This window comes from Zerene cesonia, chromosome 4, assembly GCF_012273895.1.
Source record: "Zerene cesonia ecotype Mississippi chromosome 4, Zerene_cesonia_1.1, whole genome shotgun sequence".
NCBI classification, from domain to species: domain Eukaryota; kingdom Metazoa; phylum Arthropoda; class Insecta; order Lepidoptera; family Pieridae; genus Zerene; species Zerene cesonia.
In genome coordinates, this window is record NC_052105.1 from 3044426 (window position 1) to 3116514 (window position 72089).

General features: G+C 32.1%; 2 protein-coding genes across 10 annotated transcripts in view; both read right to left on the reverse strand.

The window, feature by feature from the left end:
• Positions 1–15406: 15406 nt before the first annotated feature.
• LOC119839628 (gonadotropin-releasing hormone receptor) lies at positions 15407–48222 on the reverse strand. Its single transcript, XM_038366024.1, has 6 exons — positions 48041–48222; positions 27332–28027; positions 22361–22544; positions 21354–21550; positions 19629–19747; positions 15407–16152 (listed from the first exon to the last, which is right to left on the reverse strand). Exons 2-6 carry the CDS (start codon positions 27989–27991, stop codon positions 16023–16025), a joined length of 1290 nt encoding a protein of 429 aa, XP_038221952.1. The 5' UTR covers positions 27992–28027; positions 48041–48222; the 3' UTR covers positions 15407–16022.
• Positions 48223–56764: 8542 nt separating this feature from the next.
• LOC119839709 (small conductance calcium-activated potassium channel protein) overlaps positions 56765–72089 on the reverse strand; it is a 172354-nt gene continuing 157029 nt past the window's right edge. For 2 of the 9 annotated variants that reach the window (XM_038366140.1, XM_038366133.1), the window contains 13 exons: positions 69668–69797; positions 69020–69115; positions 68125–68298; positions 67585–67608; positions 66906–67048; positions 66692–66796; positions 64885–65020; positions 63388–63498; positions 62581–62708; positions 62033–62102; positions 60585–60704; positions 59725–59867; positions 56765–59050 (listed from right to left, as the gene is read on the reverse strand). In XM_038366140.1, the coding sequence (XP_038222068.1) occupies positions 58897–59050; positions 59725–59867; positions 60585–60704; positions 62033–62102; positions 62581–62708; positions 63388–63498; positions 64885–65020; positions 66692–66796; positions 66906–67048; positions 67585–67608; positions 68125–68298; positions 69020–69115; positions 69668–69797 (1534 nt within the window). In that variant the 3' untranslated portion in view covers positions 56765–58896. Of the gene's footprint in view, positions 59051–59724; positions 59868–60584; positions 60705–62032; positions 62103–62580; positions 62709–63387; positions 63499–63551; positions 63663–64884; positions 65021–65411; positions 65548–66691; positions 66797–66905; positions 67049–67584; positions 67609–68124; positions 68299–69019; positions 69116–69667; positions 69798–72089 lie in introns of all 9 variants that reach the window. The other 7 variants (XM_038366141.1, XM_038366137.1, XM_038366142.1 and 4 more) reach the window with 5 other exon arrangements.

The following is a 72089-nucleotide window of genomic DNA, read 5'->3' on the forward strand; positions in this document are numbered from 1 at the left end:
ATCAGGCACGATCGATTGACATATTAACGAAATAGTGTTCAGCTTTGCAGCTATACAGATGACAGTGCCACAGCGAAACACATTTCGATTGTAACTTAAGTTCTAATAAATAAATTGATACCTAGGGAAATAGTCACAATGTAACCATCCTACTAATATTATAAATGCGAAAGTTTGTAAGGATGTGTGTGTGTTTGTTGCTCTTTCACGCAAGAACTGCTGAACCGATTGCAATGAAATTTGTAACGTAGATAGCTGGATAACTGGAATAACATATAGGCAACTTTTTATCCCAATATTCCTACGGAATACGTACTTACGCGGGTGGAGCCGCGGGGCGCAGCTAGTATATATAAAATTATATCAGATAATGGATTCTTCAGTAATATTATATTTAAAAAGATTAAGGAACATGCCAGAGAATAACACTTATTCTTAAATCTTATATAATTCTAAAGAATTTGTGAGGATTATTCATAATAGGGAAGCTGGAATATACTTCAATGAAAGGAAAGAGGAAAGAAATATTACCATTATATTAAAGGCTCTTTCATAGTGTTGGCCAAGGTTTATATGGTTTTATTCAAACATAATATAATATAACTTCTATATATATATATAAGGGGTTATATTCAAAAGTATTAATCCAATAATGAAAATTATTTCACTAACAGAAAGCTATACTATTAATTTTTGTTACAATCACTTTTTTCTAGGCATCCGGGCAAAGCCGGGGTAAGCGGCTAGTATACTATGATATGTATATTTATTTATTAAGGCATCACATTCATAATGTATAATATTTCCATACAATTTATTCCCATTACTTTGGTTTGTTTTTTTATGTATTTCGAATATCGTCTTACTGTTTCATATTAAAATATATTATTTTACGCTACCTCATGTATACAATTTTATCACAATCCGTGTAATTTTCGTTTAATACGATACGATGCGGCAGTGAAAAAATGCCCTAACTTCGCTTCATGACACGCTCTGAACCATTGGTTTATCATATCACAACTAAAAAGCATAACCTACATGAAACAAACTTCTATTTGGAAGTAGGTAATTATTATTGTATTAGGATAGGTATTGTTTTATTGTATTAGAATAGTCTTTTAAAGTATAGATACCGATGCGAAAGGCGTCATTGTCATCATAAAAGAATACCCAGAGAGAATCAAACAGGCGTAACAATAACCATAAACCGTATATTTATATGGGAATCTTTGCAATACAATTTCCAGGAACCTTTGAAGCCATTCATCAATCATATCTTGATTGACCTGTAAATAAAAATACCATTGTTCCTATTTTATTATTCTTATTATCACTTACCATTTAACTTCGGCGAATAATATATGATAATGTTAAATTAGATGATAATATCTCATTCTTAAAAATGTTTTCCGTCGCCGTTCATATTGCTTAGGAGTTAAGATCTGTAATCAATACATAAGAAGCTTGAAATTAGGAGGTCATGATTTAACTATTATCATAACCTCATTATTGCATTTATTATTTTATAGCGTTAATAACAATTTATAAAAACATGAAAAAAATTAAAGAAAATAAATAAAATTTAACATTAAGTAGGATTACAACCCGTGCCTTTCGCTTAAAAACTTAGCCTTAAACTGCTAAGCTACCCACGACTCAACTTCACCAATCAAATACCTTCTTCTACTTTGTGTTTTAATTTTTAACTAGCACCTGGATGACCGAGCTTTGCTCGGTATTTTTTTTTTTTGTTTTTTATAAATTGTGTTTTAAAAACTTAATTATTCGCCAATAAATAGTATTATTATTCGCCAATAGATGTCAGGAAGAGTCATAATAAATTGGGACTACTCAAACGCCTCCTATTTGTTAAAAAAGTAAGTTTAAGTCGATAAAACACGAATATGACATTTTCTAAAAAAGATTCCTAGCTAGATCGATTTATTGCCCCCGAAACCCCCTATATACTAAATTTCATGAAAATCGTTGGAGCCGATTCCGAGATTCCAATTTTTTTGCTCGTTTAAAGATGTAAGATTTTTTCAATTATTTCTATAATATTTAACAATTTCATAGTATTCTAAAAGCTGACAATTGGCATAAACCTGCAATGTATAATCGAGAGAAAAGACCCAATGTCATATGAGCACTCTGCTTATAACCGCAGAACTAATTGAGCTAGTTGTTAAACTATATTTTCATTAAATGTTGTATCCCCTTAGTCAATGTTTGCATCCCCAAAGCATACATAAAGTGACGACTTTATGCATACATGGCTTAGAGTAAATAAAACAAAATAATTACCCCTTGGTAGTTGACTTTTAATTTACTGAAACCAATTTTTAACTATGGATTTAAAATTATGAATTATATTAAAATTAGTATGTATATAATCAGTATGTACTTAGAATTTATTTTAATTACAAAATAATCACCTGCTCGTTTACTTGCTTTTAACATAAAAGGGAGCAAAAAAATACTAGTATAACCCATGCTTTTTATATAATCACATTTATTTTTGTTGTTAACTGTAGTTTGTAGAGTTAGAATATCAGTATTTTAATACACCGTCAATATGTTCCTACTAGTAAAGGTCTCACAAACATCTATATTTAACATATCATATCCTATGCTTAATGTTTATCCACATATATTTGCATATCCCTTTAATATCACAGTCCGCGAGCCGCTTGTTTGATTTAAATGTACTCCCTACCTACATTTCAATAGATTTTATCTGACAAAATATTTACGGAACAAAAAAATAATTTCAAATAAAATTCGTGTTTGTTCCCTCTCTTTTGCATCAAAAGAGAGGATTCCAATCTCAAACAATACAACCTATTTATTTTAGTATGCTATGAATTAATATCAAGCTTCTCTTACACGTGGTCATAATAATAATTATTCGAGAACTTTCTCTGACTAAAAGGGGTTAATTTACTGAGGGTTACCTCAAGGGAACGTTATTGCATTCTATTTACTACAACGTTAAGGGCGTTTAGGCTGTGGTCTAGTAATATTAGATGGTGGTAATTTGTGTAATAATATAACATTTTTAGTTCTTACTAAGTCTCCGTTCAATCGTTCAATTTTAATGATTATTGAGTTATGTATTCGCAAAAGTATTTATCAACAAAAATTAATTTTAGCTAAATTTTAATATGCCAATAACAACAACCATGCTTATTGGACTGAACATTTAGTGTGGGAGTCGAGTTCGGAGAGTAGGGAAGCCGAAGGCCTGTACTCTATTCTTGTATTCTTCCTAGTATTTTCCTCGATTCCCCCAATCAATCCTTTCTTTATCAAGTAGCCAGTAAAGTAGGCAATGGGAAATGATGGTTGCTTACTATTAAGTGGCCAGCACCAAGCAAAATGTATGCCAGATATAAATAGCACAGCGTGAATAAATGTGTATAAATGAAGTGAATGAACTCTAAACTCTCTAAGTTTTTTCCATAGTTCGGGGAAAATCTTTTGTATACAAGCTGCTACATTACATTCAGAATTCTTTTTAAATAAAGCATAAGGAACAACTGTGAAATATTTACAAACATCCAAAAGAAAAGGGTCAGAATCAACAAAGTAATTGTACAACGTTGAGCATCGTTATAAAATGTTTTTCCACTGCGTAAGCCGGGTTTAAATACAATAGAAATGGACTTGATGAAGATATAAAATGGATAAAAGAATGCTATTACAGCTGATAAGTTTAAATTGATACTCAAATGATATTGTTTCTTCAAATAGGCGTATTATTTTTTCAAATAGGCCTATAAAGTTCAAACAGGTCTATTAGACCTAAAATAACAGTGTTTCAGTGTGGATTGCACCTTAAGGGCACTTTGTAATGACGCTTGGATCTCAATTAGGATGACGTTATATGGACAGGATAAGGCGAGGATTCTAAATCGAGATATATGTATTTAAAAGGTCATATATATATATACATCAAATACATTGCTTCCTTTTCCTCACTCTTCCCAGTCCATTCTTTATTTACAGTCGTCAATTCTTCCTTTATTTATTTCCTCTTAAAAGCGGGCATCGCATTCGCAGAGCCACTAACTCTGCGAATGTTCATGGCTGATGGTGATCGCTTACAATCGGGCGGACCATCAGATCAGCCACCCGCTATGTTATAAAAAATACACACGTGCTTAAGTTACATCATGTGGCGTAAAGTGTACTTTACATGCGATGATGAAGATAAATTTTACTTACTTTAACTTTTATATTCTGGTACTTCTGGTAAACCCCAAAACCCTGAACTAAATAAATGAGTTAATGAATTGTATTATTTGCAAGAGCTAATTACAACTCAATGTTCTTATAGCATTTGTTACCAGTAATCTCTTCCAAAGCATTAATTAGTACTAAATACTTGTATTTTATACAAGTCATCGCTTACGTCATTTACCAAGTGCCTTTTCTTTTTGGGATGTTAAACACTTGACCCTTTCTAGTTCTCTCAGAGTACATAAAAACAATGTTGGGTAATCAACCCAGTTATAGAACAGATTTATTAGTCTATGTCATCTTCACAAGTGAACTATCAAAACATAGGAAATTCCGGTTAAAAAAGTACATGAAATCATTCAAGGTCGAATACTGTAGTAGATGAGTAGATATTTTTTTCGGTTATAGTTCGGTGCATTAAAATGGAACAGGTTAGCGCTCTGATGCGCGCTACGTACCTACGCGTTCTGGTTTGGCAAAGTCATATATTATCTAATTAATTTTTTTTTTAAGAAATAGTCATCATCAGCCCATATATGTTCGCACTGCTGGGACACAGGAATCCTATGTGGGTTCAGGCCATAATCCGCCACGCTGGCCAAGTGCGTTGGCAGATGTCACATGTCGTCGTACTTTTGATTTTTGGACATGTCGGTTTCCTAACGATGTTTCCTTCACCGTTTTAAGCAGTGGTGATGTTATCAATGTGCAAAAACAAAATACTGTGAGTACGTAGATTTTGTAAATTAGTAGGATTATTTTTTTCATTCTGTGCAATGTGCAAATGAAAAAAATAATCCTTAACAAAATTTGTACTATTTTAATATGATATTGACGAAATTTATCAATGACATATACTATGTGTAAAATGCACAACGGAGTTTTTAACCGAAATTCACATATAAAATAAAATATCAGTCGTATACCAGTATCGCTGAAATAACATATTATTTAAGTAACATGGTTATTCATCAAAAAAATATTACAATGTCAAAGAAACGGAGAAAGTAAATGTAATGATTTTCATCTAAAGATAATAAGATCGTTAGGTACGTGTTACGTTTAGGAGGGATGTCACTGTAAAATTGACAAGACCTTTATGTTATAATCTATCCCGCGAGATTTTTATCTGTCAGAAAATTGTGATCCGTAACATACCTACTTACGGCTACAACACATACAATTTAACACATTTTTTTGGTAGATTATATCATATATTACAATCTATCGTAGTGATGCGAAAATTTTATGAAGTAACTCGTTTTTCTTTTATTTGAAGTCAGGACAAAAAACAACATATCCAATGACAATTTTCATTTTATTTTAAGCATAAATAATTTTGATTATCTACCACACATTTCGGAAGGTGCAACTTCCTTACACGTTGGGAAGTGTAAAGATGTGGAAGAGATTGGTCCCTTAACAATGGAAAATCAAGGGTCCCAGAATCATGAATAAAGTATAAGCATGCGTAGGTTACCATCTGTACTGGCGTTACGTAATTCGGAAATTAATTGGTTCATCAATATGAATAATTAACGTGTTACAATTCTGTATTATATCTCATATAATTTGCAGGCCTGGTGCGCTTCAATGTTCGACTAAATTTGCATCAATTAAATAACAATTGAGCAGTCGTAGCTCAGTGGTTAGGAAACTAGACTTCGAAGGGTGTGTGGAGGGCTATTTGGATTACTGGATGCGAATTGTCATTTCAATTTATATGAATACTATTCGCATCACCACTGTTTAGAACGGTGAAGAAAAGCATGGCGAGCAATTTGAATTAAGGTATTAATAATATCACATAACTATTCAAATTTATTTTTTATTTTTTGCAATGATATTTATTTACCAATATAAAACGTTAAACTCAAAATTACGATTGCCATTTAGTAGTTATACACTTTAAAGTGTCTTACCTCTTAGCTAAAGCCAGTTAACGTTTACATAAACGATCTTTTACGTTTTTCATTATTGTCATCAATCTTACGCACACGTGGTTATAAATAGCAGAACTTTGTTTTCAAACATACATACGTTACGGAGAAAGAAGCTGAGATTGTTAGGTACGATAAAGTTAGGAACGACTTATAGGATAGCCTGATCAATTGGCTTTTTCCTTTGGGATTGTCATTTGCGCTTTTCGGGATCATGAAAAACGACGGCTTATTATTAGACGAATTGCGAACTTTCCCGTATTAGCGATACTGAAGTCTGTATAAATTTAGGTTGTAAAAATATTGATAGAATAAAAATGTGATATTAAAAATATGCTAGAATTTTACACAATATCGATTAGGTAATGTTTTTATACAAAACTAATTAATTAGTGAATGAAATGTTCGAAATAATAAAAATATATTTAAAGATGTACAAATCTTATTACACAATAATAGACAATGACGTTATTATAATGTTGTTAATTATCATAACAATTATGAGTACGTCACGGTATGAAACTGAAAGAATAGAACAAATTCGATTACTGAGGCAGGTTCATGGGTGGCCGAAAGACGTGGTTTCGAATACCGCCTCGTGATCGAATTTATTCTATTCTTTAAAAACTTCTCATTTTTGGTCCTACCAGACGAGAGAATGGAAGCTAGAGAAGCTGGAAGTAGACAAATATACTTGGAGAAATAAAAGCACAGCTTGGTCATTTGGAACGAATTGATGAGGAACGAGAGCTGAAGAGAACATACTTGAGAGGACCATCAGACTGATGCCCGGTTGGGCGAGGTAAGTATTGCTGGCGTGGTCGAGGTGAGGTGGACGTACGCGTCGTAAAGGCCAACAACTGGCAAGGGACCGAGAGAGCTTGCTGTACCGGGCAAAATAGAGAGGCCCTCGTCTCGCAGGCCAAAACCCACTTCTGGGTTTCAGCGTCACAGGAGAGTAAGTAAGTAGAGTACAGTAGCGTTAAACTTTTTCATCTCCTCTTTTATGTCCTTTTTAAAACTTTCTCATGAATTTCTATACACGGAGGGTACTTGTAATAAAATTATTATTATTTTAAATTAACTTTAACTGATTACCGAAATGTAAAAACAATAAATTTTTCATCATTTTTAAATTGTTAATTTAACACATTCTGGACTAGCATTATTTAGACAGCAATAATTTAAAATTAAATACTAAGCTCAATGAAGATCGTTTTATAACGGTATCCTGTGCACTAGCATTAAAGGCATGTCGCTGCAAAATTTTGTATTGGGCCTTTGTATTGTGTAAGACCTTTAATATTGGGTCGATCAATATGATATAATATCAAATCTTTTCGCTATCTGACATTAAATACAATGTAACAGTCCATTTGCAAGATTTGTATTCTTCGTAACGATTTCCTATTCTTGGGACAAAGGAAAGTAATTATGAAGTGAAACAAAGGTATCACATAGGTAAGAAAAGGTCAACTTTTGTTACTAAGTTGTGTGGATTTGTGATGTGATATCTCTGTAAAGATTGTGATTCTATATATTTCTCAATAACGTAGAGCGAATTTATATACAGTTGCTCGTGACATTAAGCAAAAGTTTGAGTTGACTTTTTTGCGTCGTTAAAAGTAAAAAAGGCATCGTGAATCTATGATCATGGATAAATATCTCAGCAAATTATCCTAAATAACCCTGTTGTATACAAACTACCGAAATACAAAGTAATTTCATTGTGGGTGTTAATAGGTCTTATCCCATGTCTCTAACAATCTGGTTAGTCATTCTGTTCATTTATTTTCATGTCGTAAAACATAAGGGGAAAGGCGAGGACGAGGGTATGGGTCTCCGGCTCCCCCACTCACCATACGGAATACAGTAGCTTTTACATTTTACTATATCACGCTGATTTTTTGGGGGGTGTGGTTCCTTTTCCGGCCATGGCCATGTACCATGTATGAAAATATTTACCATTTAAAGACATTTTGATTAATATGTATGTCTATTACACATGCAATAAATTAAAAGAATCGTATTCAAGTAAGTAAAACGTAAATTTTGTAAAAATAATACTATTTGAAATCATATCGAGCAAGCTCATTAGTAAGTGTCTTATGACTGACCTAATGTCCCATGGCCCCTATGTGGGGCAGAGGGCGTCCACAGTGCGCCGCCATCGTCTTCCATCCTTAGCTATGATCTTCCGTTCTGGCCACGTCAACCCGATCGCGTTTGCTTCCGCCGCCACCGAATGACGCCGGAATTGTATAGGCTGGCCGCGCTTTTTTTTTTCTTGTGGAGATCAGTGCTTGCCTTGTTATATCCGACGCATTCCATCTGAGAGTGGCCTATCCGTGCCATGACAAATTCATTCATAGAGCATTTTATTAACAACATCGCAAACTCCTCCATCGTAGTGTACTATAGAGAAACCAATTTATCCAATTTCCGGCTAACTTAGTCTTCAATTCGAAATTAATACGATTTGCACCAACTACTTGGTTTTAAACTTACTTTTCAATATGGAAACTGTTCATTTCTATTTCTTATAAAAACGTAATGATAATACTAATTTATTTTTTTCATTTATATTTGAATAATTACACACACAAAAAGGAAATAATATGAAATACGTATAATTTTAAAAATGTTACAATTCTTTAATTTCAAATTTATAGCCAAAGGGTTAAAATTCTAGTAACAAATAATTATGATGACTAAGTAATATTTAAAAATTCAATTATAATACATTTTTCCAACTTAAATCGTTTGGCAGTGAAACTGCGTTTCATATATACACACAATGTCATTGATTTATTATTGTCTGCAGTAATAACTTACTGACCTTACCAAAATGTAATATTGTATTCTTCTTGTACTAGAAAGTAAAACTATATGCGTTATAATGTATTCACAATCGATTACATATTTTATAAACTTAATCGACATTCGATCTTTGTTTTACCACTTTTAAATTATTTTTTCCTGTACTGACATTATCAACGATACTCCTTAAAGCTAACGTGACTAAATCCAGAGGTGAATTTTTAATTGAAATATAAACAATTATATCGATAAAGTGTTAATGTCTCAATGTTTATATCTATATATACTTTAGCTACATATTATATATCTATATAGTATTGTAAGAAATAAAAAAGGTATGTATTTAATATTAGTTTGATCGTAATATAAATGTACTGCAATTCTTTACAACTGTCGCAAACTGTAGTCACAAAGACTATTAAAAAAGTGAGGGTAGTTGGGACTAACATTGTATAAGCAACGCTCAAACACCACACAGAAGTACAACACCGCCACAGAAGACCGGCGTGAAATAGCATGTTGCTGTGTTTCGTTCGGTGAGTGGGGGAGCCGGAGGCCCATGGCCTTTTCCTTACCCTTCCCAGGCCTTTCCTTGTTTCCTCTGATCAATCCTTTCCTAATCTCTTTCCAATTTGAAGTCGGCAATCGAGGAGTAAGGTCTGCTATCGACCTAATGTTAAAAAACACATATAAACTAATCTAGCGCATGATACATTACCCTAATTTCATATTCTGATGATGTACAGATACAATACGTAACAGCATCCGCTAGCACGCGTCAAGGAAACCCGTATATGGTGATTGACGTTAAACATCTTGATAAACGCTATTGAGATCATTGATAAGCTAATTAAACGCTTACTATGTAGAGATTAGAGCGTAAAATTAATCCTCTTAACATTGAGTTTGGCTGCTTCTGGTATATTCGTCGTATAAACTAATTTTCCCTATTTCACCTATCACTTTTTCAGTTGAAAAGAAAGCTAGTGTTTTCCATGTCTCCATATAATATAAATATATTTTTATAATTTAATTTAACCAAATTGAGTTAAATTTTACAAATAATCTTACAGAGTTACTTTCATATGACTAACACCTAATATATTCCTTATATAATTCCTTAACACATTCTACCATTAAAACAAACAAACTGGCTTTAAAAGTTCTAGCGCTATAATAAACTCAAACCTAAATAGGCTTATGTTATTATGTTATAAAACAGACGTTGTACATATTGTGTTCACGAAGTTGTATTAAAGATTGAATTATAAGAATACTCACTTCTTGGATAATTATGTTAAATTTTATATGGTATAATTGTCAACAAAAGAAGATAATAGGAAACGACAGGAGTCTGTATTTATTAGAAAGTTTCAGGTACAGCAGAAATATTGGCAAAATATTTAGAATGTATAGAATCTGGAAATTTTTTAAATTTTAATCATCCTACAAAAAGCAAGAAAATCTTTTTGTTAGCAAGTTCCATCTAGCGAACTAAAATATTTTCTTAAATATGCTTTCTTCTTGACACCAATCTTGTCTCGACGGTATTACCAAGGAGTGCCAAGCCATTCAATCAGTAGTTGTTATATTGGAGAATAATGAAAAACATTGTTTAAGGTTATACAAACTCTTCGTCATTTATAATAAATGCAACATATTCATTGCTTATTACATTTAAATATAACAAATGGCGAGTATATAAGTTATTAGCGTGTGGCTATGAATCGGACGTAAATTCATTCCAGCAGATATTTTCGATTTCTAACGCTTAAAGGACTCTTCATTACAAATACATTTTAAAAATGTTCATATAACATTAGGTAAGCTAATTTTAAAACCACGCTTATTAATATAAATTTGAGACCACAAGCTACATGATTTCAATTTAGTAACTCAGTGCTAACGATTTCTTTCATACCTACTGGTATAGATACATGTTCGACCTACTTCCGTGTTGATTCATGATGCATGAATGAATGAGTCCATTCTACACACAATACCAGTCTAATATAAAATAGCATCCGAATACACATTCGTGGAGGCCATTGTTGATTTCTACGGAACGTTGAAACCGATTTGATTTGGGCACGCCATTTATTTGTAAGTATTTATCATTTCGATAAGAATGAAACTTTCCTAATCCTTATTTGTCATTTAGCACAAAAAGTTTCATCAATTTATTTTATTTCAAAGAGTTTGATCAAGTAAGAACCCTTCAGCCATATTATCAAGAAAATTTCAATGTATTTTTAAACGTTTTGTAATAAGTTGACTTAGTGGAAATTATTATTAATGCTTATATAACTTTTGTTAGAAATAATGTTATTTATCGGTTCAACTTTGTTACGAATTTCGTTCTAGATGTTTCGAATCGAGATAAGTAGGCTACAAATGGCCTAAGGGAATGCCTTAGGCCATTTGTAGCCTACTTATCTCGACTATCGTGTGTAACAGACAACAGCTGGAAATTCAAAGCATTTCTATATCAGACAGTAAATTTTATTTACAACACTTATTTCAGTTTTTAAAATAATTTGCAAACGTCGTGTAAACAAAAATTTGATACTTTTAAAAACCTTTGCTCTATTTGTCTGGAAAATGAGTAATTAATGTTCATCATCCATTCACATCGAACTCAAAATGTTTTACGTAATTGAGATGAAATAAATAATACAATTTATAATATCAGCGCTAAAGGATTACCTACTGACATAAAAACGCTAAATTTATTCAATACACAACAGAAGCTATGCAAACTTATGCAATTTGGCCACGAGACTGCCAATATTCTATTGAAAGTTTTACATTTCGATCAAAGAGCGATTTCATAATGAAATAATACAGTTTGAAGTGCATTTCAATTGATGCTATCACCTAAATTGATTTGAAAGTAGTCCAACTACGTATTATATTAATAAAATAGACGCTCGTCCCGGCTTCGCACGGATATCCAGATTTCTGTTTTATCCCAAGGGAGTATTTAATCGTAAAAAAGTACCCTATCAGCCAAGTTGGTTGCCCTATCTGTATACCAAATCACATCAAAATCCGTTCAGTAGGTTAAGCGTGATTGACGGAGAAGCATCCAAACATACAGACTTTCACATTTATAATATTAGTGTGATTATTATATTATAATATCCAGCACCTACCAAATTACACGTTCTCATTATCATTAGCCAACTGTAAATTTATTTTATCCCTGAAAGCATCGATCTTAAAAAAAACTTGTACAAGTAAACAAAACAAGATTTTCAGAAATGTATCCAACTAATGATCGACCTTGGCATCTGGCGTTATTTGAGCGTGGGCTGCAGAAATCTCCTTTATCTTTATTTGCCTGGATTATCTTATTTATACCAGCCGTTATAAAGCGATGGTGTAATAATTAACTCATGCCAATATTACAAACCGTAACTAGCTAATTTATTAAAGATGTTTTTAAATATTTCAATTTTATCCACTCTGAATTAAGCCCAAATGACACTTTATATCGAACTTAAAAAGAATCATGCGAATCGGCTCAAAGCCCGCAAAGTTATCGAGTTACATAAACAAATAACATTTTATTAAGAATAAATATTGTTTTTGTATTTTTATGGCAGCACAATAAAGAGTTTAAATAAAAAACATGCACGCATTTTAAGAACCCTTTTTCGTTTGGGATCGTCAATTAAAATTTACACATGCTGCACTGATGTCCATTCGAAAAGACATGTGATTTTTCTGATACTAGAGTTAATAGTAACTAACTGTACCTACTTTTTCATATATTATGGCATATTTACACATTCGCCTTTTCACTCTACGAAACATTCATCATCATCATCATCTTCATCAGCCCATATATGTTGTCCCTGCTGGGACACAGGCCTCCTATGAGGGTTCAGGCCATAATCCACCACGCTGGCCAAGTGCGGGTTGGCAGATGTCACATGTCGTCGAACTTTTTGATCCTTGGACATGCCGGTTTCCTCACGATGTTTTCCTTCACCGTTTTAAGCATTAGTGATGTTATCCACATGCGGCGATAAATTGAAAAATCAATTTATTTCCTGCACGCTCGCCCGGTCTCGAACCCCGACTTATCGATTTCGAAGTCCGAGGTTCTCACCACTGAGCTACCACTGCTTTTTATGAAACATTAGTACATTAATATTATAGCAAACCACTGTATACGTATAATATAGCACGCTTTGCGTTATCGCTGAAGTCCCAGTTTATTAGGTGGAGCTATTGATTAAAATAAGAAGAAGACGTATTTACCACAGTAAGTTTGTGTTCGCTATCCGTGCCCTGAAAAAGCGGTTTTAACGCGAATTCGAATCTCAAAGCGAATAGCAAGGGAACTGCTTACACGTCATGCTTGTTAGTCGAACGATTGTGTAAATGTACCATCATGTACACAGTAAAGTTATAGCATTCGTTTTATTGGATAGTAGGTTAAAGAAAAATGTTTGTTAAATGCGCACACCGATTAATTACCTTTCTTTTTTTATTATTCTTCAAGCTTCACTCACGAGGCGACTAGGTTTATATATTTAATGTATTTATATTTTTAAGTATGTACAGTAAATTACTAAAGCTTATTATCGAGATAATGAATTCAGAATCTGTAGGTCTTATAATAAGCATTTTCAACGCTTTTTTAGGTATTAAAATCTTCAGTGTATAATTCGTTTTAAATTTGTTTTTATAGTAATATCTATGATTATGTCATGACTAAGCGCTGAATAAAACCTACGTATTCATCTCATCACAAAAACGAAATATGTTTTCGATTTGACTTATTTTTATTTGGTTTTGTTACTCGATAACTCAGTGGGTTTGATAAGTAATTTTTGTAATTTGAAATTTGGAGTTGTACCTCCACCCTATAAACGAAGAGGTTAACAGATCGACTGTATTTTATTGTGCTTAACTTAAATGCTGGTGCTTACAATGTAGTACTCATTTAATTTAAGTCTAGTTCTAGAAATTTGATGGCTCTTTTGTTGAAAATGATTATTTGTAGATGTAACAGTTCGTCTTAGGTGAAAACCAATTGAAGGCACGGATCACAGCCAAAATTAGTTGTGAAGTTGAATTCGTTACATCACATTGAAAGTCTAACATCTGGATCAAAGACGTTGAGTCCACAACTGAAATATTGAACCGCAGGTACACACAGAGCGGTAAGTCAAACAGTTCTTTGCAAAGTCTTTCATTGTTTATTGCCTTTTTGTCGTCGAAATAATTCAGTCGTACATAAGTTGTTTGCTGGTTATTTTCAGGATTGGTGTTAAGGATTTCAATGTTTGATAGGAATTTCATTAGGTCGCGGTATCTATTTAAATTTGTTTAAACTGCATTACTGGTGTCTATTTTGAAAAAATACAAAATATATTGCAATCCATACTTAAATAAACACAATTTTCTTTTCTTATAACTGATATATTATTGCATAGCATCCACGTGTAAATAATTATTGAATAATTAATCGAAATATAAATAATACATTAAATAAGAGTCATACTCGATATCTTGTTTTAATACACATCGTTAGGTACAAATACAAACCGTACCAAAACCCATACAAAATAATCTCTCAAGATAATAAATGAAATGAAAAACTGGCGCAAAAGAAATTTATTCTTAAAGATTTTGTTAGCCAGTTTTTACAGGTGATATTAAAGTTCAATTGTCCAATGGCGATTCGTACTAAATTACTCATTTCTCTAAATTAAGATATGTAGGATCCTACTAATATAAACGTGAGAGTTTGTAAATATGGATGGATGATTGTTACTCTTTCACGAAAAACTACTGAATGAACTTTAATTAAATTTTACAACAATATAGCGAATACGTCAGAAAAAGACATGAGCTTATAAATACTTGCTATTGTCTGTGGGTTCGTCCGTGGGTGAAACAACGCGGCACAGCTACATGTTCAAACGTTATGATTTATATTTTTGTTTGATAAGAATGAAGTATTTTACTTATACTTAAAGAATTTTCGAAAGAAAGCAGAAACATTACAAAGCAGTCCTAACAATGTACAAGTTGTATCGAGAATTTTTGTATATAATGTACAAAAACGGTCTATGTGTATTTTTATCTTATTGAATGTCTTTCCTTCCTTAATATAAGACCATGACAATATTTTCTATAGAACGATATAGGTATTGTGTCATAAAAATATGACGTCAGAATAGAATTTGAAAATAAAAGCCCATAATAAATAGTATTTTTTATATCGATAACAATAGCGTAACTGGCAATATGTTAATTTGCAATTATTAGTTTCTTATTTACAATAAATATATTTACAAATCATATATATTTACGCAATGCAACAATTAACAGTGTTCAAACTGTTCATAAAACTTACATTAACATTTAATAATTTAGGTCATGTTATAAATTATAAATAATCTACAAATATATTAGAATTAATTCTAGGATGAGATTATTCAATCGTTTTCTAAGTTAGGTACATTAGTACAATCTGGTGAGATATTTTATCAATAATAAAAAGATGTCGCACCATATATTATCTTTCAGCAAAAACACGATATTTTTAAATATCATTATATTCAGTGTTTATATTTATCGTACCTCAACTTTCCCAGAAACTGTTCAATACACGTGGTAGTTGATCACAAGAAAGATATTTGAATTATTCATAGATGCTTAGCCCCACAGTGTGTTCTGGAAAAATCCTTTATAATAAAATATGATAAAAGATATTGAACAAATGAATGTGTCATCGTCGTGATAAATTAGTGTTGAGTTGAATGGGTTGAGTTTTTGATAACAATTTTCATCCAATTTGCACTCACCCATTTTACGACAGCTAAAATTCACATATTAATAACTAATTTCTTAACAAACACTTGCATAGACATCCTTTTCCATACACAATTTATAAAACACGGAATAAATTAATAATATTTACAAATTCGACGAGCATTCCTTACTTTCTTCGCGAATTGTCCACTTGTCAATACGAGGTTTATTGTTAACGTTATGTTATAAAAGACTGACGTTTTGACCGTTCGTGTATTTCGCTGAGGACCGTAGAGATCTGATCGTAGTAAGCCTGACTGAAGAAGTTTGCTCGCCCCGCCGGAATACAGAGGCTTGGTGGCCACCTGATTCTCTAAAAATAAAATGTATATTAAAGATGACTACTAAAGTAATTAGTGTCTTAAAGGATGAATGAGTATGACCATAAATTTAGGGAAGCAAAATATCGCTTTAGGAGGGCACGGGAAGGTATCTACAAAAATTATCAAACCTTAAATTTTTATATATTCATTGATTGATTGAGGTATGAATAATAAAAGTGCTATGTCAAAGCCCTAGGAGTGCAATGGTGTTTCAGTTACGTGTACCATAAATGAAAAAAAAACACTATATCAGATTAACTAATGTCGTAAATAAAATCTAATAAAGTATGTTAACTTCCATAAAATAATGTCGATTGTGATATTCAAATAAAACTCATTAAAAGACTTTTGAATATATAAAAGACAGAATATTATGTCGCTATCTAAAAACTAAAAATGATGAGGCAATTGTTACTTGTTCGAAAAAATATTTGATGAAATATATATGTCATAACAGATTAAATATTTTTCACTCAATTGAGAAAATCAATTTGCGAAAATAATAATTATAATTTTTTTCTATTAAACATTAATATAAAATTGGGGCACAGTTAACAGAAAAGGTTAAGGTTAAAAAGATTTTTAGCATTTTATACAGCCAATTCCATTACTTATTTGAATAAAAATAAGAAATATTTATCCGAACGACATTTTAGCTTCGAAGTTTTTCTAGATTACAAGTTTTATAACCATAAATTTGTTCCCTCGTGAATTTCAAATCGTGATAAGTATTTTTCTGTCTCGGATATTTTCTCTTACTTATCTCCATGAAAAATGAGGGTAATGTAATTAGAATAAAATTAGGACTTTACACACTAAAACCTAACATACTATGACCGTAAAGAACATGTGAGGATTGGAGAGCATAACGATATACTCTATTCTCGTTGATGGAACGATCTAGTGAGCATTGTCTCATACTTTTCAATACAAAGAAATGTATTTTTGTCTTACACCTTCTTGTTACGGTCATAATAGATTGTAGTAGGTACAATCCTTTATTAAACAGATATGAGGTCGAAAAATATCGAAATGATTTATTTTGTTATGTAGGTGTCAGGAAAATATTTTAGTAAATCTCAGCATTACTTTCATCATAAGTGTATTCTTGCTAAATAATATATTTTAATAGTAATTGCTTTATAATTCGTCAGGCTATTTGTCTAACTTAATTGACAGGGTCGACAGATCCAATTATAATTGGAAATTTCGCGGTAAGCCAAATTATTAACGTCTCTTATAGTTCATTAAGAAGCTACAACGGTTGCGTTTCTCAGAGAACAAATTTTTATGGTGGAAGTTCTTCTTATGTGTAATATTTAAAATAATGAAATGAAAATGTTACCATTCGCAATCATTATTTATACTCTTCTATTTAACGATAAATTTAATTCACAAAATAGCGTAAATGGCCTGATTATTTACATAAACAGGAATTATTAACAGTAAAGGTCTTGAGTCAATTCAAAGTTTTAATTGAACTTAAAAGCTGTTAATAGGACGTTTTGTTAACGATTCAGCTTCAAATAATACCTAAATTATTACCTAACTTACCCGGCTATTACGTTGTTATATTATTCGGTTTAAAATATAAGTTGAATACCTTTATTTTACTTGCTTTTGCCGTTGATTGCATAAATATGCGGATTTGTATGAATACTTCATTATATTTTACTGCGTCAATAAGAATTTGTTACATTTGATATTGAAATTCTATATCTTTAATATAAAAGGAGCCAATTTTGCAGTCCTAATCGTGATATACTTAAATACTTAACAAATGACGGATCTTCGATAATAAAGAGGGTCCGATACGAAATTTTATGGATAATTGCAATAATAAAACTGTAATCTCGTTGAAACTATGAAGGATTTTACTTAAACGTAAAACAATAAATTGTTTCTTTAAATTTAAAAATAGTTGTAATGTAGTGGGACAATTAGTAAAATGAAACCACACAACTAGGTATCGTACAAAAGTTTCTTCACTAAAGATTGAACATATAACAGTAATCTTACTCCGTATACGACAAATCTAAAGGCAAATTCAAATGTGTTTTGGTTATCAATTTTATCCATAACACGACGAAATATTACTCCAAAAAACCGGCTTTCCCGAGATTTTTCACACAACTTTTAATAACGTATCAAAAGCTGTAAATGTTATACGAAAAAGAACTTGCCAACTCCCAGAAAATTGCACGGGATGAAACATTACAATAAGAATACGATATGAGTTTTGCTAATCCCAGAGACGCGTGTTGAAAGCTTATAAGCCATCCTAAGTAAAGAATAGTAAATGGAACTAACCACGCCGTGATCACGTCTAAATTTTCCTCTGCCTAAGTAAACCATTTTTATAAGTACTTTGGACCTGACATTGCCTGTAAATCCACACTCTACAGCTATTAAACGAGTTAATCTATTTTTGTTTGCTTAGAGGAGTGCGTCTGAGTAATATATGTAATTTTAAAAATGTAAATAGAAACTGAAAGGGTCTTCTACTTTTGTATTATTTTTTATAGTACATACTAACAATAATTGGTATAAAAAAATGTATTGAATTTTTCCAATGTATAAAAATTCGTAATTATTAAGTACTTAGTTCAATAAATAAGAAATAAATTGAACATTACATTCAACTGAAATAAATTACTAAATCATTATGCTTTTGAATGTCCTTACAAACTGATGAATTATCCAAAAATTATATTTTTTATACATAAATCTTTATTACTATTTTCTTAGGTGCTAAATTAAGAAATATTTGTTTATATTTAGATACATTAAATTACATTCTGCTTTATACAAATATCCGAGAAAATTACAGTCGTCATTCTAAACCAAAATGTATTATTGTAATTTAAAGGAGGACGCCTTTGCTTGTATGGCCACCCACTTAAGCTTACATTAAACCTATCAAAATGTTCATGAACCCATATCATTTCTACCTAATGGTGGTCTTTCATCAAAAGCACTTTAATATTAGTGATATGAAAGGAAATAATCGTATTTCAGCGAAGTTTACGCCCGTGCAGATCGCGTGATCTCACGACACGATTATTTCCTACTGTAAGGTGTGGTTTAAAGGGCTTTGTCAAGATTGATTCGCAACAAACTAAATGGTTTGAAACATTATCTAGCAAATATTCTCTTCATTTTCAATTTGATCGCGTAGTTACTCATGAAAATGATTCGGGTATCATAAGTATATCCAAATGTTATTAAAACGTATTATAAAAACTTTTTCAACTACGTTATTATATAAAATTATTAGTTCCTATTATTAATTAACCAAAACTGTAGATAAAGTTACGATTACAATCTAAATATAGACAGATAAAAAAACCTTTTCTACTAATGGGAGAAAACTTAAACTAAAAAACAAAGGAAAAATGTAAATGATAACAAATGTATAATCTGTACTCAATGTATCCAATGTAACAGAAGTAAGGTAAATACTCACTTATCGCTATTGCGTGATCGTTTTCTCGGCCACAAGTGGAAAGCTCCGTAAATAACAGGGTTGACTAGACTGTTAGACATTCCAAAGAAGAATATTCCCGACAACAGATCTTCGCTGAGCTGTAAAAAACACTATTAAAATAACTGGCCGGCACTTTTAATGATATAAATGACTCTAGAAGGGATCAGTTTGAAATTACCCACGTAACGTATTACGTTGAAAATATTTTGGATCTAATATTTTCACTTTTATCTTGATTAAAATCTGACCTTGTTTATATTAAAATAACCAAAGAAATAATAATTAATGAAAAGTTTCAATGATATGGAACAGTGATATTTAAATCGTATTTACGATTTTACCGGTATCATTCAAAGATATTTGTTATTTAAATATAACGTTATGGACCACACACCTATTAAAACAGCTAATACTATAATTTGTTTAAGTACACATTACATTGGTTGTTAAGATAAATAGAAAAAAACAGCAAAATCTATCTAGCATATAATTAGTACCAAAGCCACGACCTATAAGTCAAGAACGATTTACAATAAGAATAACAACACACAATGAAATGGGATCAATTATACAGTTGTCATATTGCACGTATAAACTAACGTTATTCAAACTCAAACTTAAAAATTTGTTTTATCAATAAGACACTTATAGAAGCACTTTTGAATCGTCATACATTTTTAACACAGTTTTAACATTGACCACAGATTAATACTCAATTCTCTAGTTAATACTAGAATTCCTTTTAATTTAATATTTTAAATGTTTCTACATCTAACATAGCGTTTCGAGTTAAAGAAAAACATTAAAAACGTGTTCGATTCTAGCCTTGTAAGGTGAGAAATAGAAATGAAAACGAAGTTTATTATATTTCTATTGAGAAATTTATTGTTCTTTCCCCTAGTGATAAAGTGACATAGAAATGGCTTTGACTACAAAAGGTTAAATTGTATTCATTGAATTCCGTTCCAGTTCGGTATTATACACTTCGTAATTATGAAAAAATGTTTCCTTTTAAAATTAGGGACATATTGATTGGCATTCGTTTATTAATTAGAATATTTGTGTCAGTATGACTTCAATTCCCGATGAATGAATATAAAAAGTTTATATTAAGTATTATTGATAAAACTGATCACCGTCAAAGAGATCGAAAATAGCACGGAAATGCTGTTTATGAACGTCGATTGATTTCGTCTTTTATTTAATTATCTAATAATAATTTTATCTAAACCAACATCAAAGGTTTAAAAAACTTTTTAACTGAGAAATTTTGAAATAGAAAAAACTCGATCACGAGGCCGGATTCGAATCTGCGTCTTTTAACGCTACGTTTTGTCAAAAAGACGCGGGTCGAATCTCAATTTAAATCATTTCAATGCTATAAAACTAAAAGTTAAGCTTTTCAACTGATTATTTTCTAGATTCTATTACGTAAGTATAATGCAAATTATTACATTACGACGTTTGATTAAGAAATTAAGAAAACAAATTGCTCGTCGTGAAATAAAAACAAATTAACACATAGCTTAAATGTTGTTACGGAATAAAAATATTTCTGTTAGTATAAGGATTATTGAAAAGCGCGGATTGCGTCCTACAGTTTTTTTCGACACAAATCCATACTAATAATACAAACATGTCCTTATATAATTAAAGACACAACCAATACAAGATTTAAATCAATAATAAGTACGTTCTACTTACACCTTTATCGGGATTTAAAAATGTGAAAATAACCATCATAACGTAATAAGGAGTCCACCATATTATAAAAGCAGCCACGATAACTATTGACATCCGCAGAGATTTCATTTTCGCTCTATCAATAAGTCTTCTCCTGTTCATATCTGGCGTTAGATATTTTTCTCGACGAGTCTCTGGTTGAAATACTTTCTCGCTTTCTGAAATTTGAACGTTATATTACCAACTATACTTTTGTTTCAAAAACTGCGCAGTTTTAAAGATCATGTATAACGATATTTTTAATAGAATTAAGTGGAATAAGTTCTAAGTCAAAATAAATGTACCTGTACAATTATTTTGATAGTACCTTATCATAGTAATATTACAAATGTCACCAAAATTAATGGCTGCCACCCATATTGAAAATCCAGCAGAATATTAAAGTTAATACATAAATTCTGCATAATACTAAACACTTTTTCTATTATTTATATTTACAATTAACAAAGTCACAGAAAAAATATACTAGCTTTGGGAGTCGAGCACGCTTCGGCACAAATTGGGCTAGCTCGCAGCGGGAAAGGCATAACACCCCAACAGAAGAGCGGCATAAAACATGTGTTTTGTTCGGTGAGTGGAGGAGACGGAGGCATATCCTTCTTCTTGGCTTCCATTGCTAATAAGGAATGGAATAATCGTCCTTATCCATTACCCCTTAGAAACGGTAAACGCATTTGCAGTGGCCCTACCTATGCATATGTTCATGGGTGATGATCGCTCACCTAATGGTGCCTGATGGCGAACCACCAGCTCAATTACCCGCTACTACGTAAAAAAACAATATGTGATTATAACACTGGCTTGATCAAAGATATCCAAACAACTCAATGCGAGGGATGTTATACATAGATAATTTAGAAGGGCATCATCGATCAAGCCGTAACAAATACCGTAATATTTATTAATCCCTTAACATAAATGAACTCCTGCTAATATATAATACAGTACTATTTAATCAAATGACTTACTCGCAATAGTTCTAACTGTAGAGACATAGGTTGACATAAGTATGAGTAGTGGTAATATGAACATAAAAACCAATGACAACGTGGTATACGCTTGCTCCTGCCACCGTTCGGTGTAGAAACCATGCGTCACACATTGATAGAACTCTTCTACAAATGGGCCCTTGGCTACACTGAATACTATTGTCTGAAAATAAAAATACGTTTAGAATAATATTCTTTTATTTGCGTAGAACATATTGTATGTTTAGAGTAGGGTATTGAATGTGAAATAATATAATATAAATTAGGAATTAAGCTATATTAGTAATATATATATATATATATATATATATATATATATATATATATATATATATATATATATATATATATATATATATATATATATATATATATATATATATATATATATATATATATATATATATATATATATATATATATATATATATATATATATTGTAGTAGTGGATATGAGATTATTTAATTTAAGTAGAGTTTCGATTGTAGCTAGAAAAATATTACACAATACTAATTAATTATACATCAAGTTAATTGTATGAATAATTGTATGAAATATGCGTAAGTTTTAATGCTGCGATTGTCACACAGAAAAGGGAATATTACGGTAAAGAATGAAACATAATTTATTTTTAACAAAATACTAGATCGCCTTCAAATTGTCAGAACTAGACCAAATTTCAATAGAAGGGAGGGATCAGCTTTCAAATTAAAAATAGCCTTTTCGGTTTCACATGAGATATTATAATAATATAGTTTGCGTATAAATGAGCAATGAGGCATCATTGCTAGATTACCCGTTCTTGGCCACGAATTACACAACATGATTTATGAACACTATTCGCAACTTATATCACACTGTACAACGAAACGTGAGGAACAGATCATAGTTTCGTTGAGAACTTGTTGCAAAGGCTCCCAAATGGAAAGTGAGCCTTAGTCCGACGCGCTTCCACTAGCAAGGCTCTGTTGTAGCAGAAGTTAGTCGCAATGAGGCGGCGGTGCTGCCATCTACCGGAAGTCGTGCTTCGTTTTGTTATCGGTCGGTACTAATATCCGCCTCCGACATATACACATCCTTCATGCTGAATAAATCTATGTTTAAAAAACGGCCGAAGTCCGATGCGTAGTTATAAAAATCTAAGCATATCTACATAGGGACAGATAGCGGGAAGTGATTTTGTTTACGAAGGATTAAACTTATTATTATAACTTGACAAAATTTGTATTGAAAATTCTGACTTTATGTATGATTTACTCAATATTTAACAAATAAACCCACAATTTTAAAATGAAGCAGTGGTGGCTCAGTGGTGAGAACCTCGGACTTCAAAATCGATAAGTCGGGGTTCGAGACCGGGCGAGCGTGCAGGAAATAAATTGATTTTTCAATTTATCTGCGCATGTGGATAACATCACCACTGCTTAAACGGTGAAGGAAAACATCGTGAGGAAACCGGCATGTCCAAGAATTAAAAGTTCGACGACATGTGTCATCTGCCAACCCGCACTTGGCCAGCGTGGTGGATTATGGCCTGAACCCTTATAGGAGGCCTGTGTCCCAGCAGTGGGAACATATATGGGCTGATGATGATGATGATGATGAAACCCACAATTTGAGCTAGCTTTTACATTACTTGGTGCTCCAATAATAAGGGTTAAAGAATCTATTGAGGCGGTAAATCGTTTTGTCATCTAAACTCGTTTAAGATCGAAGATATTTCTCTATTCAATTGCGACTGACTTTCGGAAAAGAAAGATTAATGTTCCTATATAGAAACGACGGAATTCACCATAGGTTTTATTGAAAACAGTTCTAGAATATAATGTCATTAATAGCAATGATATGTTGATTTCTACAACGTACTTTATTAAATAATATTGTATACTAGGCTGCTAAATTTGCAGTAGTTTTGAAGTGACTCAAATTTGGTATACAAATGATTTATTCAATAAACGTTAAAGTTTGACGCATCGTGAGTATATCCTACGAATAATTTTGTATTCAATAAACTTATTAATGATAGATAGATTATACCAGAAACATTAATTTAATTTATTATGAATAATATAAATTTATGACTTTTCTGTATTTAGAAATTAATACAGTTATTGAATTTATTGACTGGCGGGATGAAAAACAACGAATATACGCCGGGTAAACATAGGTATAGTTTTGCACACAAGTCTGTTGTGCATAAGTATTTTAATAATCATGTTTAGCAATAGTTTTTATTCTGTCTGTCTATCCGTCTTTCAACTTTTTAATGAAAAAAAAGCGTAGCCTCTCGGCTACCCGTGATCCCTAGGATAAGAATTGCTACGGCTTGGCAAAAAGACGCGGGTGCGAGTCCCGCCTCGTGATAATTTTTAATCTATTCTTCCAAAATTTCTCAGACCTAATTTGTTTGAAATTTTGTATAGAGACTATAAGAACCCAGCAAGGACATATGCTAGTTTGCATCTCAGAAATCCTACGGGATTGAAGAGTGTGTATGGAAAAACCAAGGACTATCTATACTTCCCGTTACTATGTGGGCGAAGACACCGGTAGAAATAAGGGTAACAAAGTTGTCATGGGCTATGAATGGTATGTTTTATTCACACAATGGTTGTGTAAATTTTATAAATCTCAAAAAATTAACACATATGGTTTTGTAAAATAAGTATGAGAAGATGGGAACAGACTTTGTCGTATTGTTTTTCGTGAATATGTTCTATGATGATTCTATGAGGATTGTTATTTTAAAATTACGCCAGTCTTTAGGGAAATTAACAACTTTCGAAATACATCACAGGGTCAGAAGTTCTACCAACCTAATTTACCTACAAAGAAATCTAATTTATTCATAATTTTCAAGTCAGGGGTTCTCTTTATAAGTCAAAGGTCTAAACAAAATAGTACCGGGAACCACGATAAAACTTCTTAAGGTTAAATTAATTATCCTAAACTTTATTTCTATATTTTCAATGGAAAACAATGAAATTCGTTTTGGCGTTTTAAATAATTGCCACTTCGGCATTTTATGCAAAACACTGCCATAAAGTTAATCATTTTAAACATAATATTAATGTAATTGGTGAAACATATAAATAATAAACAAAAATAACACGATTTAATAATACAATCAACTAAATTGCCTCACTTGTTCTTCTAAAGGAGTCGATTACATAAAAAAGAACAGGTAAAGCTAAAAAAGCGTGAAAATAATTATAAAAACGGAATGTTTCTACGTAAATGACATAAATAAAAAAGGATGAATGCTTTATATTAATAAAACGACATGCTTTTGTACGTTTCGTCATTTGTTGAAAATATTATAGCACATGATTGTACAGAATTTTCAATTTGTTACGTTGTTGTGTTTTATAAAAACTTTTGTCATAAAGTTCTGGTAATTAGCATTTCACAAAAACAACACAATAGAACATAAGCTCATATACAAGCATTGATGTAAATTGGATTTCTGTTCACGATTCTAGAAAGATCCTATTTACTATGAACATTAAAGGCAAATAGTTGTATTAAGGAATAACAGACTTCAGTATTCCTTATCCGAATAAAAATAACCTTACCTTGTGATGGAGAAAAAGGTCTATGTCACAGGAATTTTACTTTGACGATTGACAAACATGAAGATTGATGACTAACGACCTCACATTTTAATATTATGCTGAACTGAAACCTCTTCTCCGGTACTACGTGACACCTTCCTTTTCCTGCCTTTATGTCTCTTTTTACGCCATGGCCTAATTTATTTAATGTCAAAATTTTTTTCCTAGTACTAACTTATATACTTTTTATAATATTGTAGTCTTCTCAGATCCATCCGCGATAAAAAAAAGTCTTCCATTGGGATTTAGTTCCCATTCCCGGGATATCTGAGATAAAACTTATATTTGTCCTTTCTCAGATATTAATCTATCATTGTACCTAATTTCAGCCAAATCGGTGGAAGTCGTAAAGAAGTGCTTTACGCCGGGCAGACAGAATTATTATAATGTTAATAATAAATTACATTTTGTGTGCTTACATTAATTATTTATGAGCTTGATACTTTTCCCGCGTCTGGTGCAGAATGAACATATAGTTTTTCATACACTGATTACATCTAAAAATTCTTAAACAATATCTAGATACATATATAATTCTCGTGTCACAATGTTCGTTACCATACCTCCGAACTGGCGGGACAGATTCTCATGAAATTTTATATGCATATCATATAGGTTTCCGAATCGGCCAACATCTGTTTTTATACATAAATGATAAGAGTAGGGCATATCAGCATTCGTCGGGTCAGCTAGTAATAGTATAAAAAATAATATGGTTCAGTCCCGAGAGCAAGCTAACCTTAAGAGGTTGATTAATAGACGCAGCTGTGTATACACAGCTTATGGGGGTAAAATGTAAGAAAACATAATCATACGCTGACAAAGGTCAGCTCGTTGTCAGTCTGGAGTGTGCACGTGATTCGGTTGTAAGAATTTGTCTGATGGAAAAACATTAAGATATTATGAATGTTTCTAACGTTATCTTCCGGTCTATGCACTATGCATGCCGGTACACTATACGTGGGTAACCTATTCAAGCATAAATAAATCTTTATTATTTACAACCGACTGCAAAAAGGAGGAGGTAATCAATTCGAATGTATTTTTTTGTGTTTGTAGGCTCATAATTTTTTTACTGCGTGAAACTATATGATACTTATGTTTTTTTTTTAAAGCTGGTGCCTACCATGTGGTCCCATTAAATTGGTCCAGTTCTGACAATTTAAAAGCTGTAGTTTTTTGTTAATAATCATTATTTTCAAACTAGTGACCTAACTACGTAATTTTAATCATGTCTTCTTTTCTTCTTCTTCATTGTCTGTCATCGAGAAAATTCCTTAAAATATATTACTTTTTCCAAAAAAAAAATCTCGCTATACCTAATGTAAATCTCACCTGAGGTAAACTTAATAAGAAGCTTAATATCCATGCAACAATAACGAGCCTTGTACTTCTAGTTGCAGTCGCCATACTCTTCATAGGATATTTCACGGCCAGCCATCTGTCTACACCGATGAGAACAAGTATAAATGTACTCAAGTACAGAGCAAACATTTGTAAAAACTTAAATAGTTTGCAACCAACGTTCCCCGCATACCACTGCACCGAAAACGACCATCCTGCCTCCCCCGCAATACAGAAAACAGTGACAAGCAAATCGGCCACACTAAGCTGAAAGATAAGGCTATATATAGCAGTCCATGACGGCCTAGCCCGCCTGCGACAGCGCTTTCCTCTTTGTACGCTTATCATCGTAGCGAAGTTCCCCAAGAAAGATAACACAGCCATTACAGAAAGGACGCTCGCTCTCATTATGGTACTCGGTGTTAATATAGGGGCGTGTTCTAAACACATAATCTCCGTTCCATTCCATGCGAAGATTTTGTTTATAAACTCCTCGTTTGATGTATTATTTATCAAGTTGAACTCCAAACATTTCTCCACGGGCCACGCGTCTGTGATCGTCAATATGTTACTGAATTTTCTTTGGAGAGTGAGCTCCCGCGGATCCAGAAGTTCTTCATATGATGTGGTATTGTTGCCGACGCTCCCCATGTTTCGTCATACGTAATCAGTGTCTCAAACGGCAGTCTGAAACAAATGTTATTATTTAAATTCAGCGTGCGTGTATCAATTCGCTTGAAGTTCTACGGTTCAGATAACAATGTTGCTTAGAAATGTCTCAGGCCTATTATGTAGCGATCTTTAAATATATTACAGAATATTAAATTCTTCGATGAATGAAATTTGCTCTAAATTGAATATGTCAAGTATTTCAAGAATTATCTTGCTTTTATGTGCGAACAATTAATTGAAATTGGCACGGCGTGCTATTAATATTACAAGCTTTATTATTTCATTTCATTTTTTCTGGCTGTCAACTACAATATCAATGAGGAAAAAATGTAAAAAATATTATACATAAATATATGTATTACTAGCGGTTCGCCCCTGCTTCACCTGTGGTACATATCTAACAAAGAAATAATGTTTGATATCGCTCCCCTAGTTCCTGAGATTAGCGTTACAATAAACAATTGCTTCAACTTTGATAGATTCACAATTTTCTTAATCCCTACTATCCCTACTATCCCTACTTATCCCTACTAATCCCTACTAATATTATAAATGCGAAAGTAACTCTGTCTGTCTGTCTGTCTGTTACGCTTTCACGCCTAAACCACTGAACCGATTTTCACAAAATTTGGTATGAAGATAGAACTGAACTTGGGAAAGAACATAGGATACTTTTTATCGCGAAAAAATGGTAGAAAGAGTTGAAAGAGGGGATGAAAGTTTGTATGAAAGTTCGTTATTGTCAAACCGATTTTGATGAAACTTGGTATGATGATGGAGCTAAACGTGGGAAAGAACAAACCATACTTTTTGATGCGAAGAAAATACTCCTTACCATGTCGCGCGATATAAGCGAATTCTACGCGGGCGAAGCCGCGGGCGAAAAGCTAGTATGATATATTTCTTGGTGAAACATTCCAATTACTATTATACAAAATTAATATAATTAAAAAACGTGTAACAGAAGCAAAACATTTTATGTAGGTACACATTTTTCTTAATTAAAAACTTCAAAATGTGTTTCAAAATTTGTAATTTTCATTCGGTTGTAATTATACACTCATCCGTTTTATAATATATTTCAACCCTAAATAAGATATCATATTAAAGCAAAGCATTTAATATAAAACGTAATTTGGTTAAAGGTAACATGGTATTTGAAACGTTTTGGACTCTCAAACTTTCTGAAAAAATAACTCCGCTTGTACAACGTCAATGACAAACATTTTTCATTTAACAATAATCGAATTTGTGGGTTTTGGAATTTCGTACTCCCAGTTTTCTCCCCAAGCTTTAAAAATCGTTTTTATCCAAATGCATCAACAAGATTAATTGAACACATGTGAATAAAAAATATAACATTGTATCGATGGAACGCGGCATCGTTAAATTTTATTTTTAATATCAATTTATTTGTTTTAACTCATAAAACTAAAAATTAGATAATGGATGATTTAATGCAATGCTTTATATTATATAGCTTTAAGTTAATCTTACACGTGTTGCATTGCGGCAAAGTACGCAATTTTAACTGTATCAATACTAATGAGGTCGAACAGCATGGTATTAACCTTCGCACATTAAATATCCATGGTTTATCATTCGTACATGATGTATCAAATGCATTAGCCTTAATATCACATACTTTTCGGTGAATTGCTTTGATGTGTTCATCATCAAATTGATACTGACTGGTATTTGTAAAATAAATTTATAGATTATATGTGATTTAACATAATATATAACGAAGATTTAACATGGTTATATTGTGTGAGTCGGTGGTGGCTCATTGGTTCTTACCTCGGACATTAATCGTAAAGTCGGGTTCGAGGCCAAACAAGCGAACAAGAAATAAAGTGATTTTCAAATATATCTGCATACTATCCGTGACGTTCAGGTATACATCATGAAAAAACCAGTATGTCCGAAAATTGTTTTTTGATGGATGATGGCCTGAACCCTTAAAGTTCCTGTGTCTCTGCGTGTAACAAATGTGGGTTGATGATGATGATGATATGTGAATTTTAGTCGTAATCATAATTCGATATTTCCCTTATTATTCGACTTATACTCGTCTATAGTATTGAGAAAACCAAGTAAATGTCACAACTGTAGCTGTTTGACACAGTTATGATAATATTTGATAGAGCCGCCGACATTTTCATTAATATTCTTCGGGTGTCGTGTGATACAAATGATATTGGATTTATGGATATAAATTATACGGTCTGGAAATACAATACATACTCAATGTACAGATTGAAACCCAATTATTATTGATGAATGTGGAAAAATTTATCAACTCCGATTTTCTACGAACGCGTCATTGTTTGCAGGGAACTTATGCTGGATTGTTATATAATGTAATGATTAGCTATTGTAACCTACAAGAACTAGAATAATTATGTCGAGGAAGCATAATAATACCCATATTTTTCTTTTTCGTATCAATTATTTTATGTAACGTTTTATAATATCTCTTTAACAATTGTAGGAAAAAAATACCAATAATGAGGGACAATTATCGAAGATTTTGATAGAAGTAAAATTAAGGGTCGGGTTTCTTTACGAACACTAATTGTATTGGTATATTTTTAATTATAGGTTCCTCTCTCCCCTGGAGATTACTTAAGTATATTATTTTGAGTGACTTGTATTCATTAGGATTAATTTTCTGACCGCCTCCTTGGTATAATATCCAGGGTTCGATTCCCGGTGGGGACGCACAAAAAATGTCTCAGTCTGACAGGACACAGAAAGTTAATCACATACTCGTCCATAAAGTAAATTAGTGAAACAGATATTTAACATCTGCCCCATACCCCAATAGGGGGCACGGGACTTCAATCAACTTTTTAATTATTCTTACTTTGCTTAAATTGTGATACTATTGAGAATAGCAAATCACAAATATATGTATCGGTACAAAACAGTTGTGGCACTAAGACGAAACGATTAAAATGCATTATCTGGTACCCAGCAAGCTCTGTTTAGTGTGGGAATAGATCGAGTTGTTTGAACATGTCTGGAATAATTACGAGCTGTTACACGCAACATGGCAGCAGTTTGCAATCCATGTGCGAATTACTTTCACCCTTTGATTTCTCATATAATCTAATGCTGTAATGAAAATTGGGCCTTTTGATAAAGATCTCTTTTCCTTTTGCTGAGAGATATTATGTGATATTGATAATAATATTGTGTTTGATATCTAATGTTGTATTTTAACGGTTCGAAGTTTAGGATTATGAAAAATATATTTTAATATTTTTTGTATATATTAGTAACAGTATTATGTAATATTACGAGTAGTAATAGTATATACTAGTGTTATAGTAAAAGCACACAATCATTGCTAGAATATCTAATAAATATAAATATATGAAAGAAAGAAAGAAAGAAAGAAACATTTATTTGATGTGATAAAGAATGTGTGTGTGGATAAAGTATGTGAGTAATTTTGTTAACCGATAAAAAAGTAGGTTTTTATTTGTTTTTTTTATGTTTATCTCATTTATTTTTATTTTTTGAACTGATTTTAATGATTATATTTCCTTTGAAAGCTGGTACCTCCCATGTGGTCCATTTAAATTTAGTCTAGTTCTGACTATTTGAAGGCGGTTTAGATTCAGAAAAATCAGCATCTATAACTTTGTATAGAATTTTTATTTAATTTCCTTTTATTGAGATAACAAACAGCAGAACAATAAGAAATTATATGAGAACAATTTGATGTCTATACAGGTGTAAATGTGCAAAAAATATATCATTCACATATCAATAACATATATTTTACATATGCAACAAATGAGAATTTTATAAATAAATCTATTAATGTATCTAGCCCATGCTACTGGACTTGACATGCAAACAGTAAGTAAATTATAAGTATCCGCTGATAATGGATTTTTATACATTCTACCCCTAAGGGGATAAAGAGAAATTTTAGACCACGCGGGTGGAGCTGTGGGCAACAGCTAGTATTATATATATAGCTCATACAACTTTACAACATTTCATGAAAACAGATTCTGTTGGAAATCACGATAATAGAAAATATTTCAATAAGCTAGGCTGAAAGGGGCGTGTAATTAGATAATTTAAGGCAGTATTTAATTGCATAGTGGTTAATTAATACCTACCCGCATTGATGATATTCATCTGCTACATTTGTAGTCCTTTGTCTGACAATTTTCGTGTTTACGCGTATTTAAGTAATATTCAAAACCTGAAAAATTCTGCGCATAAACTAAAAGCGTAGATAATATTAAAAGCTCTTATCTCTCTTAAACTACTCTTGCTGTTGTTTTCTATTATGTTCTGTTGTGTGTGTGTATGCCTGTGTCAAAATAAATGTTTCTTTCTTTCTTTCTAATATATTTAAATATCTTACTGCTATATACGTGGTAGTTAGGCGTATAAATATTTTGAGCGGATTTGACAATGGTAGTGAATTAAGAACTAAAATACATAATAATTAACTTCTCTCATACATATAGTGTATGGAACAAATCACAAAACGTTACTGGCATCTAAACTTTTAAAAGTTATAGGTTACAAGCTGACCGCGTAAACGCTGTTCTGCCTTACTCTCATCGTTTAGGAGTATTAAAAATTGCTTATTCTAAGACCTACCCGACATGCAAACAGAATTTCATAATAACCGTCCCAGCCACAGTTCAGAGGAGACTAACATTTTGACACGAGAATTTTATACAGTAAGACACGAATATTCTACACACACAATCACTACAACTGATTTGGAGGTAGTTTTTAATACTAATTATCTACAATAACAAAAATGTTTAAGAAAACTTAACTTTTCCTTTTCTCCATGACATGATTTTTAAGAATGGAACTTTCACATCTTACAACAAATTTACTTTTGAAAGGCCAAATGTTTCATTAATGAGCTTTGGACTTCGAAGATATTTTTACATCGTCAAAAAGTTCTTAGATATTCAATAACTATTACTCAAGACCTTAAAGCGGATTTAGAATATTGTCTTTCCATTCTTTAATAGAATCATTCTACATTTTAATCTTTAAAATTTCTAAGGTCATAACTACTTTAAGATTATTTTAAAACATAATGCTATTTTAATGGTATGTTTATTTTATTTCAGACACTACTCAAGAAGTACATTATGTACATTAAGTATAGAAATAAGTGACCAGTGTATAGTTTATCTATTATAGTGTACACGGGGGGACAAACTGAATAATTTCATTCCATCCAGTCCATATGAAACTAACTATCCGCCCACGTCCTCGTCGACGTCGCTATCGTAGTCAAAAAAAAAATCCTATGGGAAAGTGATATTACACGGTAATAAAAGTAGCCTCTTGTGTTTAACTATCTCCAGAAATAAAAATTATATCATTAAAATATGTGAAATATGATGTAAAAGGAAGACGAGCAAACACACTCTCCTATTTATAACATTACTCAGGATTTTGCAAACGCAATACTATAGTACGTTTAATGGAGAGTTGGTTTCACAATATTGCGTTTTCGGCCCTTTCCTTTTAACCCTTTAAACCTATTACAGACATACATTTTCCTCCTTTCGCAGTTGAATTTGCCTACAATGACAATACAATGGAATGTTGTGAATTGTGGTTTTTACATATCATTGGTAGATTTTTCATGATTTTTTTTTTAAAACGATAATTAGGAAATAGTTTCTAATAATATCGTATCCATATGAAGTGAAGATTTTGCATTTATTAAGGAAAATCACAAAGGAAGATAAGATGCTTTTGTATAACAGAAACAAACAAAGGTAAATGAAAAAAAATGATTAAAATTGAGACCGTTTATTTTGTTTATGACATTTTACTAGCAAACCTAATTCTGGTATTTTACATAAATAACAAATACTTTATATATTGGTATTATAGGAATCGTAAGGTGGTTTGACCATGGAAGGCCTTTGAGAGTCAAGTTTTTGACCTTTATAGGCGTACAGGACAGTTCCGCAAACCATAATCATGTGATCACTTATTTTCTCTTAAAATCCTTATATTCACAAGTATAAGAAAGTACACGTGTATGCTCCAAAGTTCTAAATATTCATTATTATGGCAAGAATGCACGTTCCGCCGTAGTATTTGAATTCATCGCTGCTTCATGTCTTTATTAAATTCATACATTATCTCTCGTTATGAAAAGTGAAATAGTTGTAATTCTCAAAAGTTAAAAACGTTGGTAAAAATTTTACAAATATATCCGTCCCCAATTATCATCTTCTTCAGCATATTATGTTTGCTCCAAAACCTACTATAGAGACACAGGCCTATGAATATTCAGGCCATAATCCACTACGCTGACCAAGCACCTGTTAATTTTCGGACATGCCAGTTTTGTCACGATGTTTTCCATTACCGTTTTGAGCAATCATGATGAATAACATTATATATTGCACATTATTCACTCAACGATATATGAGAATACAATAAAAATATAGGCGACAGTCTGCGTGACATGTTTAATAAGAAAACGACATGTGACCAAAAGTGCTCTTAGAATCTGTATTTCGTTTATTAGTTTTCTTGCATCCCTTATAAATAGGGTAACACATTATTATCAACCTCATGGTAAGTGATATCCACCGCTCGTGTACATTTGCAGAGGTATTGGCCCTAGAAATGCAATTCCCGCTTTTAAGGAGTAAGGATGGCCTCCGACTCCCTTACTAACCGAACAAAATATTGTACTATTGGCATTGGCTTACTACTATGTCACTAAGATCTTCTGTTAGTAGGGTGTGGTACTTTCCCCGCTGCGAACTGGTCAAATTGGTGCCGAAGCCTGCTCGACTCGTTTGATTATTAAAGTAATTTAAGGCAATTGCGAATACTTGATAATAAACAACATAATCGTATGATAAAGTTCAAAATTACTATTACATATTTTATTATAGACCAATTTATATTTCTATGGCCTTTAATTTATGCCTTTAAATAATTTTTAGTCTATTCTATTTTATCATTTGTGTCGATGTGATTAAGTATACATGATAATAATACGTGTAAATATACAATTAGATGGTTCGTATGGTTGTTAATTGTACTGTAGTTATTTGAATTTCATTGCTTTGGGCACTATATTCTAAAAAACAATGTCTATCTTAATTTTAAATATACTACCGACTTAACTACATTGTACCTTATTTATTCCGAACAGATATTTAATAATGCCTTCCCCTATTATGTTTTCATAAAAAAGAGACAGCTTCAAAATCAAACATACCTCTAAACATATAAGCCCATCTGAACAAACGATCAATCAATTTGACTTTTGGTAAATTATTCTTCAAGCAACGCGTAATTTTATAGTGATTTAGTATTATCAAAACGATCGATAGATTTTTAGTTCATCGCATATTGCTATTTTCAAATATAATATGTGTAGGTATATGCTGACGAAGACCGTTGATTTGAGACTGTCAGTTGTCACCACATATAACATAATACTGTCTCGTTAATCCTCTAAATGCTTGTCCTGTAACTGTTATTTTTTTATATTTATATTCTTTATTAGCTCTTGTAATCCCCTAAATGAAAGTCTCTCTATCTATCTAAAATATGAATATTTTATTATACATTATTTGTATATATTTATAAATACCAACAGGATATAGACAAAGTATCCTGATCGAAGTTGATATAGAAAATATAAATATAACTAAAGTTAGAGGTAGATTTAGTAACTTTAGATTCAGCGATGTTGTTATACCACGGTTTTGTAACTTTTTTCACATCGAACGATTCTTTCTAGGAACAGCAATTTCTAACAACATTATGAGAATGCTTTGGTGTTTTTTTGTAAATCCTTTATAAATACAATACCAAAGTAAATTACAACATGTTCCTCTCACCATTTTATCCTGTCCCAAGAAAAGCGTGACAAGCACGTCAGTACTAAGCGAATTCAAAATTGCATTTCAGAGAAGCAGGAAATAAGTCGACTGCACAAATTTATTATGCAAAGGTGACCTTATTCACTTTGAATATTCTTAAAGGAATTAAGAAAGAGGCTTCAAGCGTCAGCTCGTGAATGTAGATGACTTGTAGTAAATATTTGGGATTTAAGGTACAAGTTGTCAAAAGTATTACGTCCGATCAAGAACCCTTAACTAGTGTCATGTCACATTGGAAACGTTATTTAATTTTGGTTGAATGAAACCGTTTAATTTTTTCAGAGAATGGAAAAGAGATAAGATTAAAAAGAGATAACATTTCCTAATGTTCATTGACTTAAATCTCAAACTCGACAATTGAAATTCTTATCGATATTTTCTGTTTATATGAAGAATATAATGCAATATATCTCATCATTTTCATTCACCAACAATTCTCAAAATTGTTATATCCGCAACGTAGATTAAGGTAGAATAACTTTTTGCGTGCTAATCCACCAAACTTAATATAGGGGAAACCCACTGCCAAACCTTTTTAGCTACTATCAAGTCTCTAACTTTGAAACTTCGAAACTTGTCTACACTGACCCGAACTGATAAATCACCATTTACAAGACCGACAACCACAAATATTATACATAGACAAAGTACAGATAATACCAAACTATCTCTGAAAAAAAAATATAAGTAAGATTTTATACACATAAACAATAAAAGACTCAATAACGCACATCGCAACGAATTAAATGAAACATCAGAAACCTTTTTGATATTTGCGTATTTAGTAGATAAGTAAACTATTTTAAACTGAATTATTGACTAACGAACATGTCAACACACTATACTTCTGTTTTGAACACTTAAAAAGCAAAGGAAATTTGGCCTTAAAGGGGGTAAATCTTTATTGTTATTGGATGGAATGTACCACTTCAAAATTCTGAAATGGCGCCAAGTAACAACAGTTTACTGACAAATACAAAAAGAATACCCACGGAGCTATCGAGTAACGAAGTCAAAAAAAAAACGAGAATTGAAAAGGAATTAAGATGGAGGCAATAAACAAACTTTAGAATTCTAAGTAAGATAATCCATCGTATATTCATCATGCCATATATGTTCCCGCTGCTGGGACACAGGCCTCCTATGTGGGTTTAGGCCATAATCCACTACGCTGGCCAAGTGCGGCCTGGCAGACGTCACATGTCGTCGAATTTTTGATTCTCAGACATGCCGGTTTCCTCACGATGTTTTCCTTCACCGTTTGTTCATTTTCCTTCGCATATATAGATAAATTGAAAAATCAATTTATATCCTGTACGCTCGCCAGGTCTCGTTCCCCGACTTATTGATTTTGCAGTCAGAGGTCCTCACCACTGAGCCACCACTACTTCTTATATGCTACAATCGCATATTATAAGCATGCAATTGTTTTTAACTATAACGGTATCATCATACATATCCTGTTGATGCATACGTCATTGGTAATGCATCGCGACACGAACAAGAAACACTTAAAGCCGACATTAACATTCGACTTCCATTTATTCATAAGTGTTGCCATTCACTGTTAATGCATTTGCGTTTAATTGATTATGTCACGTCATGTGTTGAAAACTTTATAATCTTGATGGGGAGAGGACAGATTGTCACTTTAAAATCTGCTTTTACACATAACATATTATGCACGATTAAATGATACATTCTAAAAATCTTACTCTCTTTTAGTGAGCTACACTATTCCACAATTTCATAGACTTTTTGTCCCGGCTTAAGCAGGATGAATTGGGACGAGCGCTAGATTTTATGACAATTTTCTGAGTATTTTAAAAGCTTCGCGTATACTTTTATATTTCATATTACATCTTACAAAAAAACGTATGTTCAAATAAAAGTGAAGTCCCGTGTCCCCTAGTGGGGTATGGGGCAGATGATATACATCTGTTTCACTGATCGATTTTCTTTAGGAACAAGTAGGTGATGAGCCTTCTGTGTCCTGCCAGACCGAGACGTTTTTTTTTGTGCGTCCCCACCGGGAATCGAACCCAGGACCCCTCGGTTCTACGCTCACGCGTTAACCACTGTGCCAAGGAGACGATCTGACGTTCAAATAAGGTTTCATTTAATTACTATCCAAATAAGACTACATATTCGTTCCACGGTCTCCGATTAATGTGTCATAAGACTTATCTTATAATCTTAGTCTTAACTAAAACCTTAAATACATTAAAACTAACGCAAAATAATAGAAATTAACGTAAACTGTTTAAGAGTTCCCGTTGCATCTAAAGATACCGATGTGCAAACACAATGCAATGTTTACACGTTATTTTGGTACAATACATGATTTAATCCAGGCAGTGCAGACACAAAACAAAATGTTTATTCAAGCCACATTATGTAGCGTTTGCACTGGGTGTTTACGCCTTCGAATAGCCTATAAAGTCGCTCTGTTTAAATGAAATAATATTTGTTCTTAGTTATATTGTAAGGTTCAATCATTAGTGATTCAAACAGGCAAAGCCGCGTCCAATTAGTGGAACTGATTTAATGCTTCTTTATTAAATTTTCGATCAATTATTAATATTTTACTTGCAATTTCCAAGCGACATAGTCACAAATAACCCTAAAGATACAAACTATTCTTAAAATATCACAGAAGCATTCTTACATGTTTTACTGATAATTTTCTTTAAAATATAATATACTATTTCATGAATTTTCCTTAATAAAATTCTGATATGATCCTTGTATCACATTTTTAGGTAGCGTTTATTTTATAGTAGGTACCCTCCGTAATAATAAAAAGTGCTTAACAGACACGCAACAATCTGTAAAAAAACTTGATAAGATAGACATTTCTCGTACGTTGTTTATATATTAGTTATAGGATATTTATACAGTAGGCGTAGGCACTTTATCTTCAAATATTTCGAAGATTCAATAGGGATCTGCTAATGATTTTGGTCACGTTTTTCTGAAAAGCCTTCGTATTTATAAAGTGCGAGTGCGTCTCAAGAAACTTTTCGTAAACCCAAAGTTTTGGTAAAGCAATTTTTTTGAGATAGCAGAAAAATTATGTATTATAAAATATAACAAATTTCATACTTTGGAAATTTTATGAGGCAATTAATTACCTACAACAATATTAGGTACCGACATCTTTGGAGAGTAGGTACCAATCCAGATGTGGGATTCAAAAATTTCCTATCCAGCACAAAAGGAATCACACCATTCGGTTGCAACCACGGAGTTACCGAGAATAAAAACCTCTTGTTGAGAACCTCCTTTGCTTAGGAATATAGTTTATATCATTCTCTATAGCAATTGATCTTGACCTCTTCGGTACAATTCTAAGTGGGTTAGTATACAAACCATAGTCCTTGGTTCGATTTCCGGCGGGTACACAGAGCACAGCTGGAAAAAGAATCTATAGATACTAATATTATAAAGCTAAAGAGTTTGTTTGTTTGTTTCAACGCACTAATCTCAGGAACTACTGCTCCGATTTGAAAAATTATTTCAGTGTTAGATAGCCCATTTATAGAGGAAGGCTATAAACTCAAACTCAAACATTTATTCATTCAACTAGACTTCTTATAGAAGTGCTTTTGAATAACATTTACAACCTATAGGCTATATATGTACTGCGGGCGAAGCCGGGGCGGACCGTTAGTAAATAATACAGTGGCTCGGGACTTCATTTTTCCATGTCTCTAATCCAGACAAGATAAATTAATTTTTGAATTTATACTTGCAATTATGCAAATGTCAAAAAAAAAACATTTCAATACATCGCACCTTATAACATTTAAAATATTGATATAACAACTCTTTTATTTCCATTGAGAGCTGGAGGAATGAAAGAACAATATTTAAAGGTCAGAAACTGATTTGCGAACACAACCTTTACATTTAACAACGTAAAATTTCTTGGTAAAGTTATCATATTACAATGCCAGTGCCTCTGTAAAATATATCAATTTATCTATTTGTTCCAAAAAAGCACTTACATGGTATTTAATTAATTTAATTAAGCACTTACATGGTATTTAACATTTATGTACTTAATCTATATAGAGAAAATGTTGTTGTTTGTTACGATTTAACTCAAAAACTACTGGAACGATTGTAAAAATCATCTACCATTACGAAGTTACCGTACTAGGTAATAAATAGTTTTTTATCTTGAGTCAACCCGAGCGCAGCCGTTGCAAGCGGATAGATGTTTATCAGTTTAATGTTAATCCTTTCATTTGAAATCTATTTACATGTCTTATCTACATAAAATGGATATACGTAGGCTGTTGTTTTTAAATAAGTCTGTAAGGCAACATATAAGGAAATTTTTAATTATTTTATAACATAGACAAAGCGAAAAGCTTGTTCATAATAAATACTTTCGGTATACGCCGATAATTTAATTATATCAGAAAGTGGTGGTTTGTTGAACAATCTCAAACTTTTGCATTGAAAATATTCCTTGCAGAGTTCCACTAAGCAAACCTTTAAATAACTAATTAATATCGCAATAACAATATGATTGATTCAACGTCAACGTTACGCTAACAAAATGATGAATGATTTGAATGTCACATTTTGCGATGAAAGAAACACAGTGTGTTAAATTTTTTCATAGCATTATTCTCGTTTTGTGCGAACTTATTATGTGGAAATCGGGTACGCCACAACCCCACAGAAGATCAGCGTTTAATAGTCGCATGCTACTGTGTTTTGTTCGGTGAGTGGGGGAGTCGGAGGTCCATAACCATTTCCCAGTCCTTTCCTTTATTACCCTTATATTTTTTTTTCTTAATGCCACACCTTTTAAAGTCGGCCATCTATTTACGAAGACATAAGTCTCTAAGCCTCTGCATTGACCATTGGCTGTGTAAATGTTCATGGGTGGTGGTGGCGCTTACCATCAGGCTACCCACTAGCTCATTTGTCGACTATCAAAACAAAAATAACTCGTATTTTATAATGGTGTATAAGGTTTACTTCTTTAGTAATTAATAAAATAAAAATCTATATTAAAATAATTTTTACAGATTTTTTTACAGTAATTATATTTTATTTTGCTTCATATTTTCCATAATAATTTTACATCTTAATTTCGTTTGCTACATAATTCATGACACAAGTTCATTCCGAGATAAGATTTCTTCTATGAGTACATTCAAGAAATTCACAAACTATAATAAAAATTAACTTGTGAATATTTGTACGAAAAAAGAAACAATTAATACATAGTTGAAGCTCGTAATTACTTTTTAGAGTTAATTGCAGCGTGGATTATCTAGTTAATAATGTTGAAGGTCAAACTATGCATAAACATCATCTCAACACTATTTCGGAAGGTCAGTTAGTTAAATATTGATAAAAATGAAGCGCGTATAAGAATTCTTAAATATTCAAGCCGCGATAAACTTTTAAAGCTTTTATTATTTTCAAATAGCAAATTCGATATAAAATCTACATGAAAACTCAATTCACGATTCAGCTACAGAATTTTCTATACAATTTTCTATTACTCTAAGTGCTACTTTGTTACCTATTTATGTTATCTGAATAGGCAATTATCTGTGATTTTATGCTTTAATACTTTAATAAATTTGTTAATAATATTAATGGATTCTAATTATGTATTTTGTTTTATGTAAGATTTTATTTCCATTTCCGTATAAAAAAGCTCAATGTCCTGATGATATTTTATTTTTTTGTTAATAGCCAGCTAGTTAACTTGTATTTTAACGTAAAAAAGTCAAGTGCGAGTCGGACTCGCACTGAGGATAAGCAACTGCATAATAAATTGGTCACCTATGCAATTTATAACCATGTCAATCGTTGCTTTTATTATATGTTCTTATGGCAGCAACAGAAATAGGTCATATCTAAAAATTTCAACTGTATAACTATCACGGTTCTTGAGATACAATAGGGTGACAGACAGACAGAATAATATATAAACAGACAGTGAAGTCTTAGTAATAGGGTCTCATGTAGATCATTATTTTTATAATAGGCTTATCTAGTATAATAGTGTGAAATGTTTACTTTGATGTTGGAGTTAAGGATCCACAATCCTCTTAGTATACTTATACAGAAGTCTTTGCTAGACCGAGATATTTTATACAGATAATAGTATTAAACACTTACTACATATAACATTTAAATAATAAATATTTTTAACAATATTTTGCTATGCCGCAAATAAGTACACAAATCATTAGTTTTTGATTACATGACTGGGTATATAATTTTAATAATTCGTAGTTTTTATTATAATACCATTGCAGAAAAAACCGAGACAACAATAATAAAATATATCAACTGACAAATATTTTTAAAATTCCATCAATATAAATTTGTGGATTATTAATTTATAGCTCATAACTTGATTTCAATAAATAATCAAACACTTTCAAGGTTGCGATATACCAGAACATCAGAATTGTTATATTTATAAGAACCGATACATGATTTGTTTCTAAATCTTTGTTATGTTCGTCATTTTATTAATTAATGAAGAACAAATTTATGAATTGATACTTTGATTGTTTAACATTTGGCAGCTTATTTTTTAATATTTTCTATATGCTTTTCTTAAATAAAAAAATACGTCTTAAAAATGTAATTTGAAAACCAGATAAGTTAGGTAGACTTTATTATCATACTTCTAAGTAGTCCAAAATAGCATAACAATCGTACCACACTTCCATATTTGAAAAGATTGATTTTTAAATAACATTAACGTTTGTGTCAGTGTTTAAAATTCGAATTCTTATTTAGTTTCGGTTATTATTATGAAAATAAGTGGCCACTTACAAATTCTGAACACAGCTGTGAAAAACAAAATGGACTCGAACACATTGATAATCATACAATTTGCTATCACAATGTGAAATCAACTTCCACCCACAACACCGTATCTATTATTTTTATATAATTTTTGACATATTATTTATAAATTCTTAACTGAAGATGATTTTGACAGACTATAAATTTAATATTCCCCTGTAATTCGAGGTCATTATTCTAATGCTTTATATAGAGAAAAGTCCACACCACTATAGATGAATCAGTAAGAGGATGCTACACTTTCTACCAACAGTGAGTCATTAATCATGTTTGCTTTGAATGCAACCATCCCACGAACTCTAATCATGTTCAGGATTTCTAACTGAATGAGCTCTTTAAAGCTTAGTAATCTTTTGACGAAGCCTTCCCTATAATTTATAAAGATTTTAATTTCACTGGGTACTATAATGTCAATCGATTACGTCTATTTATGGTCAATGTTAATACAGTGTAATATTTATGGTTTTTTCAGTCAGTTGTATGCATTGTGAGATGCTGGTTCAATTCCCTCGTCACAATCAGATATTATCTATTCTTTCGCATTTATTTTATTCAAGCAATTTTATTCGCGTCATACGTATGGAGCTGTTTCAAAAAAAACGCAACTTTTTGTTCTATAAAAAATAGTTAGCAATAGCAAATATATAAATGTAGCTTAATAACCCTAAAAAATAAACCATTAAGCAGTATAAGAGCTGTATTAATGACAACCGTTTAACATCATAAAACTTCGATTTCGCGGACAAATGACTAAAACGAGTTTTTTTAAGTGGGAAGTATAATGGAGATAATAACTGGTGATGATTGTTTTTGTGTGAAAAACATTTATTCGCAAAAGGCATTTATATACGAATATTTTATTACCGCACTTGATTCTATTATTATAACCTACTATTATATTCCTTGTCTACTACTATATTCCTAAAAAAGCAGTGGTGGCTCAGTGGTGAGAGCCTCGTACTTCAAAATCGATAAACCAGGGTTCGAGACCGGGCGATAGTGTAGGAAATAAATTGATTTATCAATTTATCTTAACATGTATTTAATCACTGCTTAAACGGTGCAGGAAAACATCTTGAGAAAATCAGCATGTCCAAAAATCAAAAGTTCGACGATATGTGACATCTGCCAACCCGCACTTGGCCAGCGTGGTGGATTATGGCCTGAACCCTGATGATGATATTCCTTGCTTTATACCTATTACACTATACAGATTATTTATTTTTTAGTTATTTTTTAGTTACATACAATTACGTCAGATTGTTTACGAAATAAGAAGTATGGAAAATCCTATGCCAGATACCTACATTCAGTGATTTTATCGAAGCATTTTATGTATGAAAAAAAGTTACTGCTTAATTAAAATCCTTTGCACAACGGAAATTCATTTAGCAGTATTTCATTTCGAGAGCACGGAAACTTGTCATTAACTAGCAATTAATTTTGAATAAAAGGCTTTTAGTCAAATAGACGAAATGGACGGACGCACGACAAATCAAGGGTCTACTGTAGCACTCGGAACCCCGAAACGAGAATCTTTTGCTTTATTTATGGATGTGTGAGACTAATTATCGCATCCGACACACTCTTGGCTCGTTTAAGATTCTCATTGCCAAAGCGACAATTACGCAGACATGATACGGTGCCACTAAGCCCACGAGCGTAATGACTGTGTCTAATTAAGATGTATAATTTTGTTCACCAAAATTGTTGTTGAAATTTATTTCAACGAGTAACGTTTTACGAATAACAAATTCAATGACAAATCCTTAACTTATTTGTAAAAAAAATGCGAGTATTAAAGTTCAGATTACGTATTTAATTAGAAAATATTATAGTGTTCAAACATTTTTCTATAGGGATAAGACATTTGAGAATTTGTTCGTGACGTTTTTAGTTATTAGAATTTGATCAATTTTAATTAATGCCCAAGCGGGCGTACTATCTATTGGATGACATTATTTTTATTACAGTCTCGGAAAATAGAGTAAAAAGGTCACGACGAGTTCGTGTTGTTTAAAATATTACACTTGGCCATGTCTGGCACTTTGACCGTATTCCGTTTTGTTTTACTTTCCTTTCCCGTTATCCGTGTTTTACAAATAAGTTTATTTTCCGGTATTTACCATGAGAATATTGAAAAAATCCCGAGGTATAAATAAAAAATGATTTATACCCCGAGAAATGTTGAAGATTGAACTACTATTGTCATAAGCATATACAATAAAAATATGTATACATATATTTGTATTTTTCTAGCATTATAGTTCTGGGTATATCATTGTTATAAAAAAGTGGCCGCCAGTGCCATATTTGAAGTCGATTTGATTTTTAATTTTAGTAGAATTGTTGTCAGATTTTTACACGCTTTTTATTAGCTTCACTTGTATGTTTGTTTGTTTGTTTGTTTGTATGTTTGTTTGTTTGTTTGTAACTGACTTCTTTGGGCGCGATTTTGACCCACTTTAAACGGCCAGATTTCGTTCAAACTTTGTAGATTTATTGAGGACCGATGACAATACACTAATTTGATAAAATTATTCCAGTTTTCAATTTGCAAAATATGATTTTTGTTAAAGCGTGTTTTATAGTTTTTTTAAACTATTATATTTTATTTTATATTTAGTCAGAAATTATTATATTTTACGCCTGAACAGGGGAAGTTGCGATGTTTTTAGTTTAAAGTGTACACTTGTATTATAAAAGTGAATAGTAAGTTTAACGCAATTTTAAAAATGCTTTTATGTTGGAGAATCAAATAAGGAGAAATTAAAAATGTTCGAAAAGCGATAAAATGGGTCATATAGTTGCAAATATAAATAAAATAAGTTGAACGTTCTTAAAAAGACAACAATAATTTTTGAATAAAATTCTAATGCCTTGCCACCTGTTAAGTTCCTTTAAAGAATAATTTAGACATTTTTACCTAAAAATGTACCCCGTTATTTAACTTATGTACATTTTAGAAAATAAATAACACTGTTTTATTAATAAGTTTCAATTTTGCTTGGTATGTGTTGAACTTAAAATTAGCCGTCATTCTGCAAACTGCAGCCTTATGTAACCTTACACATTAAGGCTGCAGGTAAAATGTTTGAACAAAATGTTTAATAGTACCATTTAACCTGCGACATGATCCCATTCCACTTCTATAACGTAATATTTTAGATGTACAGATAGTTATTTTTTATCATAACTCGTTTCCTAGTCCTTATTTTTATTTTAAGAGATTATTGAAGCAGCAAATTTTCCTCAATTACAATTGAATCTATATAAGGTTCTATAAATATTGACAACAAACACATAATATTACTGTATTACAAAAAGGACCATCAAATATTAACACAAATGAAAGTTGATCAACGGCTCGAGGGAAATTGTTCATAATCCTCCAATATAAAATATCACAACCTCCCTTCAAACAACATTGCATTGTGGAGTAATAAAGAATACGAAAAACCCCTTTGTCATTCATAAAACCATAAAATGACAGTCAATACGCTGTCATTTCTAATAAATGTATGACGTGGGATCAAACGTTCGAACGAATTCAATTGGGACTGCTTGCTAAATCAACAGTGCCCGTAACAAGTCAATCAACTTGAAAATTTCATTGTTTCTTTCACATTTTTACTGCCACTTTTTTCGCATTTTCGGTTGTATATATTATTTTTAATTATATTTTGAAACCGATTGAATTCGTTGAATCATTGAATAACTGAAGAAGGAGCTATCCTCAATCTTTCATATTTTTTTAAAGTATATGTTGTATTTGTGGATTAAGTTTGTAATCGTAAACGTAAATCATATATAATTGACGTTTATGAGAATTACTTATTTCTTCTCAATCCTTATTTACTGAGTAAACAAAAGACGCCTTAATGAATTTCCTCGAGTATCCTGTCAGTTGCAGATCGGTTCCAGTTATATCTGATAAACCATTACAAATCTATTTCATTTATTGTGGGAGTCGAGCACGCTTCGGCACGAATTGGGCCAGCTCGCACCGGGGAAGTACCACACCCCCACAGAAAACCGGCGTGAAATAGTGGCATGCCACTGTGTTTGAGTGGGGGAGCCGGAGGCCCATTTCCTTTTCCTCACCCGTCCTAGTCCATTCCTTCTTTCCAGTCGTTAATCCTTTCCTTTTCCCTTACCCCATAAAAGCGGGTAGCGCATTCGCAGAGGTACTTACACCTTTGCGAATGTTTATGGGCGGTGGTGATCGCTTTACATCAGGCGAACCACCAGCTCAGCTGCCCGCTATGACATAAAAAAAAATCAACAGAAAGCCGACCGCTAAGTGTAATATAATAATACATAAAAGTTGCTATTCTGACATAATATGTAACATTAAGAATTCATTTTTTTCTGTATAAAGGATCAAAACACTAATAGACGCTCCTCACAATTATTGTGTGTACTTAAATATATACCACGTCATACTGATGTCCTAAAGTTGACGTAGAGACACCAATCCTGAATTTGATACAAAATGACTAATAATATAGGTTATAATATATTTTTATATTGGCAAGAGAGGAAATGCTTCTAGTAAAGGTATTTCTGGCCGTATAATATTTGTTGTTACTATTAGTCACAACGGTTTCTTAGTAGGTAGGGAATATTTTGAAAAGGGTTTTTTAATAAAAAGGAACGTATTGAAAGTTCATCTTGGTGGCAGGTGAAATAACCGTGCGCGTTCCTAAGGGAGATCCCGGGAACCCCTCATTACCTGCGCCGAAGTAGGCCACCGTTAGGTTTTAGCCAGTAAGAGTCTGGCATAACCTTTGCTACTACCCCCGAAGTAGCAAGGTATCCATGAAGGATTTCCTCACGTTAAAAAAAAAAAGTGAAATAAACAGGAAAAAGGATCCAAAAAGGGTGAGGTTTTATTAAATTTATCTATGCATCGTCAGAGTCGTTCCATTGAACATTTAATACAATTGAGCATAGCACACCATCGGCACACCCTGCATATTCATAATACCTGATTTAAGTTTGTTTATGAAAACTATTATAAACTTTTAGCGCGTGTAGAAGTTGCTAATATTACAATTAATCGAATAGTTTTCGCACTTTATAAAATATAATTTACGGTAATAAATATTTGTAAATGTGTCTAATAATTCAACTCATTTTGATATATATATACATATATAAACTATTATATAATATATACTATTGATTAATGTAACATCATAGACAAAAAATTCATTGATGCGACACAAAAATTTAAACTTACTTAATTGTTCACAGTTTTTGCAAACTTCATGTACTTTCCTTTCAAAATCATTCACATTGTCAACACCACTGTTAATACATCACTTCGAATCAACACCATAACTTTATAGTAAATATAATATTACAAGCAGTATCGTATTGAACTTTTACGAGCTCATTCTAGAAGTTTCACACACAACTCGCACGGACGAAGGTTGTACACCAACTGCCGAACTCGGGCTGAGTTGTATCCTGAAATATTTGCTTTCTGCGCAATTGTTGAGCATTATTTTATCCTTCATTGTTTACTGAGGTGTGAAGTGGTTGAACAGCTGTTCAAGAATACTCGAGATACTTTAATCATAATATAATTTCAGTTAAAACACATTTTTATGACTTAATTTACGAACTTTGTCAAATTTATGGAATCGACTAATACGATATTTGAAATGGGTAATATCAAGAGCTATGTGATATAGCAAGGCAACTTAAAGACACGTGTTTAATGACTTAAGATATTTTTTAATGTCATTACCCGTGCCAAAAATATAGAATATATGTAAAGGCGTTTCTTTTTTAACTTTAACCAGATTCAGAAAGGTAGTATAACCTACAGGCTTTTTCCTTGAACATTCAAAGGAATTTGAGAAGATTTATCACGGTAAAAATAAGTCTATGTCACTTTTCTAAATAGAAAAAACCATAAAATAGCATGAAAGGAGGACAAATAAAAACACTTTTTCATTTATATCATATATGTTTTTTCTGAATGCACTCGATAGTCAATGACTAATTACTTAATGGACTTTATATAATTAACATAAATTACTTTTCTTCTGTGTACATGTTATTGTAAGCATATTTTCTCTTAGTTGTTCAATTTGTTTATATATAATTTATAAACGTGTAAATAAGACTACGAAAGAAAGCATTCATAAATAATAATTTTTGTTTGTACAAAGTACTCGCCCGGTTCCATCCGCTCCGCCTTACTAGTAGTTTTTTAACAGTTTTTACTTAGTATCCTAACCCAAGCGGAGACAAAACCAACGAACAAAACCTATAAAGTCTCAGCCGTTCTATATTTGTAAGTGGCGTAACTAACACAACTTTTTATATAAATGTGTGTAATTTGCTTCCCTAGGAAGACCTCACCCTACTCTTGACCAACTCACTTCTTCCCAAGATCATAAACTTGTAAATATGTTTTTCGTATTCCGGATTTCAGAAATTTGAACAGCTTCAAATTTTATGCGCAAGCTGTGTAGTCTATGGACACTGTTATACCAGGAGCCTACAAACACTCAAAAGTACATTAATTTCAAATAAATTTGGATGTGGAAAATAGGAAAGAAGTTACACAAATCCTTAATAAATCCTTGCTGACGTAAATGAACAAAAATGGATAGATTTACCTTAGCGAAGGCAGCGTTGGCCAGCTCCTGTTGGCCGTTGGGATAGGCTAGAGCACAACATGGTAGCTTCAACCGTAATGAGAAACAGAGAAACAATTTTCGATGTGTGTACGCCTCGCAGGCGTAGATAATTCTTCCAGTTATAACATACTTCCATGAAAAACAACTTCCGAATACTTACATACTCTCATAACGATACTATCATAATAACATTCGATATATTCAATAATACTCATTGTATTTTCTGATTCAATAGAAATATTAGTCACTCTTTGCTAGCTTATAATATATGATTAGGGTCGGTTAATTAAGCTTAGCATAAAGCTTAATCCTTTCTTATTTTTTTTAAGACTAATTGAGGCCGATCTAGGATTACTTACAATCTCTCTAATATGTGTATTTAAAAAAATGATTTTCATTATTTACTTAGCCTTCACAATATACAAAAATGTATATTACTACAGATGTAGTACACATGTAAATAGATATTTGAATTTCTTTAGAATTTTATCTCAAATGCCATTTTTGTAAATTGGTATTTTTTTTGTTTCTAGACGATCTGTTGCTTTTGCTTGAAAGAGTAACAAACACACACGTCTATACACTGTTACAAACTTAATCGCTTATAATATTATTAGGATTTCGTTTAATTAAACACATGTTTGTATAACAAAATCAAAGAGCTCCGCATAGCAATGTGCTCGAATAATGATATCATTTTCATTTATACGGGCAACATACAATTAAAGGGTCTTAATGAATACGCTGCTAATTGGTCATAACATTATGTATGTGTGGGTTTTGTTCCTAATATTATCGATGTATGCCAATATATCGTTAGCAAAGTCTAATTATCTTATGTTTTTTTGGTATTGAAAATGGTTGAAGCATTTACTATATAAATTTGTTTAATACAAATTAAAGTATTTGCCGTATTTATGTGGTGTTGAGTTTTTTTGTATTTGCATGTTGTTATTTAAATTTTATACATACCGGTGGATGCTTTTGAGATAGTTTTAATATTTTTTGTTCACCAATTGCATTTTACCCTGAATACAACTACAAAAACACGTCTCAATCGGTTATCCGACGTAGCGTGCTTTGCGTGATTTAAACTCCAATCTATTTCGCGGTTCGAAAAACTAACAACTTGAATACATTTTAAATTGCTTTTAAAACACGTTTCGTATATAACATGGACTAAAAATTCAAATGTTTTAACAATTATAATGTACGAATCCATTAATACTCACATTAAAAAACAATCAGACAGACTGTGCCATTCTTCGTTTTAAATCATTGAACCGAAGAACTTTTTGATGGGGTCGTCATTGCGATAGTAGATAAAGGTTAGAGCTCAGATAAAAATAAATGATCTTTATGTTTACAACCACTCAGAGATGGATATTTGCTATGAAAATAAAGCTCGGAAAGAGTGAAATGGGAAATGTCTTATTTTAAGATATCAGGTAATAAAAATGCAACAGAATTGGCCAGGGTTCAGTGCCACAAAATACTATACATATCATACTAATTTCATGGATATACATTTCATATCCATACATCCAAGCGGTTGAGACTTAATCTCTTGTATTTGTATTTTCATATGAACCAAAATTAGTTATACTAGCTGTGACCCGCGGTTGAAACCGCGTACGTCCGTATCCCGTAGGAATATCGGTATAAAAAGTGCCTATGTGTTATTTCAGTTGTCCAGCTATCTACGAAGCAAAATAGTATTATTATTCACCAATAGATGTCAGGAAAAAAAAAACACAAATAAAACACGAATATGACATTTTCAAAAAAGATTCCTAGCTAGATCGATTTATTGCCCCCGAAACCCCCTATATACTAAATTTCATGAAAATGTTTGGAGCCGATTCCGAGATTCCAATTATATATATATATATATATATATATATATATATATATATATATATATATATATATATATATATATATATATATATATATATATATATATATATATATATATATATATATATATATATAGTCGTAATTTTTAGTATTCTCAGACGATATACGTCTGAGAATACTCCAAAAAATCATTGGCGGTGGTGATCCTCAAGCGAATCACAAATCATTTGCCCGCTATGACTTTACTTTAAAAGTAACTTTAAAAGTTTACGGGGTAAGAATTTATTCATTTATTTATTTGGAGAACATAGAAAACAAAAAAAAAATTATTATGCCTTTTCAATGTCTGAGTGTGGTAGCTATAAAATCGAGATATCCAAGTGACATGAAGGGACAGGTTCTCCACATTAGGCCGGGTAATTCTGGAATTCTGCATTGTCTACCAAATAATTTATCATATTTTGTACGTTAAAAAATCGCGCTGTATTTTATTTAGAGCTTTTCTTTATATTTCACAACTTTCAAACACAAGTGAGAACTCTTTTTTCAGATTAAATATTTCAAGTAGGCTATTAAATAAACAGTATACATATTGCGAAGCAATTTAAGACTTTACAAATCACAAAAGTTAAAAAGAAAAGGGTGTATAAATGTGTATTTTACACACTTTATGCAACAATATCAAACTTCCGAAACGTAAGGCCGACTTCCCATAAATTTTATTAATCCAACAAGTTTCCGTCTCAAGACCGTTAGTAGCAGCTGTCTAAATGTAAGTAATATCGCTTGTTCTTTCAATGTATTATATTCCTGTGCTACTTTTGTAAAGACTAGCATGAAATAAGTATATTCGTGGAATCATTAATGGTATTTGAATTTAAACCATGAATTTGCTCTCTACTCATGTTTCGTCATACGACAAATGTTTATTTAAATGGCACTTGAAATAACACATTTTTCGACTAAGAAAATATGTATTCGTATTTATAATATTTTATTCATAATATCATCATCATCATCATCAGCCCATATATGTTCCCACTGCTGGGACTCAGGCCTCCTATGAGAGTTCAGGCCATAATCCACCACGCTGGCCAAGTGCGGGTTGGCAGATGTCACATGCCGTCGAACTTTTAATTCTTGGACATGCCGGTTTCCTCACGATGTTTTCCTTCACCGTTGAAGCAGTGGTGATGTTATCTACATGCGCAGATAAATTGAAAAATCAATTTATTTCCTGCGCGCTCGCCCGGTCTCGAACCCCGACTTATCGATTTTGAAGTCCGAGGTCCTTACCACTGAGCCACCACTGCTTGTAATATACTTTACTTCAATATCAAACAAAGAGCGCCTACTTAAATATTATAATAATTACTAGCTGCGGCCTGCGTTTTCACCCGTGTAAGTCCGTATCCCGTAAGAATATCGGGATAAAAAGTTGCCTATACGATTCCAGTTGTCCAGCTGTCTCCGTACCAAATTTCATTGCAATCGGTTTAGTAGTTTTTGCGTGAAAGAGCAACAAACACACACACACACATCCTTACAAACTTTCGAATTTATAATATTAGTAGGACTAGTAGGACTAATAGGATAGGATTAGCAGCATAATTTTGACTTAACTCAATAAAAATATACATTTTTTTAATAAACTTTAGAAATCCAATGAAACACGTCATAGTTGTGATATTATTTAATTATATCTGTAGCCCCCATCTTTAGATCACATAATAATGCTTTGTCATACTTACCTATTGAAAAATTCGACAAATTTAAATTTCAATAAGAAGTGGATTAATTTCAGCGTGCAAGATTCGACATACATACCGAAAAGGGAACAGGTGCTGCTAATCAAAAGCTTATAATAATATTTTAAAGGTCTCGAGTGTTTCTGCTCTTTTAACGTATTGTATATTATTTAATTGTAAAAATCTCTAGACACGGCTATATATCATCAATGGTTTAATGAATTTTAATTTGATTATTAGATTTAAAATTACTAAAAATGTAGTATATAATATCTGCCTCTTACGTATGAGCGTGTTTGATATAGCTCACGTGTTTGTTAGTCTTAAAGTTTTATTTTCCAAAAAGCTACGAATTGAAACACATATGTAAATGATATCAATACAACTATGTGAATACAAAATTTTGATAGCTAGCTAGAACTAGCTTCCGCCTGCGGCTTTGCCCGGTGTTATTTGGACAATTACAAATGATTTAGTCATCGCAAGGGAGCTTTTAATCGAGATAAGAAGTATTCTATCACCCATGTCAGTTCATAAGAGTATAGATATTAATGGGTTTTGATATACAGATCATTAAATTTTACCAAAATCCGTTGAATAGTTTCAGCGTGATTGACGAACAAAAATCCAAACAAACAAACTTCCGCATTTAAATATTAGTGTGATTAAATAATTCATTGTTTCGAAAAGTCATTACATCCTCTTAGTAAATCTTTAATGGATCCAAGCCTTCTGAAAGAGGCCGTCAGTAAAATTATGCACACACGTTCCGAATACTTTTATTAACTTGAAACCACATCAAATTACTAAAGTATTTCATAGTTATTTCACCCATAACAATGTTGTTGGAATACATTTCAGTTGTTTTCCTTAATTTAAAAAAATTATACTTTCATACAGAAGTAGAGTATTATTTTTGTAAATTATCTTAGTTCAGTTGTTTTTGTCATTCCATAGCATTCTTTACAATCGTACCGCAGATGTTTAGCCAAGTATCATTACATTAAAGCAAGGAAGGAATGCCAAGACTTTGTGCATATATTGCATACTTAATTTTAATAAGAAGCTGGGACAATTAATGTGCTACGCTACCGTGATTATATGAAAACATTCAAAGTACGTTTTCTTTTCATTTAAAATATTTTGCTTTATGCATCATACAAACGGTGACATTTTTTTATTTAAATGAGAAAGGGGTTCAAAATTCTTTATTGATCCTAAACGAAGTGAATTGCCTTTGAAAATATATGAAGGTGAATGAGAGAAGAAAATTATAATATAATAATTAAAGAATACAAAGGAAACGCTTTAATATTCTCAGATTCAGAGGTCATATTTAAGATAATATTGAGATAACCTTTCCTCTCGATAATCCTTTCTATATTGCATACCATTTAAGTACCAATCCACTCGTCGAAAAGTGAAGTCTATAAACGACCCTACGCCTCCAAATGTTCATGGGTGGCGGAAGCCCTTACCCACCCACTTGGTGACCCACCAGCCTCAGTAGCGACGACGACATAAAAAAACCAGATGACATCGTATAGTATCAGACTTGATGTCAACCATAATCACGTTAAAGCGTGGAAAATAACTTTAATATTAAACGACGTTCTGTTAACGTAGGAATGTTCTACAATATTCTATTTTGCACACTTACCAAGGATCGGTGGCAATACAATAATTTCAAAAGTTTGTCTTATTAAGCCTGATTAGAATCGCCAGGATTAAATAATTTCCTTACGTGTACTCTGTACATGAGCATGAAGGAAAATAAGTTGATTCGCTGTAATTAGGCTGTTTTTTTTTTTACTATATTCATTTTATATCGGTTTAGATAAGTTGCCTACTTTATACGAGTCGGTGAGTCATCTTTTTGAAAGTACCGCGATTGGCGATGTTCGGGACAACACGACTGTTTTGCCAGTCTTTGAAGTTTATACGCCCCGTATACATAATAACAAAAGCAGTGGTGACTCAGTGGTGAGACCCTCGGACTTAAAATTGACAAATCGAGGTTCGAGGCCAGGCGAGCGTGCGGGAAATACATTGTTTTTTCAATTTATCTGCGCATGTGTAACATCAACACTGCTCAAAAACGGTGAAGGAAAACATCGTAAGGAAACCGGCATGTCCAAGAATCAAAAGTTCAACGCATGTATCATCTACCAACCCGCACGGGGCAGCGTGGTGGATTATGGCCTGAACTCCTCAAAGAAGCCCTGTGTCCCAGTAGTGGGAACATAAATGGGCTGATGATGATGATACACAGTAACAATTATTTTGCAACAGAGTTGAATCGTCATGTTGCAGAGTTGCTGGCAACACGCATATTGTTGGAGAGTTGATAATGATTATTATTGCCCGAGGAGGGTCAACATTTAAATAAATTTCCAGCAATATTTTTGATCAAACGTTGCTCATCAAATGTTTACCATTAATGCGACACCACTTCCATGTACTCATTATTATAATTTACAGTAGTTATTAATTTTGTCAAAGTTGCAAAATAAAAAATTTATATCTAAGATACCTAGCAAATCATATCGTTAAAAGAAATCAAACAGTAAATTCCCACTTATTTTTATATAAAATTAATTATATTTATTTTAATATTAGAGTGGATATTGGATTTTCAGCTTGTTGATTGCGTGCTAGTGATACAACTATATATAGAAATGTGTAGCCTCCTTCGTTTTTTACGTATGTATTCGTTTATAAATACATCATCCCTACTAGTAATATTATAAATGCGAAAGTAACTCTGTCTGTCTGTCTGTCTGTTACGCTTTCACGCCTAAACCACTGAACCGATTTTTACAAAATTTGATATGAAGATAGAAATGAACTTGGGAAAGAACATAGGATACTTTTTATCGCGAAAAAAGGGTAGAAAGGGTTGAAAGAGGGGATGAAAGTTTGTATGAAAGTTCGTTATTGTCAAACCGATTTTGATGAAACTTGGTATAAAGATGGAGATGAACGTGGGAAAGAACAAACCACACTTTTTGATGCGAAGAAAATACTCCTTACCGTGTCGCGCGATATAAGCGAATTCTACGCGGGCGAAGCCGCGGGCGAAAAGCTAGTGCATTATAAATCTCTCAGTCTACTACAGATAAGTCGAAAAATTTACGAATTGGATCCAAAAACGTGCAAAACGTAAAGTTAAGTAGGGTTTGTTATAATGAAAAGACATTCTAGAAAATACTACAGCTCATATATTCGAAGTTACACTTTCATTTCATCAAATCACAAAAGTTTCATCATCTTTTGTTGCACCGCGTATAATTTGCATACAAATAAAATTTTAATAAATTCAAACGTAATTGTATTAAAACAATTAATCTGAACTATGTCTTATTATATATTTACATTAAAATTCGCAAGTTTAACTTTATACATTATATTTATACATTATTTTTTATTATACATAATTTACATTTATTTTCATATCCTTAACAACATTTGGTCAATGTTTCTTAAAAATTAATTTATTGGTTGTTCAAGTTGTTTAATTGAATATATTAATTATGAATAGTGAAACATCTTAAGATTATAAAATACATTACAGAACATGTTATTATCATTAATTAATGTAAAATATATGACTAAATCAAGACTAGAAACGATCGTTTTAGGCTAAACATTGCAACTTGTATAATTAATAAATTAAACTGAACATTACTAATACTTAACAACAACAAGAGAAAAAAATAACACAGTATCATAGTTGTGGTGAAATGCTAATATTTAGTACCGTTAGTAATTAAAAAACGTTATAGTAGCGTGAAAATTAAGCATAAGTATGTCGATAAGAAACAAAAAATTTAAATTAACACAATCTTGTGGTAATAGTAATGTTGTGTAAAATCAACTCCTACAGCTAATCAAATATTATTCTAATCTACACTAATTGGTGTTTCATATCGAACATCTAATAGGAATTTATATTCTTACTAAATATAGAAATCAATTTCTTACAGATTAGCAAAATATATCGCAACAGAAACGAACATACCTAATTACTAAAATATAATATTTTTGCCGTACTAAATAATTACTAAGGCCGCATACTGATAACTAACTATAATATTTTACCCTTGTCTATAAATACAATTATACCAATATTTGAATATTGTTTTAAACAAAATGTTTAAATATAAATCATTTAGAATTGTATAGATAATAATATAGTTTAACAAAGTATAACATATACAGTTTAACAGATATAAATATATTTTGTTATGTAATCCACAGATAAAAGAATTGTGTAATAAATTTGAAGGACTACAAAACAGTTTAAAATTAAATTTTAATTTACAATCAATATATAAAAACACACAGTATTACATTGGCTACTCAATTTCAACGCATTTTATTATTATATTGGACAATGTGATTAAAATTTTAAAAATATTCTAAATAGATTAACGTACAATTAGAGTTTTTATGTTACTCTCTAAATATCTATGAATGAATTCAACAGTGACGTAAGACTAGATATAAATATTGGGTATTTCAATAGGGAGATACATTATTAAAGTGAAAATGTTTTAGACGATAATGCTAACGAAAAATATAAATAAATTGTTCCCACAACTCCTTCTCATACAAGCTAATATTAATTATTATACTCTTATTACGTACTAGGTACTATTTACAGGTTTAATGTTATTTAAGATAATAAAACTGAATTATCGAAATTTTTGTAGTGTTTTAGGCACTATTTAGACAGCCATCAATCTTAATGTCTTAATACGAAGCTTGCTTATTCTAGGTTATAAAAATTACATCTACGTCAATCAGTAATAACAATTCTTTAAACTAAGTGTGTAAACAGTAAAGAAACCTATAAGGTCTGTAAGATGGTTAGCAGATAACTCTATACATATAGCAGAAAAAAATTAAATCTCATTGTTTTTATTCAACACTAATATGCATTTATTATATTGTATTATACTATACCTTATACTTATCTGATACAGTATCTGTTTCTTTAAAAAACCTGATATACTTCTAAATTGTATTTTAATTGTGCATCTTGATATTAATTTAATGTTTGAGCTATACCTTAACTTTTATTTATTGAACATGATGCATTTCTGCTATATGTATTGTCCCTGGCTTTACATTAACTGCACTATGTAGTTTATACTTATAAAGAAGTGAACAAGACTATAATATCTGTACCTATTTCTCGCTGCTTTTAAACATCTATACACTACGTGTATATAAAAGTTCTATACAATTCTCAAACAGTTGCCATCAGTTACATGTGTTGATATACTGAGTTAACAAAACACACCTAAACAAATAGAATATTTCTGACGTGCTTCATTAATTGTACAAACAAATTAAACTTATTGATAGTTCATATAAAATAATTTCAGGTTCACCTTAAATAAGACATGAACATTATTTTTACAAACGCTGATAATGTAATCAAAATATCATCTAAGGTATTGGCTAAAGCGTCTTTAAATAAAGCATCGTAATCACATCGGCTCGTCCTTCTGTCCGTTCATTCACTATCTACGTAACACTAAACAGTCCATCACATCCGAAACTTTAATGGAACAGCGAAGAAAACTACGGCTGACCTTATCTCGCTCCGCGCTGACGATCCGGGGTAAATATTTCACTGTCATTTAGCACTTTTTGAACACGTCCATTAAAAAACATCAGTAAAAAAGAAAGTTTCGGTAAAGTCATCGAAATATAAAGTGAAACAATTTACCCGATGGCCTCGTGTAACAAAAGGGGGGGGGTCAGAGGAGGGGCGCCGAGTTTCGTCGAGTTCAGCACAGGAGTTCGGAGTTGGAAGGCGGTACTCAGCTGGGCAGAGGCGGACGGGGGTGCGGCGCGGGGCTTGGAGGCTGCGGCGCGGGGGACGGCGCGCCCGCGCTCTCTGGCGCCGAGTGCGCGCGCGCCGCCGGCTGCAGGACGGGGCTCGGCGGCCAGGGGTGTGTGGTGGGAGGAATTGTTCTGGAAACAAGCATCACAATTAAGCAAATAATAAAACTCATCGTCTGACTCATCGTCATCGTCTGACTTTACATGGCTCAACGAAATGTTCTGAGTAGATCCAGGTAATAAAAGTACTTTTACATTCTAATTCAATTATTTCTAGCTAATTGTCAAACCAGAAATTCATTAAGAATAGAATAAATGGATTTAAGTATGTTTTAAGATAATAAATATTAGATGATATATCTATTTGAAAAATATAATTCAAATTATATTACAAATTCATGAGCAACCTTGGTAGTTCTTTTCCACTCTCTACTCCTCCTTCAAAAAAAAAAAACCAAAGCATTTATTTAGCTGAATAACATCTAATCATATTCTTTAATGTGGACTACGCTTCGGCACGAATTGGGTTCCCAGTTCCCATCGGGGAAATATCTCACTCGCATTAATATCCGACGTGTAACAATAACATGCTACTTTATATCGTACAATGAATAGGGGACCGGAGGCTTTTTATCCTCACCCTTCTCAGTCCATTCCTTCTTTCCAGATGTCAATCTTATCTTTATCCCTTTCCCCTTAAACGCAGGCAACGCACAGGCACTAGCTCTGCCAATGATCATGGGGTGATCCCTTACCATCAGGAGAACCACCACATCAGTTGCGCATAAAAAAATGACTACAACAACCTGACATATGGAGAAATATTTGCTGCTGGCGGAGTTGGCACGGCCGCCGCATCTGGGTGCAGGAAGTTCCTCCTCTGCTCTGCTCTCTCCCAACACTGCTGTAGGCACCGCGCCATCACATCAGGTAGACTATTCACTTGTTCCTGGAATTGAGTTATTGTCAACCATTTATAAACGACTAGACGCTCCTCCCGGCTCCGCCCGAATACCAAGATTACTGTTTTATCCCAAGGGAGCGTTTAATCGAGATAAAAACCCCACCCAAATCAGCTCATACCCTGTCTGTATACCAAATTTCATCAAAATTCGTCCAGTAGTTTCAGCGTGATTGATGAACAAACATCCAAACACACAAACTTTCACATTTATAATGTTAGTTCTATTTTAAAACTTTCTGGGAATCTCGATTCGTTAAAATACCCCTAAATTATATAATGCAAAAGGATACCAACTGACTAGGTTACTATATAATATGTATTATTCGATGCAATTTTCACGGAGGGCATTTCTTCAAAGAAATATATATAGAAAGTGAAATCTTATATCGTTAATTCCTGCACTGTGGTAGGACAAATATGTATTAATTTTTTCTCTATCTAATAAATATTAGTAGTCCTTCTTTTTTCAATAGCGTAATTTATTGTTTATTATTTTCATAAGTAATCTTTATTGAATATTTCAATCAGTATAACCCCATCCAATGTTTCAAGTTTTTCCTAGATTTTAACTCATATATATTTTTAAAGAAAAAAGAGAAATTCACACATTTTTTTGAATTATGTATGCACCCCGTTCCCGGTGCAACGTTTGAGCGACTATAGCAGCCCAAATTAATTTTCTCATTATAAACGTAATCATACCTGTAATGTAGTTAATTTTTCTTCTAAACTCGTCAACCTTTCTTCTATGCTATCTTGTCTTGAGCTCATATCTGATACTATCTCATAAACCGTGTTCTGGGTCTGTAACAAGAAGGGGTCCTACTATCAATCGCATTGCAGCTCCATACTCATTGACGGTATTAGTCACTATTTAGTGTTGAGTGTTATGTCTTGAATTTATGTTATATGTGTAGGATTCAATTATTTCATAATAAATGTAACTATCAGCATCTATTATGAGTATAAGGCTTAGTGAAAAAATTAAATATTATTGATTTTCAATGTTCTTTGAATACACAATAGATTGTTTATAATTAGAGTAAGAATGTTTAAGAGTTATGGACAATTTTTTTTATTTAAATATTCGTCCTTCGTGCCTTGAACAAATAGTATGTTTTTATGTTTTTCTAACTTTAGTGTTACTTTACAAAATAACAAACATTTCGTTACCGTAATAGTACCGTACCACCACTACCAAAACAAAGCTGAATTCACCGTTTTACTTGTGTTTTGTATATCTTGGAAAATGAGTGTATACTTTGTTTTCCCATAACAATACAATCGAATAATTAATTATTAAAACACCATGCAAGCTACTGTCTAATTCAGCTATAATCATGCGCGTAGCTAAGATGAGTGGATTTGTAAATTCTACAATCAAATATCTAATTCTACTTATTGGCGAAGGTCAAATTTGGAAATAGGATCCATCGACCGCTAAAAAACTAAACTAATCTAGTCGTGTTACTATGTTTTTGGTATTGCATCATTTTAATCAATGTGAGATGTGTTTTCTAAGGGAAAAATGTTTGAAATAAGCGATTGTAATAATTTATTTGTAATAAATGTTTGAAATAATTTAAGCGTATCTATGTTAAATGGAACTTTTTTCGGATATTTACATCATGGTTGACAAAATGTCGAGTGAGACTAAATGGAGGCTTTATATATCATGAATTGTATCTATCATTGTGGCGGACTATGGGATATAAAAAAAAATCTCCTCGCATAAAGCTACTTAGACAAATATAAATTCAAACACTCTAAAACTATTTCATTGTTATTTTTGTGCTTCAATTCTTCTTCGTTTTTTAATGTTTTTTCCTTAACAAAAACAAGAAGACGATTTTCATAATAATACGTATGTACCATATCACTTATAATTAAAAAAAATAACTATGTGTCAAGCTGATACAATACTACTACAATACTACTGTAACAATACAGAAGGAATAAAATAGAATCCATAGGAAGACTGACTAAGTAAATGATAGATACAATTAACCAATTTGTTGTTTATTTATTCAGTTATTATCGAAGTGTGCATTTAAGGATTCAAAATTTGAGCCGTGCTCGCTAAATATCTATATGGGAGTGTATGTAAGTAGCATTTACTAGCAATTCAAAGTGATTAGATTTTGAATTACCTTCGCCATGTCGGTTATTGTGTTGGCGTTGTCCATGAGCTTTCTTTGATCCATCTTTACTTTTCTTAACCTGAAAAATAGTATCACAACATAACATTATTTATCTTTATTCTGTATAAAAACAGGCATGTTATTGTGCACTCCTTGAATAATAATAAGCAGATAGGAAATAATATGTTTATTATTCAAGTAAACATAAAAATTTAATGTATAAGTATACTTAACAGCTCGCAGAATATTTTTATAGTATTTATGTATGTGAGAGACTAATGAAAAATTCAATGATAATTATGAATAATGATTATGTGTGATGAGTTTTTTATAAACTTATTAGCTTTTGGCCGCCGCTCGCACGCGTTAAATTCGGAGTAGTTTAAGAAATGTTATTGTACATATAACCCTCCTCTTAAATTACTCTACCTATTAAATAAAACCCCATCATAATCCGTTGCGTAGGTTTAAAGATTAAAGCATATATAGGGACAGAGAAAGTGACTTTGTTATACTATGTAGTGAATTATATTAATAGCTTCATCAAAGGAACTTACGCATAAATTGCTAATAAAAACTTTCTCTGGTGCGTCCTCACTCGGCCCGGATGCACCCTCTTCACCAGACGGGTGTGTTTATATATTAACCAAGTCTCTCTCAAAACATTTGCCGCAGCGTTTTTCAGCTGAAATTTTATAATCCATGCATCGTTATTACGACGTAAAACCAGGTAATGCAAGCGAAACTAAGGACTAAGGAGTAACACACTCTTTGTCTAATAAGGATTAAAATTCAATGGTTTATATATCTATATGGGTATATTTAATTTGGAACACACTTCATCTACCCACACATAAAGATTTTTAATATCTAGTTATGTCCGTCATAAAGTCACTAAACTATGTACGAAAAATACAAACGTGTATGATGATTTTTATATTGCTAACGGAATACACTGTTAAATATGGGGCGGGAAAATGTTTCTATTCAAAACATATGCGAAAATATTTAAAGTTTTGTTTCAATGTTATTAAAATAATATATATAGCTGTTATAATTTCTTAATACTTATAAATTTAATTAAATTTTATGAACGTCTATTTTATCTATAATGAATAAGCTAATACAAACTATACCTTTTTTATTTTATAATCTACTCTTAATAAATTGTAGCGTATACAAAATATCACTGTTAGCACTCGAAGACAGTTAATTTCAAAAACAACAATATTCAAACCTAGTTAAAAACAACAAAGGTAATATTCCTCTGGAGTATGAAACACCTACACAAGAAATAGTCTTAAGCATTGAAATCACGCACTGTCTTACCTCGCATCCGGTATTCTTTCGCACAATCACCTTACCTTTTTCGTGAGCTGAGTTTCCATCATGAAGTTATGCACATGCTTCTCTGCTCTAGTTAACTCTAATTTTCTCGAAGCAACGGTCACTAATAATGCTGTGCATCCAGCCCCCTGTTAATTAGATTACAATAATTGTGATGAACCGACATCAATACAATACTTACTCTTTTAGTAAGTTGTGTGTCCATCATGAAGTTATGAACGTGCTTCTCAGCTCTAGTTAATTCTAATTTTCTTGAAACAACCGCGACTAATAACGCAGTGCATCCAGCTCCCTGTTAAGTGAATACCTTAATGTAAAATGCAAGCGAACGTGTAAAAGCATTCAAAATTTCTCATTCCTTAAACGAAAATGCGTTATCGAGGCTAGAAACAAAAACAAAAATTATTTATCGGCTATGTGATTTATTTAACTTAGAGTTTAAGTAGCGCGAGGATAATAGACACAATTCAGTCAGAAGATAAATCAAACATGCAAGAATAAATATGTGAAGCGTAACAAAAATCGATTAAAATAATCCTCGTTTCCATTTTGCATCGATCACCCTCATCATTTATGTTAAGGTATATTAGTATTTAAGTGTCTCGACACTTGTTTGTAATTATATAATTTTAATAAGAGTTCATTTAACTTTGTGCTATAAAAATGTTCCTAATGACAAAAGAGTTAACGGAAAGTATGGAAATATCGTTGGCTATGTCAAATAAGAACACTAACGAAACGTAGCAGTGACTTTTCTATTCAACACAACGATGTTTCACACTTCAACTTTTCCACAAGAAGAAAGTTTTTAGTCATGAATTTGTGATTAATACTTCCAATCCGTGCATTTTCATCTAATTGTGCTAATCGACCTCATGATTATTTGAATACTACCACACTTCGTTAAACCCACACAAAACTATTAGAAGTGCAATCTTTACACACTTTCAAGGTAAGATTACTTTAGGAAAAGTGAGCCATTTTAAAAATAAGTTCATTGTGCATTTTAGTGAAAGAGTCAAGTGAAGAGAGCAAGAGATAGAAAGGAGAAATGAAGCATTCCATACTACTGAATATGTCTAAAAATTAGCTGGCTTTAACAGGGAAATGGACGTTTCATTACATCAAATATATTCAACGATATTTACGTGATTGAAATTTTTGCATCAATTTGCTCAATTGTTAATAACAGTTCTATTAAAGTGTACATCGAGTGTGAGTGATAGAAGGCTTTGTGTAAGAGAATATATACTTAAATATCATATTGCATTATTACACACACTTTCGGCATTATATTCTGTGAACATACAGTTAACATTTATTACATCGAAGTATTAGTGATTCCGACATGATGTACATACATTATTTATTTGTAACTTGTACATCCGCTATAGAGTGTTGACTGACGTTATAAACATAGTGATTTAAAAACAACTCTGAAATATATCAGAACCTTTAGTGACGTGACGCAACTGTCAGTCAACACATAGACATTATTTTATGAAGCAACTTACCATAATGCCGGTGCTAACAGCGATACCTCTGCCGCAATATGTGTTTGGCACAATGTCACCAAAACCAACGGAGAGAAAAGTTATTGCGATAAGCCACATCGCATTGAGTAGGTTAGCATGTTCCTCATCGTGAAACCTTTCGAAAATAAATTCACCTCCTTAACGTTATACGCATAATATTGTATTTTTTACATATGAAACAATCCTGTATGACTGTGTTCTCCTACCTACAGATGTACGCAAGCTTATTTCATTTGGTGAAATGAAAGAGTTGATCGAAATAAGAAGAAAAACTGTGGAAAGAAGGAATAATAACGACCTAGAAGAGTTTGACTTTGATCATTAACATTGATCCGATTGCATTTAACATTGGCACATAAAATGGCTCACCTTTACCGATGTATTGTATACCTGTAGTTTAGACATAGCAAGAGCGAGGGGATTCATCTTGCTTTGTCTAAATTTGAGTAAGCTGTCCGTGGAAATTATTTGTTTATTGAATAGGCCTACCGCAATGTCATACATACCACCATACCGCAGGTAAGAGTAATGCCACGGCCGCAGTATGTGTTGGGTACGATATCACCGTAGCCGACACAGAGGAACGTTATAGCTGTCAGCCACATTGAGTTTAGCAAATTGGCATGGTCTTCATCGTGGAACCTGAGAGCCAAAATGCCCGACAAGAACCACATGATAGCCGTATACTTCACCAATTAACGTTAATTGTATTTAGAGAACGAAAGCTTTATAAACGAAGTTAGACACTGAGTTCGATACTTCATAAAATAGACTAGTACATAGTCACATGAATTTATTACTAAGCAAATATCGCATGCCTTCCAACGGTGAACAGTCTTTTTTCTACATACACACTAATACGGTTTTATTGGTTGAATACAACGTGCAGTCTAAACATTTAATTCGACAGAAAACCAATTACAGATAGCCATGCTGTGAAATACCAATTAGTGATACGGGGCTACAAGAACAGATAACACTTATAAGAGAGCCGTAGCAACAGGAAGGAAGAGACACAGAGTAAAGTATTAGAAAGCGCCTGCGTATTACAATTTTAATATTGCTCAACATTGCACGAGTGCAGTATTTGTGCGTTTAATTTATTTTGTAAGCTTGAAAGAAATTCTTATTACCATTAGAGCCATTTTGTGCGTAGCTATGTTTATTGTACAATCAAAAGGTGAATCACTTTCATACATCGTGCCTTTAAGCGCTTCGTTTTAAAAAGCATTGTCAACACTCAATTACGATTCACCAATGTGCGACAGAATCTTGCGTAATATTATCTTGAATTGCAACACCAAGAAAATCACAATAAACATTTATTCTATACTATACTATAACACATATCTATACAGACATTTATACATCAATGTTCTAACACATTTGAAAGCTACTTTTGCAAAAATAGTCAAAGTCAAACTCTTGTATTTTATTGCGTTGATTAATCAACTACGTTTCTTCAAAGTATACGAAACAAATATAAGTAAGGAAACACAGGGGATAAAAAGCAAAACAAATGTTTTCACAACGCCACGATACATAAGCATTGCATGTCCATTTAGGCATTACATCGAGTACACTGTTACAATTCAAAACATATGATTGGTGTTTGAACTAAATGATGAGAGCCAAAATACTGATGAACAAATAGAACAAATGAATAGCTTATACAGGAATGTGACTAATGAGAACTTTAATGATTTCGTCTTTATTATTGGTACTTATTATAGCGTATATTTTAACTTATAACACATCCGACACAGATACAATGATCTTTACTAACCTCTCACATTGACGAAGCGTCCAACTTGCAATTATCCATAAGGAAACCATGAATACAAGTAACACAGTTCCCGGACATATAGTCATAAGAGTCTTCAATACAAATCTGGTGATTACAACGAATTTATTTTAAATAATACAAAAAACAAAAGAAATGAATTACGTCATACTTCTCATAATCCATAAAGCGTAATATTCGCGTTAAAGTTTCATACCTAGTATTAAAATTAATCCTGTTCAATGCGCCTATACTTCTAGAAGAAGCGTCGGTAAACAGTTTACTGTGAAGTAGCATAACCCTGCATATAAGGTAAAGACGAAGAAACATTGGTAGTGATAGGGTTACATCGTACGGTACCTGAAATGAAACGAAATTACTACGTTCATAATAACACAATAAATACAAAAAGCAATGTTATGTAGGTAGTTTTGAAGAGATATTATTAACTGTGACATTAGCATTATCAAGTAAACAATCATTAATGTAACATTAAAACATATTTAATTTGTATCAGAATCACACAATTTGCAAAAACAATACTGCAATAATTTCATTAGGACGTGAAAAACACAATAACAAGCACACACACTTTGAAAAACGGTATTTATAATTAATAATTGTAGTATCATTGTAAAGATGGCTAATCTAACTTCGGAAATCTGTGTGTGAAATCGATTAATCGGGTTAGCACATGTCATATACTAAAATGTGATGTATTTACAAAACAGAACACCCAACCCCAATCTAAGCCAGTTCGTGTAAAACAATTTCTATGGGTTATACAATCACGATAAAAATTAGACGACGTACAAAAATGAACAAAACATAAATAAACATGCCATAAAACGGACACACTAACATCACTTAAAAACACAACTCGTCATAATACAGACCTGTATTTGTTTATACATTGTGCCCTAGAGAGGAAATCAAAATGAATATCAGTTCAGAAAAGATAAATAAAAATTCAATTATAAAGATATATGGAAACAAATTTCAAAATAAAATAAATAAAGTTAAAAAAATTACTTGGAAGACGCATAAACTTTTACATAAAACGAAGGCATACTTATATATTTGCCAATTTAAATTGTTTCAAATATTTTTGAATGCAGCGACAATGAGTGTTTTCTTTCAACAAATCGTACATTATAGCTAAGAGCATATCAAAGAATTTTGCTAATTTCGTTCAGAATGCAATGCATTGGCGGCATCGACTATTTTCATTGCATTTTCGTTGCGTTTGTCCGAGCTTAATATCTCAATATATTATACAGGGTTGGTAAATTATAAATTTTTGTCCGAAAAAAGCTGCCTTAATGAATGTTTCCTATTATTGTCAATAAAATATACAGTCCACCTCATATATGTTACTTCCTATTAAAAAATCAATCTGCAAGGTTTATTGGATATATGTGTAACCGTATACTTACAACTTCTACTCCAATAACTCCTCCTTTGTTGGCCAATTTAGTCGTCCAAGTGAAGGTATATTGACCCGGTATGGGGTGAACCGCGCATATGGTAAGTTCTAGACCGATTTGCGCTATTCTCTGCCACGTCATTGCTATCCGCCAATCGTCTGCGCAGTTGTCTATCATAAATAACTGAAAGATACAAGGTTGAGTCAATGTTACTGAGGGAAGGCACAATCAGCGATAAGGGGAATTTTACTTTAAGTCTGCGTCGTGCGTCTTTAAATCGCTTGTGCTCTTATAGATAAAATAATTAAATACCTAATAGATAACAAAAAGTGTTAAAAAAAATGAAATTGTGGAAGCCATAAAATGAAGCTTATCTATATAATTAATACTCAATGCTTTATATTAATTAAACAGGTCGACTTGTTGTCGTAATTGAGAAATTTTAAAGAGCTGACAAATTTTGATCACGTGGCGGGATTCGAACCCGCTTCAATCGCCGAACTAACTTCTCGGTGATCTGTGATCCCGCCTCAGAAATTGAATTTCGTGTCGGTTTGTAGGGGATAACCCACTCTAAAAACTATCTCTCTTTAAAATTTCTCAATTTATAAAGCAACTAGCGCTCTGCCTCGGCTTCGGCTGTGGTATATATATAGCATATACCCGTCCTCAATACATGGGCTATCTAACACTGAAAAATTTTCTCAAATCGGACCAGTGGTTCCTGAAATTAGTTCATTCAAACCAACAAACAAACAAACAAACTCTTCAGCTTTATAATATTAGTATAGATGGAACGCTATAAAACTAAATGTTAAATTTATATAGTAATTTTTACTATCAATCTTATTAGTTATTTAATGATGACTCGATAAAATGATCATTAACATTGAAAATGACTTACCTGTACTTCTAAGGCGTGATACGCGACGATTAGGCCAAGTAAAATCACAGTTGACATTGATATAAGCGTTTTGAGAGCCTGAGAATATATTGAAGCCTGAAAATTATAAAAATTAGCATTATTATACGATAAAATTACAGAAATATTGCATTGTAATTGCATAGAATCTATCACAAAATATAATAAATAAAATATCAATGTATTTTATTTTTAAGTGTTCGAAACGCGATCTCGAGAAATCGCGTTTAAAATCCGATCAGTATGTGGTAGTCGAGCACGCTTCGGCACGAATTGGGCCAGCTCGCAGCGGGGAAGTACCTCACCCCAACAGAAGACCGGCGTGAAATAGCATTTTGCAGTGTTTCGTTCGGTGGGGAAGCCGGAGGCCCATATCCTTTTCCTCCCAGTCCTTTTCTTTATTCCTTTCGCCAATTCTTTCTTAATCCCTTTCCAATTTAAAGTTGGCCTTCCATTTGTAGAGGCGTAAGGTCTGCGATAGACCTTATGCCCCTCCAAATGTTCATGGGCGCTGGTAACGCTTACCATCAGGGGTCCCACCGGCTCCATTGCCGACGGTGACATAAAAAAAATGTATAATACTCGCGTAAAATCAAATACTATGCGTTAATACTCTTAATTTATTCCTACCTTACTATATACACCTGCACTGGACAGTTCGTTTTCTATTACCATTATTATAATACCAAACATGCCCATAACTAATGCGTAGTCACTTATCCTTTTTCTCTTTTCAAAAAGTGCCTTTCTTCTACCTAACCTGTAATAATAAAAAAGGTTATTTTATTAATTTAGAATATACAAGACTTGATGACACAAAATTTAAAAATGAATATGGTCATATTATGCTTTTTGGTTGTTATAGTAAAGTTATTGACCCTCATAGGAGACCTGTGTCCTAGCTGTGGGAACACATATGGGCTGGTGATGATGATGATGATGATGAGTAAAATTATATCAGAAATAGTAATACACTTGGTTATGGCTGTTTTAGGCATTATCGAATACTCGTTGTAGCGAGCTCTCGTGAATGAACCCGCGCGCAATAAAAAGTATTTTTATAGCTCATGTGTTATTCTAATATAAAAGCTGCAAATTACTGTAAATAACATCAAAATCTATGCAGGGGTTTTCGTGTCAAAGAGTAACAAACATATATCCATCACTAACTTTGAAATTTGTAATATTAGTAAGATCACATTTTTGATTTTAATGCGCTTAATATATTTTCATCAATGATTATTACCTAAGCTCAAAATAAAATATTTTCTAATATTATAAAGCTGAAGAGTTTGTTTGTTTATTTGTTTGAACGCAGTAATCTCAGGAAGTACCGGTCCGATTTGAAAAATTCTTTCAGTGTTGGCAAGCCCAATTATTGAGGAAGGCTATATATGTGCCACAGGCGAAAACGGGGTGGATCTCTAGTAACAAATAGAAGAGAAATATTTTAGAAAGTTCGAAAATTCGATCGAATGAAAATAAAACAACAGAGAAAATTGATCTTATCAGTTCGAGCTACCATAAGGAATAACCGAAACAGCGTTTTATTGATAAAAATCCTAGTCAATAAATAACTTCGGAAAATTTGTCTGAAAAAATTATGAATGTACTTAGAGGATATTGGATATCAAATTTATCGCGAGTCAAATGGCTGACAAAATAATTCGCCTAGAATGGAGATCGTGCCGAAGGCTTAGTATCGCAGGATTAACTTTATGGATGGGTAGCGGAACATATATACGGTCAGTTGGTATATTGATCGAGAAATTTACCTTATAAATTATATGCATGTTCAGTTTAAATGGTTTTAACGAGGGGAAACACTGGGTTTATAGGGAAAAATAGTGGAACATACGGAGAATACTCTTGGACTCACAGTCGGTCATAGCTATTGGACCACGTTTAACACGTCTTTATAATAGCGAGGTTCTATTATAATCTCATTAGCCGAAAGTAAAGGTATATTATATATTTTTATTAAAATTTTAGCTTAATGCGTGAACTTTGATACACAAAAAATTTTTCAATATTAAAGCGAATAAATACGAATGAAGCGACTTCCAACTTATGAGCATTAGCACTATCTTAATCTATCACGTGATCATAGAAAGATGAAAAACATAAAATTAAATTAAAAGAAGCTATAACACATTGTCTATAACCACAGACGTAATACAGTAAATAATAAATAGTATTTGGAATCGATATCGAAATTGATTTCAAATAAAATATTATCAATAAACAACAACACTTCTATAAAACAAAAGAAGATTTCACATAATAAGATGATAATTATAATGCATTTACAAAAGGCAGTGTGTGTGCGTAGTGGCTGCAAAAGATTCAGCAGAATGTTGCAAGCACACACACCACAACGCTGATAATTCGAACACTACTTATATTGAATGCAAATTATTTTATAAATGCACATAATATATAACTTATTCTAAAGCTCACAGAGTCTCATATTTGTTAGGTTTCATCATTGATTGGTTGATTATTTACAACCAAGCGCTAATCCATGCAGCCCCGACTACAAACACAAACTGATTTATAGTTAAAGTGTCACATTAATACATTATAAGACTTGCATCGATACTAATGATAGACAAAATCGATCGGTCACACTGCAAGTTATATCCGTTATTCAAGGTTGTCCACTAATCGGAGCTAAGTTTTTATGGCTTCTTAAGAGCTTTCGGAAGCGAGTCGGGAAGTCGCAATCAAATTAGGGTATGCCTATTGATATTTGATAAGGTAAATGCTGGAAACATTATTTTTGTTAATGAAGCATGCAGTAGTGAGTAGCACGTATAATTAAAAATATATAAACAATTTAAATAAATAACTTTCGATTTATATTCTGATATTGATATATATGTAATTGTTAAATTTAAAGTGTATCACATATATCAATTTTAGCATTTATTTACAAAAAACTGGTAGTACACATTAGTTACAACGAGTTTTGGTAGTCAAAAATATTCATTTTAGCATAATAAAGAAGTGGTGGAGAACACTTTTGAATTTAAACATACAATTTATCATT

Coding starts and splice junctions, on each gene's coding strand:
- LOC119839628 (XM_038366024.1), bottom strand. CDS start 27,991: ATGGGGAGCGTCGGCAACAATACCACATCATATGAAGAACTTCTGGAT. Junction 21,551..22,360: donor TACAGTTAGAACTATTGCGA/GTAAGTCATTTG, acceptor TTCAAATTTCAG/AAAGCGAGAAAGTATTTCAA. Junction 16,153..19,628: donor CGATCACGCAATAGCGATAA/GTGAGTATTTAC, acceptor TTTTATTTTTAG/AGAATCAGGTGGCCACCAAG.